Consider the following 72089-nt stretch of genomic DNA (forward strand, 5'->3'; position numbering starts at 1 on the left):
CAGTACTCCTGTGTCCCTTGGGTAAATTCCTAGGAGTGCAACTGCTGGGTCATAGGGGAGTTCCATTGTTAGTTTCCTGAGGAACCTCCACACTGTTTTCCAGAGGGGCTGCACCAGTTTACATTCCCACCAGCAGTGTAGGAGGGTGCCCATTTTGCCACATCCTCGCCAGCATCTATAGTCTCGTGATTTATCTATACAATGGAATACTACATGGCAATGAGAAAGAAAGAAATCTGGCCATGTGTAGCAACATGGAGAGAACTTGAGGGTGTTATGCTGAGCAAAATAAGTCAGACAGAGGACAGATACCATATGTTTGCATGTATAGGTGAATTAGGAGGAACTTAATGGAGGACCATGGGGGAGAAGAAGGGGAAAAATAGTTGGGGAGAGGGAGGGAGGCAAACCACGATAGACTCTTGAATGCTGAGAACAAACTAAGGGCTGATGGGGGTGAGGAAGAGGGGAAGAAGGGTGATGGGCATGGAGGGGGGCACTTGTTGGGGATGAGCACTGGGTGTTATATGGAAACCAACTTGACAATAAACTATTTAAGGGAAAAAAAAGATGAATAAGTTCCGGGGATTTTATGTACAGCATGGTAATTAGAGTTAACAATACTGTATTATATATTTGAAAACCGCTAAGAGAGTAGATTTTAAATGTTCTCTCCACACAAATGGGAATTATGTGATGTGATAGAGGAGCTAGCTAACTCTATAGTGGTGATCATTTTGCATTACATAAGTGTATCACATCAACATGTGTACCTGAGACTTACACAAAGTTATATGCCAATTATATTTTAATAAAGCTGGAAAAAAAGAGATAAAGTTTATGAAATAATAAGTGGAGAATTATTATTAATATTTATTGTTGTAAAGGTAAAATATAATCACCTAAATTTTAAAAGAAGGGAGAAAAGAAAGGAGAGTGTTATAACAATACATTAAACCGTCATCTCTTAAGGCAGTGGTCAATATCCTGGTCAAAAGGATCAGTTAGTTCTTTACTGCAAGTGACAGAAGTTGGCACGACTAGTTTAAACAGAAAATAAATTCCTCATAGGGCATTAGAATCAGAGTCCCCTAGAGGCTCATGGAACTGGTTATGCAGTTTCACACAATGCAGAGCCCAGATACACTATGGGACTGGATACAGGGGTCCTAGCATTAAACCCACGGAGAAGAAAGGAAAAGCTAATGTTACCTCCTTAAACAGCTCTGCAGTGAGTGGTTTTGCATGGGGCCTCTCTCAGGAAATCTCCCCATCTCCATTCAACTTCTGGCACAGACTCCACAGCCCCTCCCAACGCCACTCAGGCTTGGACGGCAGATGTTCTGCCGCTGTTGTCCCCACAAGCTCGAAGCCCTGCTGTCATACTCAGCAAAGAAAGTGAATCCCCTAACACTAGTTTCCTCCTTCTGCACCCTGTTAGGACACAGCCCAGTGTAGGTGGATCTGATTAGCAAAGTCACTACCGTAGACTTGCATCTTTCCAACACAGGAGGCTGGAGAATGAGTTTTGTCTTCCACCTTGGAGAGATGGCACCCATAATGTGGGAAATCTCCTAAAGAAAAATACAAATAGAAAAAAAAGTATTCATAAGACATTGGATGTCAGAAACCTGGCAAGCGCCCGTCACACTCAATGTGACAAAGCAAGAAATCAAGTCATATGTGCATGGAGAAACATGGATATAATAAGCATAGTGTTTGGAAATATGACGTTTGTCCATCAGAAACAAGCAAACAAACAAACTAACAAAATAGGTAAAATGTTGCCCCTGCACTGTGGGATTGGAGTGATGATAGAGGTGGAAGGAGACTAGAACTCTTCATTATAATCCTGTGTACGATTTTATTTTACATATGCATGTGTTACTTGGCTGAAGTCCTCAATTTATAATTTCAAAACTCACCTTACAACATTTTAACTATGATATGGACTCAAAGATACCAAAAACCCTACTGGTGTCTCCTGCCCTACACAAATTCCAACTTAAAAATTTTAGTTTTCTTATATTTAAACATTAGCTCTGTGCAAGTTGGTATTGAAAATACTGAAAACCGTTTATTTTCCTATTAGCACTGATTTTCTTTTATTTCAGGAAAGAAAATTTTTTTAATAGTCTGTTGTCCTGAAGGAAATATAGGTGAATGTCAATGGTGTGAATGCTGGGAAGGTTCTTTTATGACACAGCAGTTTATCAAGGTAAAGTGAGACCTGAACTATCAGGAATAGGGCACTGAGTTCAGCGAGGCTGCTCTGTAGAAAACTGCCTCCCAGTTTCAAAAGTAGTGCCCATGGTGTTTCCTGGGTCCTTGATATGTTTCTCATACTCAATTGAGAAACTGAGCTAATACTCTGATTTTTCTTCCCTTTTTTTCTGCTTTGCTGTGCAAAAAGTTTGTAAAAAATAATAGCTAGTTTTTCCTATGAACTTATTATTTGCCAGGCACCTTTCCATTGTTTCTTTTATTTATTCAGCTAAGTTTACTGTGTACCCATCATCACGTGCCAAGCACTGGGAATACAACGGCGAACAATAAGTTTGGTCCCTATAAACACTGATGTTGTATAAGACAGTTATGCTTAAAGAGATTTGGATATAACTTACACAGGCTCAAGTTCTACATCACCATTAACTAGCTGACTGACTTTAAACCACTTACCTTAATTCTCTGTTCCTTGGTGTTCTTGTTTGAAATGGGAATATTATTTATCTCACGGGAATATTGTGAGGTAAAATACTTGGCACATGTCATTATAGTGAGGAACAATATGCAGGAATAGGCAATTATAACAGAGTTATAGAGCAATAAGCATGAGAGTAGGTATAAAAGGATTCCGCAAGAGGCAACCTATTCCTGCCTCCATACGTTAAAGGTTTCCCAGAGGAAGTAAGATCTGAGTTAAGGACAGATAAATGAGTAGAATTGTTAGCCAAGAAACAGGAGGAAAGGGGTGTTCCAGCTGGAGAGAACAAGGCCAAGAGAGTTTTCTAGAGTAAGCAACTTTCTATTATATTCAGGGTGGGTGAATGTGGAGCATGAGTCAAAGTGCAACCAGAGAGGGAAGCAGGAACTAAATCGGGGATTTGAAGACAACATTTATAACTTTATCTTTCTTCTAAGAGCAATGAGGAACTATGAAATGACATTCAACAAGGGCATATTTTGATCAGCCCTGAATTGTAGAAATATCACTCTGGCTGCAATATAAAGCATGCATAGAACAGAAGAGAGGCTTGGGACAAGCAGACCCCTGAGAAGGCTTCTATTGATCAAAGAAAGAAAGAAAAGTGGCCAGTACAGAGTAAAGTGGTAGGGACATAAGGAGGTAGAAACCATGGGTCTGGGGAAAAGATTTAGTGTGAGGGCAAAGGAAGACAAAGAGGTCAAGGGTACTTAATGGTATGGGCATGAAAACATTCACTGAGACAGAGATCACAGCAAGAGAAACATAGTTTAGGGCAAAAGTGATGAGTTTTCATTTGCATATGTTGAGTTTGAGATGTCAGTGAGATATCCAAGTGAAAATAACTAGTAGACACTGAGAGATGTGTCTGAAGCCTAAGAGAGATCTGGGTTGAAGCAAGGTAGAGAGATACCCTAACAGCATTTCCTACCAGAGATTTTTATTTTCCTTGTTGAGAAAAGTTGCCAGTAACTTTAGGTCCTGGGACAAACAGAAATCATCTTAACATGGATTTTCCTCGTTTAGTGAAGACCATTTTGGTTGGTTCCTTCTTTAGTTAGATAGGTGTGGACCTCACTGTCTTACTACAGGGGTGTAATAAGCCCCTTATGTTTGAAATGTGTTTTAAAAGCTACTTATACCATTTAAGAGAGTATGTACTTGAGTGGGAAAGAGTATGTATTAGTCAGGATAAGCAAGGTTCTGCAGTAGTAACAACTAACATGAACAATGCCAGTGGTTTATGACAGCAAAGGTTCCATTTCTTACTTTTCCTATGTGTCTATTATAGGTCAGCAGGGGGTTCTGCTCATTGTGATGTTTCAAGTACCCATAATGACACAGCAACCATATTTCTAACCTTGTCACTGTCCACCAGAGAGAAAACAGCTGTGGAGTATCTAGGACCAGCTATAATATGCTCTTGCCTAAAAGGCCCACATTAGGGGAGCTTCGGTAGCTCAGTCAGTTAAGTGCCTGACTTCAGCTCAGGTCATGACCTCATGGTTCATGATTTCAAGCCCCATGTCAGGCTCTGTGCTGACAGCTTGGAGCCTAAAGCCTGCTTCAGATTCTGGGTCTCCTCTTCACTCTACCCCTCCCCTGCTCATGCTCTGTCTCTCTCCCCAAAATAAATTAACATTAAAAAAAAATTTTAAAGTGGCCCACATCACATCCGCTCACAAGTCATTGGTCATAACAGGTTTTGTGGCCCCACTAAATGAGAAGAGGGCCAAAAAGTGCAATTGTATCCTCTACCTGTGAAGTAGAAAGCTAGAAATTTTAGGTAAATGGTATTAATGACTACAACAAAGGGGACTGTGAATTTGAAGCCTATGCCAACCCAGATCTCATAGGAGCAACCTAGGTATTGCTTTCACTTTAAGATCTGCTGGAATAAAGCTCCCAGCAGCCTCCGTGGTAGCAGCTGCTGCCATCATAATTTGGAGCCAACCTGCCAGCTCTGTTTCCTTAGCACAGGTAACATTTCCCTCCATGTAGCCTCATCTTCCAATGAAAGTTCACTTGACACCACATTCCTGAATAGACTCATCTCCCCTAAAGCAAAGACTCAAATGCTGCTGTTTATCTGTGTTCTAGGTGGCCTTGTGTCATCAAAGATACTTCAGTGTCTAGCTGCTCTGAGCATTAGATGTAGTTTAATGACATTAAGTGACTAACACTAAATCCCATTGCTTTGACCCTAGTGCCTTGAGGGTGTAGCTAAAGGAGAAAATGTAACGATTTTTAATTTTGAGGCATTGCCCAGTTTGGGCAGAAGAACCCTTCCTTGATAGGAGCCCTGAAGTCTGAGAAACTCACCCTCAAAGTGTCACTTTCATTGGGCAAGACTCTACCCAATCACTGGTGGCCACTGGGGAGGTGAGGATTTGGTCTGCTGTCCACACTTATATAACTCACCAAATCTAGCTTCTGTTCAGCACACAGCATTCACCAAGCCCACAGAGGCAAAATAGGGCCAGGCTGGATTAGACTCTTCTCTCTCAGAGTCCTGCCAGTTCTCTGAGACTCCTGGACCCATAAAGGGGAAGGGAGTTGAGGAAGGGCTAGGGAAATAGGGCATGCAGAAGGGGGTGACCTCTGCATTTCCTGCACCAGCATATGGCCCTCAAGCATGGCCATCTGGAGACCGACTGGAATATGTTGGTTGAACCTAAATTATGTAGTGGAGACTCCAAAAGATGGATGGCAGCTGATGTCATAGATATGAATGGGACTCTGCAGCAAAAGTGTGCCCAAGAACAAGGAGATACAGAACAGAAACTGAGTACCACCAGTTTAGAACAGAATATGGAAGGGGCGCCTGGGTGGCTTCATTGGTTAAGCGTCCGACTTTCGCTTAGGTCATGATCTCGCGGTTCGTGGGTTCGAGCCCCGCGTTGGGCTCTGTGCTGACTGCCAGCTCAGAGCCTGGAGCCTGTTTCAGTCTGTGACTCCCTCTCTCTCTGACCCTCCCCTGCTCATGCTGTCTCTCTCTCTCTCTCCTAGAAATAAATAAAACATAAAAAAAAAAGAACAGAATATGGAAGAAGAAGAGATGGAGCCAATGGAGACTGGGAAGTGCCCACAGAGAGAGAAGGAAACAGTCTAGTGAGATTCTTGGAAGCAAAAGGGAGGGAATGCATCAGAAAGGTGGACTTGGTCAATGTTCCTGAGAAACACCTAAGACAAAGACAGTGATTTAGCAACAGAGGTGGCACTGGCCAGTACAATTCCAGTGGCAGGATGGGGATGGGAACCACACAACTGGAAGATGAGAAAGGAAAGATGGAAATATAAAGCAATATCATATATATTACCTCCAAACATCATATATCCTTCAGTCAGGCATTATTTTCCCCTCTTTAAAAAGTAGAAAATGGAGAGTCTAAGATGCCCAGCTGGGAGGGAATAGAAGCTGAGATTTAAACCTGGACTTTCTATACACCACTGTGTCCCCAAGCCACCTTGTCACCTTTCATGTCCTTAACCCTGATTCATGCCCCAAGTAGGTATCAGAATGGGCTCTTCATACTTCTGACATAAAAACATACTAAGCAGGAGGAAGGAAGCGCTATGCATATGCTTGTCTGTTAGTTAGAGAAATGGAGTTCCATGAAAAACTGGAAAAAAAACATCAGCAGCTTCCATTTTCTCTTCATGGCAACATGTGTGTTTGTTTTCATGGGCCCTGTTCATGAGCTCCTACTGCACATCTCAGAATTCATTGGACTCAGATACCCCTTTGCTATGGTGCAAAGATGCTGAACTGCCAAGAGCATGTTACAGGCTGTGCCTCTTTGAAGAACCAGCTTGAACTGATTGTTCTTCAGCTTTTCACATAAATTACAGAACATGAGGCCCACAGCTTTGCCCAAAGTTGTCAACAGGTTTTAATTGTCTCTGCTTTTCCATACACACAGATGGCTTCGTTAAGCTGCTCTGAGCAGACCTCTGCCGTCTCCACCAAGAAAAATCAGACACAACAAATGGAAATCCATTTAAAAAGAAAAATTATAATAAAACTCCAAAGTAACTGTTGTTATTTTTCCCCCAGAAGGTAAATGTTATATAAAGGAAAATAGTAGAAATGACAGTGCAGAGATAGAGGCAAGGTAAGAAAAACCCCACCACGAAAGTATGGACGTTTGAAGGCAGGTGCACAAAGTACTAAAAAAAAAAAAGTAAATATTTGGAAAAGTCAGGAGATCCTCTTTATTAATGACATCTAGAATGGGACCCCTATTTAAAGTTTTTGTTTCTAACTTAATTCAGAAAATCTACAAAGGATTCAGCAATTCCACTCAAAACTCTCTCCTTCAGAAAAATGGGAAAAATATTTTAACTTCTGTTAGAAGTTCATATTGTAGCATTTTTTTATAGTAGCAAAAACTGGAGAGTAAATTAATTAAGTATAGTTTTTTAAAAATATTTTTATTTATTTCTAGGAGAGAGAGAGACAGCGTGAGCAGAGGAGGGTCAGAGAGAGAGGGAGTCACAGACTGAAACAGGCTCCAGGCTCTGAGCTGGCAGTCAACACAGAGCCCGACGCGGGGCTCGAACCCACGAACCGCGAGATCATGACCTAAGCGAAAGTCGGACGCTTAACCGACGAAGCCACCCAGGCGCCCCTAGTTAAGTATAGTTTTAACTACATGGCAAGACACCATACTTTTCTGAAGTCGATCATAATACTGTCTATGTTTACAGACATGAGATGACTGTGATTTATTAAGTGGGAAAAAGTAGATTACCCAAAAATAATTCGATCTCTATATACAATACCGGTTTACTTTCTTTGAAGCAATAAATGTAACCAATTTTTTGTGTATCTTCCAGAGATATTTTATGTTAGCTTATATACACACATACACATATACTATACATATACACATATGCACATATACATGCATGCACCTACATGTATATGCATACATCATGTTTACCCAAATAGCAACATACTCTATTCATTATTATGCATGTTTTTAAAAACTAACAATGTACTTCTCATATGCAATATATAAAGAACTGCCCCATTCCTTTTAATGGAAGCATAGTATTCCATACTATGGATACACCATATTTGTTGTCCATTAACAGGATTGTAATGTGTTTCCAATACATAGTGCTCTGATGGATAGCCTTACATATAAGTCATTTCACATGCGTGAGTACATCTGAGATAAATACATAGAAGGTCAAAGGATATCAGTATTTTATGTTTTTAAAGATATTGCTAAATTGCATAGAGACTGTATCAAATTACATTCCCACCAGCAACGTTATGAGGGAACCCAGTTTCTAGTTTCCAGCCAATGCAATATATATTACTATGTAATAGGTAACACAAAAAGCAATGTGTCATTGGAGTTTTAATTGCTAGTTTCCTTATTATACATAAAGCTGAACATCATTTTGTTTGGTTGTATTTCCTTTACTATGAATTCTTCTTTCATATCTTCTATCCATTTTCCTGTTGGGTTGTTGGTTTTTCTTACTGACTTAAATCTATCAGTCTTTTCTTTGATGACTTTATTCATTCTTAAGAATGGTTTCCTACTTAAAATTTTAAAATCTCATATTTTTCTAAGTCTTATAATCCCTTTTTTAACATCTAAATTTTAATCAATCTGTAGATTTCTGTATATTTAATATGTAAGATGGGAATCCATTTTTTTCAGATTATTTTTAAGGTGATCTGAAACCATTATTTCCATTGTCCTTATTTTCACCTACTATATTAAAATTCTACCTATTTTATTTACTAAATTCCTATATGTAGTTCAGTATGTTTCTGGACCTCTTATTGTGATTTCTTTTCTAGCTATTTTTCTAGCCATGTACCAATATCATATTGTTTTAATTTTTGCAGCTTTAGAATATGTTTTGATATCTCATAGAGAAAGTTCCTCCTGTCTCTGTTTTTTAATGTTCCTGACCATTCTGATTTATTTTTTTTTCACATTATGCTTACAATCAATTTATCTAGTTAAAAGAGTGTTGGAGTCGCATAACATTTATGGATTGAGAGAAACTTTATAACGTTGAGTTTTTCTACCCATGAAAAGACTATGGCATTTTCCAATAGAGTTCTTTATTGAGTCAAGTAAATGAAAATCAATCTTTATGTGCCAGGGATGTCAGAATCCTAATACAAAGTTTTATTCAGAACCTACAAGCCCATTTATTTGATTGACACAAAACCTTGCTTTGGTTTAGATGCTCTGTTTCTATTTTTGCAGAAAAAAGATACTCAATAACTTAAATAAGGCTCCTCTGAATGTCACATTTGCACAACAAGGGCAGAACCAAGACTAAATGAGTCACTCACATGTGGAATGCATCTATTTAATAATGCATTGACCTCCAAATGCTCTAAAATTAGTTAGGTGTTCTTGCCCAACCCAAAACACAACTTAGTTCCATTTCTTCATCCCAGATACTGCATGATGCATCACCCAAGAAGAAAACATCTAAAATTAGCTCCTTTGGAAGCACTTAATAAAATAAGCATTACCGAGTAACATTTAATAATTAGCTTTGAAAGACAAAATTTCTTTGACAACTGATAATCTTGGAAATGTTTATTATTGAATATTCTCATTATATAATTGTCGCATTATCCAACAATTTAATAGTGTAATTTATAATCAAGTGCCATCAACCCCCTAGACCAAGAAGGAGACCTCCTACTGAATATTTACTGATTTTTCCAAGGTCATTCTGAGAGTCCGTTAAGGAGCTGAGACTGAAGGAAGGAACCACTTCATGATCACAAGAGTAAACCAGTGTTGTTCCAATAAGATATTGTTTCTGAAACACAGTCTATAAGCTCGGGGCTTGTTTTTAAACAGCTCTTTGTCCGTAAACTGATTACTTACTTTATACATAATTCTAGGATGGCCCTGAAACAGCCAGCGGACCCGCAATAATTGTTCCGCCCTTACTACTAATCCACAATCTGATATAACAGGGGTAAAAGGATGGACATGGTTAGAGACAAATAGTCCTCTGTTCAGTCTGAAGTCTTCCCCTGAACCTCGTGAACTTGAACAAGTTATTTAAATAAGTGATTCAGATGATGCGGCCCATGGACACATGCACCAGAATCCCTTAGGTGTCTGCTTGAAACCTCATCCCTAATGTACTAAACTAGAAACTGTGGGACTGGTCAAGTCATCTTCATTGTTAAAAACCCTCCCAGGATATTCTTGTCCATGCAAATTGCCTCAATTTTGTTTGTTCATCTGTAAAATGGCACATGATCAACCTTCTTCATAGGGTGGTTTTGTGAGTTTCAAGTAATTATATATGCAAAGCACCTGACACATAGAAGTAGCTCAATAACATCAGTTCCCTTCCTTTCTTTTTCTCTTCTAGCAAATAATAAGGAAAAATGGAGATGAATATAGTATGCTATTTTAGAGGTTTTTGTTCTTTGCTAGGAATAGATGAAGCCACTATCCTCTTCTTAGAACTAAATAAATCTTAGTCATCTAAAACTCAAGCTCAAAAATTTTCATGAACAGCATTTAATTGATGTTATAGATCTGAACTTACCAGATGGCCACATAATTTTGAAATACCAGTAGACAGCAATCCTCCACAATGTATATTACAGCTATCAATCTATTGCCTCTTGGCTCTAAATTCATACTTCAATACCTGCTCTAGGAAAATGGATATGGGCCCCTTAAATAGTATTTCTCGGCAAGAAAGCGTGATATTAAGCTTTGTCAGTAGAGGGCATTGGAGAGACATTATAAGAAGAAAAGATTTAGCTTCCTGTTTCTGGTGTGCTTGCTTGCCACGTTCCTGAAATGTGCAAGGTTTCCCCAGGACCCAGCTCCTGTAGCATACATGGCTTTCCCAGTGCCCAGATCTTAAAACATGAACAGATTGTCCAGCACCAGATTCTTGTGGCAATTATAGCTTCTCCAATGTCTAGCTCCCACAGTACACAGAAACCAGCAGCTTCTCTCAGTATTCCCTTCAGGCTGAGATGCAGACTTTTACTTCTGGTCACAGTGGGTTAACAGAAACCTGATTTACCTATAAACCTTAAACAACTATCTGGGTAACAGATATCCCAGGACAGTGATCTCTGAGAGAAGGGAGGCAAATAAGGTGACTGTTCAGCTTGATACTTGGAGTTTGCAAGCCACAGTGCAGCAGGGAAGGGGAACTCAGGGAGGGCCCAGTGGTCTTCCTGAGTCGAGGACTCAGGTTGAATTATTGAGAGTTTCTAAACTTCTCAGAACAGGATACTAGAGGAAAGAGAAATGAACAGAAAACTTGGGACATCTTCAGAAAATTCATATTAGGTGGTTAACTCAAGTATTAAGGAATGCATCCATGGGAAGGAGCTACCATACTAGATATGAAACACTGAAAAGGAGCAGGTGGAACAATCTGAGACAGAAATTGTTTGCTAAAGAAAAATACTTCTGATACACAGAATATTGAGTCGAGTCCTCAGCAGGGAGTTGCCTCAGTAGTGTAGCAAAGTAGAAAGGCCCTTCTGTATCTGCTATCTTAGTCAGCTTAGCCTGCTACAGCAAAAGCCATAGAATCAGTGACTTAACCAACAGACATTTATTTCTCACAGTTCTGGAGGCTGGAAAATCCAAGACCAAGGTACCAACACTCAATTGCTGGTGAGAGTTCTCTTCTTGACTTGCTGATGGCTTCCTTCTCACTCTCCTCATGTGTGCAGAAACAGAGAGCACTCTGGTATTCCTTCTTCTTCTGAAAAGGACACTAATCCTACCAAAGGGTCCCCACCTGCATGACCTCATCTAAACCTACTTCCTACTCAAATCCCCCACCTCTAAGTACTATTTCATCAGTGGTTAAAGCTTCACTACATGAATCTGAAGGGGACACATTCAGTGTATAACATGCTCAACAAAACTTAAAAGCAAACCTCTTAAAAATTAAGCCGTTTGCAAGTAAATGAGCTCTACCCCAAAACAACAACAAAAGCACAGTAAAAGCTTTTTGCAAGCACAATTCATTCTAGAAACATGCTTATAATCCAAAACACTCATATATCAAAGCAAATTTCAAGATCTGTTGGCTCAATTGTGATCATGTGACATTCGGTCATGTACTACTCCTATTGCAAGATATTGCTCATTTACCAAGTTAAAATTTATCAGAAATGTTTGCTCATCTTGCAGAACATTAGCAAGGTAAGTTACTCATAATCCAAGGTTTTAAAAGAATAACTGCCCCTGCCCCACAAAAAAAAACAAGCACCAAAAAACAAAATTTAAAATGTTCAGCATCCAATACAAAGCATTAGGCTTTCAAAGAAGCAGGAGAATATCAATCATAATCAGAATAAAAAAAAACAATAAAAACAGACCCAGAAATGATGAAGATTATAGAATTAGTAGACAAGGACATTGAAGTAGCCACTATAAATGTATTCCAGGAGCACCTGGGTGGCTCAGTTGGTTAAGCATTGGACTCTTGCCTGACTCTTCCACTTAGGTAATGATCTTGTGGTTGTGAGATTGATCCCTGCTTCAGGTTCTGTGTGGAGCATGGAGCCTGGTTAATATTCTTTCTCTCCCTATGCCTATTCCCTGCTCACTTGTGTGTGGCCTCACTCTTAAAAAAATTATTCCATATGTTCAAGGAGGCAAAGAAAGCATGAGCATGATAAGGAGAAAAATTAAAGATATAAAAGATGCCCAAATTGATCTTCTAGTGATAAAAACCACACTAGATGGAAATAAGAGCAGATTACACATAGCAAAGAAATAATGGTGAACTTTAAGCTATAACAATAGAAATTATCAATAATGTACACAGGAAGAAAAAATACTGAAAGAATGATGATGATGATGATGATGATGATAAAGGCAACAGAGCTTCTGTGAAATATGGGACTATATCAACCAGTTTAATATATATGTAATTGAATCCCAGTAGTAGGTTGGGGAGGGGGGATTAATGGCCTAAAATTTTCCAAACTTGATAAGAACTAACTAAATCCCCACAGATCCAAAAAGCTCAATAAACCCCAAGCAGAAGAAACATGAAGGAAAACACACTAAAATACATCATAGTCAAATTGCTAAAAAACAAGGATAAAGATGCAAAGCCATTTCAATGGAGAAAGGATAGTCTTTTCAACACATGGTGCTAGAACAATAGGATACCCGCATGCAACAAAACAAACAAACACCTTCATCCCCACTTTGCACCCAGTGGGTCACAGGCCTAAATATTAAATTTAAACATAAAATTTCCAGAAGATAATATTTATGAGCTTAGGTGGTCAAAAATTTCTTAGATAAGATACCAAAAGTATAAATCATATGTTTTAAAACATATACTTTGTACTACATCAATGTTAAACCTTTGGTTTTCAAAATTCACTGTGAAGAATATTAAATTTTGACAAGCCACTAATATAGGATAAATATTTTCAAAACACATTGATAAAGTGCTTGTATCCAGGACACAGAAAGAATTCTCACAACTCAAAAATAAGAAAAGAAAACCTCAGTGAAAACAAAGAGAGATTTGGGCAAACATTTCACCAGAAAAATGTAAAATAAGCAACAAAGCACATGATAAGATGCAGTATTGTTAGTTAGGGACATGTAGATTAAAGCTCCAAAAAGTAAATAGGACATCAAAATAAAAGCAATTAAATGATAAAGGAATAAAAAATAAAATAAAAGCAATAAAAGAAAAAATAGATAACCTGGACATCATCAAAAGGGGAAACTTTGTGCCTCAAAGGAAATGCCTCAAAGTGAAAATAGTCCACATAATGGGAGCAAATTTTTTTTCAGATTATATATCTGATAAGGGGCTTATATCTATGTTATATAAGTGTATGTATGTAACAAATATATAAAACAAAACAAATTATATATATAAACATATATATTATGTGTATATAAAACAACTCAATAATCAACAGCGCAATTAAAGATAATGACACAATTTTAAAATGTGCCAAAGATCTAAATAGATGCTTCTCCAAAGAAGATATACAAATGACCAGTAAGCACATAAAAAGATGCTCAGCCTCATGAGCACATGAGGCACAAATGTACATCAAGGCACAATCAGGGGTGCCTGGGTGGTTCAGTTGGTTAAGTGTCTGACTCTTCATTTCGGCTCAGGTCATGATCTCACGGTTTGTGAGACAGAATGCTGATTAGAGCTCTACACTAACAACATGGAGCCTATTTGGGATTCTCTCTCTCCTTCTCTCTCTGCCCCTCTCCCAGTCATTCTCTCTCTCTCCCTCCCCATCTCTCTCTCTCTGCCAAAAATAAATAAACATAAAAAAAAACTCCACAATGAAATACCACTTGACACTAACTCAGAGGCAGAATAAAACTCATAGATATATAACAATCCGAAGGGTTGGTGAGAAACCCTCATAAACTGCTGATGGGAATGTAAGGTATCATAGCCACTTTGAAAAATACAGTACCCCAAACACCTTGGCAGTACCTCAAATGGTTAAATACAGAGTTACCATATGGTTGAGCAATTCCACTCCTAAGTATACACCCAACAGTTTAGTGACAAAAGGAAAACCATCTCTAATGTGAAGGTCATTGTATTTTGAGGAGAGAGTTAATACCTGGCTTCCATACAAGAAAATACAGTCCCAGGAGGCACATGGTGCCTCAGAAGAAATATGCTGCTTATAATTGTTGAGGCCCCAAAGTAGGATCCATATCAGTCAAGGATACAAGTTGACAGTGTCTTTGAAGATGGCCTTCTGGTTGGCCGTTTGGCTTTAAAGTGCTCAGCTCAGTTTGAATCATTGAGTCTAGTCTTTGATTAAGGAGAGACAGTATAATCTGTCTCATTTGCAGGCACCACTAATCAAGTGGCTTCCATCCACTCTAATCTTTGTGAATTGTGGTTCACAGGTGTTTTCTGTGAGAGCGTTAGGAGATGAATTCCTCCTCTGCTGTTTTCAAAAGACTTCTTGGTAACAGTAAAGGGAATGGCGATCCAATAGAGTTCTCTGGTGAGGGATGTCAGACCCAGTGGTCAGTTAAATTTAAGGTGCTTCCAATTATTTAGAAGAGCCACACCAGTGGGAAAGACTCTAAGGGTGATTCTGAAAGACAAGGGTCATTAATGTCCTTAATCTACTATATACCCTGGATCAAAGATATTCCCTCCCCAGGTGTCAAAATTGTTGTTCTCCCTCTACCATAATAAACTTGACATTTCCTATCCCAGTAGGTATAACTTCATCTTTTATACACTCATTCCCACTTGCACCCATTCCTTTCATCCAGAAGGGTCAGGTGCAAAAAGCATAAGGATGTTTCATAAAACTTATAAGGATCTATTATGTCCCCCACATGGACTCACTGTACAAGGACTCGGTAAGCAGTGTGCTTATGACCTAGGATTATGGCAATCTCACCAGAGAATCCAGGTGGCTGAACCAGAAATAAATTGAATTCCTAGATTTCTTCTGGCTTGGTGCACCAACCAGTCCAGCCTGGCGTTGCCGTTAGAGGAAAGAAAGAAGGATCATTTCTGGGAATAGTCAGAGTGCAATCCCAAATATCCCTGTAGACCTAATTAACTCTCATCCCTTTCATCCTGATCATTACTTGGGAAGCACCAAGAAATAACCCCTTTCTGAGGCAGCTGTATTATGAGGTATTTGGATCAAAAAGACTCCTGCACAAGTGACTTAGACTACTTGATTAGCACCTGGATTGGTTCCCATAGTTAGTGACCCCAAAGAAGGGTGTCTTTAATCTGGCAGGCCTTCATTCTCCAAGTAACAGGCTAGATGCCTAGGCCACTGCCAATAGCCCAAGAGTGAAAAATATAGCCATATAGCCACGGTTTATCAGGGAACACATTAGCCGGAGATATGAGAACAGCGTGAATAATCCATAAATGCAGATTAACCCCCATGAGGCTCACCTTGGACAAGTGTGTGATATAGGAGCAGGTAGATAATTCCTCCTTCTTTTTCTAGATGTGTTCTCCTGCAACATAGTTATATGGTTTTTTGGAGAATAGCCACATAAGATGGAGCAACCGACCACACGTAGCTGTGGGCAGCTCACCGAGGCATCTTCTACTGACCTTCCCTTCTTTCTTGTTCCTGACCCTGCTCCCTCACTCTTGCTCTCTAAGATTGTTTACTCCGCAATAAAGTGGTAGTAAAGCGGGGGGGTGGGGTGGGAACCAAGGCTAGGATAATAAGAACAAATTCCAGCCAGGAAGTTTGTATTCTGTATTTTGTTATTCTAGAAAAAAATCACCATTTTATGGCATGGTGACTAATAATATTCAAGAAGGTTATCATGTTGCAATTTTTGTGATAAGCTACTTTTGGGAGGAAATGGTAACATAGAAGCACAATGTTTTTGAAAACACTCCAGTTTTCTCTTTTTTAATAAGATTTTTTTTTTTTTTTTTTTTTTTGCTGAACTGTAAGGCACCATCAGCCACTTGTTGCTCACATAACCTAATTGTAGGCAAGGTAGGTAGAGGGAAATCAACAGCCTCCTGAGCACCAGCCTTGTGAAATCAAACCTATAAAACGATGACAAATGTTACATTTGGTGACAGAGCAGGACAATAATTGGATTTAAAACAAAACAAAACAAAACAAAACTGACTGAAAACCATCTTTTTTTTTTTACTCTGAATCAAACCTATAATTCATTAGCATACCCTTTCCCACTTCCCATCTGGAAACCAGAAATATCGATGATATATGTCATGTGGAAGCACCTAAGAAAATCATTTAAGAACTATAAATTTGAAGGTGTGCAAAAATTTGTATTTTATTTGTGTTTTTGTATGATTGGAGTGCTATCCCCTTTTGGAAGACTTATGATTTAGATAAATTTTTCCAGCACTGACTCTGAACTCAACACATTCTGGGGTGTTTTGGAATTTATGTCCCACTCTGCATTTTTCAGCCCCACTATTTCTTTGTAAGGTATCCCAGTGGGAAGGAACCAGAAAACCATTTCTTTTTTCTTCCCCAGGAATCTTAAAACTCACATTAAAAAGATGAAATGACCCACAATGGCTCCCAAGGGGAATCTGAGAAACAGAGAAGATTCATGAGGGCTTCTTAATGCACAAGTTTCTCTCTATATATTCACAGCCCACATGAATGTCAGCCCACAGGTGGGAGGATGCAGGAGCCTGAGCTTCACTCACACTCTTAAGGAGACAGCTAATGGGTCTGACGCCGTTCTCACATGGTGCACTGGCTAAAGCCCAGTGGAACACATTATCCAATGCTTCTTCCTTCAATCCCTTCCACTTCTGGTTGGAAGGGCTTAAGCTATGTGAAGGTGGACAAGCTGTACAAAACGTTTTCCATACACTAGCCATTTGACTTAACAGCAGTGAAACGTTATCCAAATCAACATTGGCTGAATGCCAGGGACAGGACAGAAAATATTACCTCACCCTTGGTTTGAATGTTTGTGTGCTCCTGGAATTCATATGTTGATGTTCTAACCTCCAATGTGATGTAATAGTTGGAGGTGGGGTCTTTGGGAGGTGATTAGATCATGAGGGTGGAGTCCTCATGAACAAGACTAATGCTCTCATTAAAAAAAAAGGTCTCCAGAGAGATCTCTTGCCCTTCTGTCACGTAAGAACACAACAAGAAGTCTGAAGCCCAAAAGAAGGCTCTCACCCAAACCTGCTGGCACCCTGATCTCAGACTTCTAGCCTCCAGAGCTGTGAGAAATACATTTTTGTGTTTATAAGCCACCCAGTCTGTGGTACTTTGCTATAACAGCCCAAATGGACTGAGAGTGTATAACGAGCAGGTCAGAAGAGAGAGAAACACGGAGACCAGGGAGCATTTGTAATTTAGAGCAGCAGATTGCAAACCGATCAGACTTGCACTCTTGTGACAATGTAAATTCCTTGCTAAAGACCATGGGAGCATAGAAAGGGAAAGAAAAGCCGAGGAGGGGATGCCACAGCTGGAAGAGAGACACAGGCAAGCAGGTTGCTAAGTTAATCATACTAGTCTAGGCCATGGGCCAGTGGCTGAAGAATAGAAGACCCCACATTTTCTTTTAAGAAAACACAAATAGTTTTCATATAATTTAGCCTTTTGGTTAAGCATGTTACATAAATTTAAAAATGTATCTAAGACATTGCCTTATCATGAAAAGCTGCTGATGGAACAGATTGAGGAAGTGGGAACAATGTTCATCAGTCTCCATGTCTGGGGCTTGGAATTAGCCATCACAGACACGAAGACACAAGCCCTTTGCATTTGGCACAAATTACCTGTTCTGTTTCCCTGCATTGGGTCTACAGGCCTTTCTTGAAGACCAAAATCAGTGGTAAAGGCCAATTGTCAGTAGGATGGCTATTTTCAGTGCTATTGTTATGACAACTCTGACTTCCAAAAGGATTATTAAGAAAAAAGGCCATCTCTTTGAAATCTACATCAAGTTGTTAAGGCAACAAACCCAGGATTAGATCTGGAGATGTTTCCTCTGCCACCCCCTTCTTCTACCCTATGATCTATTTCACATGTTCTTGTTGTCAGTGCCAGCTAACAGATCATTGTTACATCTCTGCCACCTCATGCCAGCAATCAGAGACAAGCATGGATTTGAAAAATGGCCTTGCCATGTGCATTTGTGTGTATGTTACATGAGTAGGTCTGCGGGTTTGTGTGAAACTCTGGAAACAGTTCATCAAATTTCCCCCTTAATTCTGTTTATCATATTTAACCAAAGAGACAGTCCCTTATCCAGATAAAGGACACCCAGAAAACTTAAATGGCACTTGGTGGATTTCTGCAGGCAAAGATTGGAAGAAAGTTTAAAAGAAAGACAGCACTTCCCACTGCCTAGAGGTGGGGAATTACAGGGTGTGTGTAGAGTTAGCTGGTACATACAAAGAGTATGGGTAGGAGAAGAGGTGGGAATAAGTCTTGAGAAATATTGAGGACATTTGGAATCTGTAAGGGTCAAGCTTGTGAAGGGGGGAATGAGCAACCTGCAAACTGAAGTTTTACTAAGAATGACACAGCAACAGTGGGAGAAGGGACAGGTTTGGGGAAGAGACAGTGATCATGGTAGTAGTTAAGCATAAAATGTAATGAAGGAGAAGGCTGGGACTCTGACTAACCATGAAGATAGCAATGAGAGGGCAGAAGGAGGATTTGGAGAAGCCTCGGCAGCCAGTGATGAAATTGGAGGGGGGATTGGGGGTGGAAGGCAAGTTGGGGAGGAAAGGAGCCTGGGGAGAAAGAGTCGGGCAACAGGCAGAGCATGTCTAGAAGGAAGAGCTGTTTGGGGTGGCAAGTAATGTGTTCTAACTCATTATTGAGGACTGTCCAGCAGGCAACGAGAAATTCGAATGTGGGGCTCCTGAGAGACATGAGGGCCAGTGATCACCCAGTGAGAAGATTGGCCAGGAGAAAACAGGAGACAGTGCCTTTTTGAATATGACCATTATAGGCCCTACCTTGGTAAGCCTGTGAGGATGAAGATAGCTCATCCAAGACGGCATGCAGTCTCCTGGAGGCTAATGAGGTCTGCTGACTCCCAACAGTCAGTTGGTGGACATCTGAACTTAGAGGTGACAGGGGAAAGCCTTGAATTTCACATACTCTGTGACCCAGTTTCTATCTGGCTGATAGAAGTTCTTCCCACTTCAGATGACAGGTCTGAAAGCTGCCCAAGTAGAATGGGTGGTGAGTTATGTGAACATACTTTCACATTAATTGAATTCCCTTCAGTTGGACTTCTGTAAGCGATCTTTTGTTTTAAGTAGTACGTTTTATTCTACTAATAGGGACTCAGCTGGGTGGGAGCACACTGCTCGCTGACTAGAGGGGATTTTCTACAGCAGATCTAGAGGGATGGGGTTAGCCTTCCCGGAGGTGGTGCCACGGAGGCTGCGTGTGTAGTCAGTGATTCTGCCAGAGCCCACTCTGCCTTTCCTAGACCCCTGGCTTCCAAATCTGGGTGAGTTACTTTGGGGGTGACTCTTTAGTTGTACAGATGACTTAGTCCAACCAGACCAACTCAATTAGAAGCTCAGGAAGTAGAGCTCTGGAACCTGATTTTCAACCATCCTACAGCCATTTGGGACAACTTCCTCGGGACCCCCTCTTCAGGAAATCACTACCTTAGGGCATTCCATCCACGCTCTGTAAGAAATACCAAGTGAGTTTCAAGAGTTGCAGAAATGTTCCTGGCAAGGCCTGTAAGAAAAGGGGTGAGGGCTTGCTGATTGGAAAAAAAAATCTTCTAAAATTGTCATTTGTTTTCACTGTGATATTTATTTGTAATATCACATCACATAAAAATTTCACATAAAATGGGTGTCTTTAGCAGAAGAATTTTGGATCAAAAATGACTAAGAAACTTCACAGCCTGGGATGATACTACACTTTACTTATGCAAAATTGATCTTATCAGTTTTACCAGAGTGCCACCTCCGTGAATCTGAGTCCTTCAGTGTTTAAGCTCTAGACAAGTGCAAAATCTGGTGCCATGAGGGATGCTGGGGTCCCCACATTACTTAAAGAGAATGCACAGCATCCAGGTCAGAACCGTAGATTCCCCAATGATGCTTGCCAGAGGTGGAGGGTGGAGATTTTCCTTCATGCCCTCTCTAAACCCGGGGGATCCGGGGTGTACATTTCCCAGAGAATAATAAAAAAACATCTATGTCATAGACCAGCTCAGGGAGCAATTTTTTTCTCTTACCTCCAGCAACAAAACCAAACATCAAAACCCACAAAGTGGAGAGCCAACATTCAGAGACACACCTAAATGGATTTCTTTTCTAGCTCCCAGCCCTCTTCTTTTAAAAACCTTGGAAGATGCAGAGTGAATAATTTGGGCAGCAAGTGGGAAGATCTAGTCTCAGCTCTCCATTCCCTCTGAATCTGTCTCCTCGTCCCTAAATGGGAACTAGTGATCCCACTCACTTCACAGAGAGGGTTTGGGAGCTCAGAAGGGTTTACCAAATGATGGCAAGGGCCACAGCAAGGGGCAGGAAACCCCAGAGCAGCTATACCACATAGTAGGGTTTCTGGAGGTAAGCCCATCTCTCTGTCTCTGATTGCTCTCTTTCTCATAGATGTTGGGTTCATGTAGAGCTGCTTACTGCTGCTTTTCCCCCCAGAGCCTTGAGAAATCTAATGCTCTCAGATTATCAACATAAGTTGTTAGAGCTCAAGCCTCTATAGCTTCTCTATCCTAGTCTAGTTTTTTTAAATTAAGGTTTTAAAAAATGTTTTAATGTTTACTTATTTTTGAGAGAGACAGAGAGACAGAGCCTGAGCAAGAGAGGGGCAGAAAGAGAGGGAGACAGAATCCAAAGCAGACTCCAGACTCTGAGCTGTCAGCACAGAGCTCTACATGGGGCTCAAACCCACAAACTGCAACGATCATGATCCGCGCCGAAGTCGAACGCTTAACCGACTGAGCCACCCAGGCACCCCTCTAGCTTTTTGGTTTTTAGGATTAGATTTATGGCTACAGTTTCCTACCTTCTCTCTCAGGGAAGACAGCACAGATTCAACCTTTGAGTGTTAGGTGCAAAAGGTTTGGGCACTTTCCCAGTGAGCCCCTGGCCTAAGGCCACCCATGCTGAGTCTTCACTATGTGATTCCTGTGTTTCAGAGAGCCTCACGCTGACTGCTGGCCTGGTCTCTGATGGACACCAGCTCCATCCATTGCTCCTTATGCTGCAGCCAGTTCTGCTTGTGCCCAATCAAAAACATCTCTTTCTGCCACATACTGGAGGCAATGGGGGGAAGGTATCCTGGCAAGTCAATTTCCAAGAAACTCCAGTTCTTGGCCTCCATGGTGCCCAAGGAAGACCTCTTTGAAAAAGTGACACGAAAGCTGAAACCTGATGATTAAAAGGAGCCATCCAGATAGAACGGGGTAAGTGCACCAGAGGAAAAAACATGTACCAAGGACCTGAGACAGGAAAGACCTTGACCTATTTAGGGAACTGAGAAAAGACCAACCTGGTTGGACCTCAAGAAGAGTCCAGGGAGTGGGCTGGTGAAATATTTTGAAAGATGCCGATAAACACCGCATTTGAAGACATACTATGCAGATTCTTATAGGCCACCATAGAGTTTGAGCTTACTCCACCAATGAAGTTCACAGTTAGTTCCCAGGGATTCTAAAAGCCTTCGTGAAAATGATCCTTTGACAGTTTCTCCTGGCCTAATGTGAGGTCATGTTTCTGCATCCACCACATATTTTTGAAAGCTACTCTGTCCCAAACACTCAGTAGTCATACTAGATTGCTGTTACAAGCCTTCCACATACACACCAATCCACACACGCATGTACTGGCCCATGTATATGCATTTTGTTGCTCTGTTGTTCTAAAATAGAATCATACAACACACCACACTTAACAATTTAGTTTTTTCATGTAGCAATTACTGTGGATACCTCTACTGGTTTTTGCTAAGCTTTGTTCAATACCTATGCTTCACTCATATACTGCCATCATCCTCAGCCCCTCCCTCCCCCAAATATATACTGGGGAGAGACCTGGACATGACATTACAAGTGTACCTTTAAAAAATGCATAGTGGGGGCGCCTGGGTGTCTCAGCTGGTTAAATGTCCAACTCCTGATCTCAGCTTAGGTCATGATCTCACAGTTCATGAGTTCAAGCCCCCCATCAACCTCTGCACTGATGATGTGAAGCCTGCTAGGGATTCTGTCTCTCCTCTCTGCTCCTCCCTCACTTGTGCTCTCTCTTTCAAAATAAGTAAATAAACTTTATTTTTAAAAAGGCATAGCATAGAACTGTTGACTAGACTTTTTTTTTTCTCCATGGAAAAGCACACATCAAGTAGGTCAGTGTTCGCTGTGGAGTAACTCCTGGGTTTATTTCATATACCTTCCCAAGAGTAATTTCCTTCATGCCATAAGATATGGTGGGGTGGCAGGAGATAGGGGGAGACTCTAGAAGATGTGAAGGATTCCCAGCCACACACTGGGTGAATCCTCTGAGGAGGCAGTTGAACATGGTACAAACAGTACAGATTTTGGAGCCGGCCATGCTGGGTTCCTCAGGGAAGTATCTGAACTTCACTATCTATTTCCTCCACTGCAAAAAGGGACAGTGGAACATCATTCAGCCCTAACAAAGAAGGAAATCCTTTTGCACACCACAACATGATGAACCTTGATGACGTCATGCAAAGTGAAACAAGGCAGTCACAAAAAGACAAACATGTATGATTCTACTTGTAGGAGGCCCCTAGAGCCATCAACTTCACAGAGACAGAAAGTAGAAGGATGATTTCCAGGGGCTGGAGGCAGGGGGCAATGGGGAGTTGTTGAACAGTCACAGACAGTCAATTTTGCAATATGGAAAGGGTTCTGGAAATGGATGGTGGTAATTGTTGCACAACAATGTAAATATAATTAATGTTACTGGACTGTACACTTAAATATGGTTAAGATGTTACATTTAAGTTACATGTTTTTACCACAATTTTTTAAATGAATGAAAAAAAATGGATAGTAATACTACCTCATGGGGTTGGTAGGAGAAGAATATAATCAGATAAAACATTTAGCCCAGTGCAGTTCTTCCTTTCCCCACTACACGTGTGCGCGCGGGCGCGGGCATGCGCGCGCGCGCGCACACACACACACACACATGCATACATACTCCTTCTGCTCAGCTGTTTCCTCAGACTCCCCTGCCAAGTTTCCTTATAGCATAAGCACCAACAGTAAGAACAAGTCATATTCAATGACTTCTATCCTCAGGAGTCTCCCCAGGCTGCATTCTGGAAGATTCTCCCATCTTTTGTCTTTCCTTACATGAATTCTCATTCCAAGGCATTTCAAGACACTCTGAGAATAATGGTTCTTAACTTAGAAACATCTACCTTTCACTTTCTGGAAACAATTTATTCTTCTAGTCAGACCCAGGATTTTGAGAGACCAAATTGACAAAAACATTCATGCATGCAACAAATATAACTGAGAGGGTCATACTATGCATGAGCCTCTCTGCAGTTGAAAGCCTAAGATCCTTTGTTTTTTCCTACTCTAAAGAAGCAGTGAGTTCCTAAATTGTTCAAAATGTGAAAAAGTGCATTGCCTCATATCCAGATCAATTGCTGAATGCCCTCTGGAACCACTTTGATTCCTTCACAATCCCATCCCACCCTTCTCTTCCTGCATGAATATGCCTTGAGATGTGACAAGATGTGGGCCTTTCCTGTAATGATTTGATTGCATTCCTTTCTCTTTTCTCATTTTCCAAATTTCTGCAATCTAAGCCAATAATTAACACACTTCTATAATGACAAAGTATTTTTAAAAGATTGTTTGTATATGCTCATAAATGAGTTCATAGACTTAGGAAGAAATGAATAGATACGTTTCTTGGCATGGCACAGATAAAAGCGAGTAGTTTGGTCGTTGTCCTTGTTGTTTTTTGAAGGTGTGGATACATCTACTACTTACAGAATCCTAAAATTTAGACATGGTGGGGCTGTTGAATCTGAGCTGTGTGTAATGCCACATAATAATGCTTTCTATTTGTATAACAAGTACTTTAAACTTTATAAAGTATTTTCAGATACATTAACACATTTAATTCTTAAAACAAATTAAAGAAGAAAAACAGATTCAAACAGTTTGAGGTGTGTTCCAAGCCACCCACATAGTACAGGTCAGAGGTTTGTCTCTGAAATAGCCACCTTCAAGTCTTTTCTGCTGTTTTTACTTCATTACTGGGAAAGAAAGAATGAATCAGATGAGAGCTAAGGACTCAGGGAAAGCAGGGTGAGTTGCCTGGACCAAGCATAGAATCAGTTGAACTAGAAAAGAGTAACCAAGCTTCACCAAAGCATGGAAAGAACTGCTGGGCCATGAAAGGAGGAATACAGAGAACAGGACATGTGACTCTCTTGGAGCCTCATGCTGGCAACAAACTTCATGGGATGAACAACCAGATCATGTGTAACCACTAGAAGCTTAGTCCTGACAGTAAGGCTGTGTCCCCAGGTTCAGCATCAGAGGAAACATCCCAGAGTCCTCAGGGAAAGCACTGTCATGTTTTATCAGATTGGAGTTTTTAGGAAACTAAGCATGTCTAAGATATGAAAGAAATCAGAGACCCGACATAACAGTAGAGAGCAATGTGAAGGTTACAGAGAGAATGAAAAGCCCCAAACTTGTTCTCCCAAACAAAATATAATGCCCTCAGCATCCATAGAAGTGTGCTGAGAAGAATCTTGTTCTCCAGGGTCACTCTTGAAAGGCATTTGCTCTTGTTGCACAATTCCCTCACTGCTAGGATCTGTGGTGCACTGATGTACTCATGAGTACATACTGCCATTAAGTCCTGTGCAGGCCCTGCCACTGGCAGTGAGGAAAACACCACCATCAGCGCTGCTTCCCAGTGTTTGGAGGAAGAAGAGAATGGACTCTCTTTCTCTCTCTCTCCACTCTATGCCACACTGACTTGAGCTCATAAGGGTATAGTTCTGGAGTCACATGCTCCTTTCACTATACACAAACACAAACACGAGACTCACCTGCCTGTCCCCCAACCTCCATATCCCCAGATTTTCAGGAGCAAAGATCTTTTCTCCAAGTACTTAGTGCTAATCCTCTCTTGACCCAGGATAAATTGTATTTCTCTTTGGGGAACCTCCATTTTATAAGAGGTTTCATCCTGCTTTAGATGGGCCTTTTACGTCAGAGAGGAATATCAGAACTAAAAAGGTGGAGTGTGTTTTGAGGACAGAGTGCTAAGAATGAATTGACTGGATTAAAGAAAAAGGACATCCTAATAATAAAAATAAATCTGGCTTTTTTCCCCAGAACAATTCACGGGAACCACAAGGTACGTGTCTATTCCCTGGAATGAAGGAGTGGAAGGTTAAACAAAACTCAGGTACCCCCAGGTAAGGTGCACACTGCAGAAAAGGCAAGTAAAGATGTAGATTTAGAGGTATCTGGGTGGCTTAGTTGGTTAAGTGTCTGACTTCAGCTCAGGTCACGATCATGCACTTTGTAGGTTTGAGCCCTGTGTGGGGCTTTGTGCTGACAGCTCAGAGCTTGGAGCCTGCTTTGGATTCTGTGTCTCCCTCTTTCTCTGCCCCTCCCCTGCTTGCTCTCTCTCTCTCTCTCTCTCACTGTTAAAAATAAATAAACATCAAAAAATATTTAAAGATGTAGGTTTCCTTTTCTTTTTTTAAGTTCTAAGATTTTAAGGCTTGAGCATATTAAATCTCACTTTCATGCTTCAAGAGAAGTCTGTCCTGTGGAACCAGAAGAAAGGACAGCAGGCATCTTAAAGGGCCGGGCTCCCCAGGAGGAGAGCCTGGAATGAGGATTCATGAGCAAATGAGTTTTTGAGAAAAGGTTCTTAGGGGAAGCCCTCAGAGGTGTTGAGGAGCAGGACAGTGAAGGAAAGAGGGCAAGCCAGAAGGTAGATGCAGGCAGAGTCCTGCAAAAGGAGCCTCAGCCTGAGTCTGCAGGGAGCTAACGAGTGTAAGGTGAATAAGGTGTGGGCTGTGGTGCACAGAACACATGAGTATGTACTGCCGCTAAGATCTGTGCAGGCCTTGTCCCTGGCTGTGGAAAAAAAAAAAAAAACCACTGCCATCAGTGCTACTTCCCAGTGTTGGGAGGAAGAGACAGGGGGCTTGGGTTTTCATACTTCTGTAGCCATCATCCACTGGATAAGGGGGATAAAGTCCCCCTGGCACTTCCTGCTTCCAGTGCCCTGAGGCTATGGAAAAGGAAGGCACTCCAAAACCAATGGGCATACAAAAATGCCACAAAAGAGAGTAAAGGTGATCTGAGCAAAATATTGACATCGTCAGCCACAGGGAGCAAAGACTGCACACAATTTGAGAGATTCAGTTCCCTCATATACAAAATGAGTCCATTTCACTATCCTGCACCCCTGATCTCTTATCTGTCAAATGAGGAATGTAATAAATAATGCCTGCCTCGTTGGGTTGTTGCAAGGATGGGACAGTTCAGAAGGAGTACACATTAAACACTGAGAAATATCAACTGCCTCAAATATTTATACGCAGTGTAAAAGTAATTACACCTGGTCCTGTGGCTCTGGTTATTTTGCCAAAGAGATGTAGTGGTCATCTATGAACCTAAACATGTCCAAGATTTCTCTCTCAGTAATTTGGAGAATGGGTTCTGAGTTACCCAGAAATTATAGGTCCCTGAAAAGCAAGAAGAATTTGGCCAATATCCATGAGGAATTTTCAAATCACCTTTAGGGTGCTCAGTGCTGAGTGCATCCATCAGTTAAGCATCTGACTACCGGTCAAGTCATGATCTCACAGCTTGTGAGTTCAAGTCCCAGGTCAGACTCTGTGCTGATCAGCTCAGAACCTGGAGCTTACTTCAGATTTTGTCTCCATCTCTCTCTGCCCCTCCCCAGCTCACACACTGTCTCTCTCACTCTCTCTCTCAAATATAAAGAAGGATTAAATAAATAAATAAATAAAAGCGACTTCAAAAGCATTAACCCATTGTTTGAACTGTACACAAAACATTTTTTAGATAAAATTCAACCTAGCCTCTGTACGGCAGTTTCTGCCCTATTCATTTCTTAAACACAATTACAAGGAGAGCATCTAATGCAATTGGTTATGAACATCAACTTACTATTAGGTTAGCCCACAATGAGCTAAGTTAGGAGCCATGAAGGAGCTGTATTTATGACATTCGAGTAGCACAAAATGTGATTTTTCTCTAGAGAAGACTTTTGAGAATAAGAAGGAATTAGTCATATTTTCCAATGTGAAGATTTTAACAGTTGTGAAATTATGAAGGAGACCTGACTCAACAATTCTGATACTGCAATATGTCACCTAGCTGTCTTGTTACTTAAAATTACACGATTTAGAAGACAGTAACTTTAAAAAGAACCCAGCTGAGGTTGGAAAGAAAAGGGAGAGATGCAGACAAAGCAAAGGAAAAGTAGAAAATTGCTGAACATTTACAGAGCTAAGTTTAACAATTCTGGGCTCATTTAATACATTTCTTTCTTAAATAGCACGCTGAAAAGACATGTTTATCCTCTCAGTGAGTTATATGTTAGAATTGCACTCATTAAACTGTTTTTGTAAAAGTACAATACTGAATCTAAACTGTATTTAATATGCTGTTAAATATTCAAATGAGTCACCCCTTTGGACTCCTCTTTGGAGGGTTAAAAGATGAATAGACGTTCACTGGGCAAAGATGATTAAGCCAATTCAAGACTCTCCTTGTGCTATATTTTTCTAGCCTCTTCATTAGGTTACTCCTCATTAGCTACCTTAAATGAGCTACAAATAATGATCAGGTCTGTCCTTTATATATGAAAATTAGGCTATTAGAAAGCTTGCGACTTTGGAGGTGTTTTCCAGGAGTGGTGAAGGGTTTGAACTTCCTCAAGCATGCTCTCTAGGTTTCTCTTATTTTCAATAGCATACTTTTGCAAGATGATTGGCCCGGGTTAGGAGGATGCTGAAAGACTCAGAAAGAGATGGTTCTAATGAGCTTGGTCTCATTAACATGGTGTGATAATTAGATAACCTAGCTGAACAAATGCAGCAGTGGGCAAGTTTGAAGAGATATAAATAGCTCCCTGAAACTTAAATACAAACTTAAATACACTAGAAGTGGTGTTATTCCTTAAAGGACTAAATAAATCACTGAATAGAATAAGTACTAGCACTTACAATCAGATACTGTAAAGAAAAGAGGGTAAGTGTTACAGTTAAGAAATGATTACAATTAATTGAATTCCAAAATACACACAAGTCCTCTTACATGTTTTGCTCTTATTGTGATAATATAAATCAAAGAGAGATCCCAGGTTTATTCCAGACAAATAGAAAAGAGCATCTAATTTAATCCAAAGAAGTTTACTCCAAAATCTTGACTTCAGAAACCACTCACTCACTCTTTATACACTTTCAACAAAGAGTTCTTTGTCTCCTTTCTCAAAGAGTTTGCTTTAACAAAACAATTCTTCCCAAATTGATCTAGAAAATAAATGCAATTCCAATAAAAATTCTCGTTAGATTTTGTATGACCTTGACAAATTTATTCAAAAAGGTGTCTGGAAGAACAAAGCAAGGAAAATTGCCCAATCAGATATTAAGATACTTCAAAGATGAAGTAATTAAAAAGACAAAAGAAAAAAAGGTAGTATTGACATCAGAAAAGACTAAGAAATCAATGGAATTGAATAGAAAGCCCAGAAACAAATCCAAGTAAATGTAGGAATTTATTCTATGTTAGAGATAGCATTATAAATCTGTGGAGAAAAAATGGAATTTTTTAGTAGCTGATATTAGGAGAACTGGTTCATAGCATTATTAAACATTCTACCTAATGACATACAAAAATACAACCAAATTGATTAAAAACCTAGATATAAAAATTAAAACTGTAAAGCAATTTAAAAATATTTTAAGTTGATACTGTCCAAAGCAATCTACATATTCAATGCAATTCTATCAAAATAACAAAAGCATTCTTCACAGAGTTAGAACAAACAATTCTAAAATTTGTATGGAACCAGAAAAGATCCTGAATAGCCAAAGCAATCCTGAAAAAGAAAACCAAAGCTAGAGGCATCACAAATCCAGACTTCAAGCTGTATTACAAAGCTGTAATCATCAAGACAGTATGGTAATGGCACAAGAATAGACACATAGATCAGTGGAACAGAGTAGAGAACACAGAAATTGAGTCACAAATGTATGGTCAACTAATCTTTGACAAAGCAGGAGAGAATATCCAATGGAATAAAGACAGTCTCTTCAGCACGCGGTGCTGGGAAAACTGGACAGCAACATGCAGAAGAATGAACCTGGACCACTTTCTTACACCATACACAAAAAGAAACTCAAAATGGATGAAAGACCTAAATGTAAGACAAGAAGTCATCAAAATCCTCAAGGAGAAAACAGGCAACAACCTCTTTGACCTCAACTGCAGCAACTTCTTACTTGATATGTCTCCAGAGGCAAGAGAAATAAAAGCAAAAATGATCTATTGAAACCTCATTAAGATAAAAAGTTTCTGCACAGAGAAGGAAACAATCAGCAAAACCAAAAGGCAACTGACAGAATGGGAGAAGATACTTGCAAATGACATATCAGATAAAGGGTTAGTATCCAAAATCTATAAAGAACTTATCAAACTCAAAACCCAAAAAACAAATAACCCAGTGAAAAAATGGGCAGATGACATGAATAGACACTTTTCCAAAGAAGACATCCAAATGGCTAACAGACACATGAAAAATGCCCAACATCATTCATTATCAGGGAAATACAAATCAAAACCCACAACGAGATACCACCTCACATCTGTCAGAATGGCTAAAATTAACAACTCAGGAAACAACAGATGTTGGCAGGGATGTGGAGAAAGAGGAACACTTTTGCACTGCTGATGGGAATGTAAACTGGTGCAGCCATTCTGGAAAACATTGCAGAGATTCCTCAGAAAATTAAAAATAGAACTACACTATGATTCAGCAATTGCACTACAAGTATTTATCCAAAGGATACAGGAGTGCTGATTCAAAGAGGAACATGCACCCCAATGTTTATAGAAATACTATGACAATAGCCAAAGTATGGAAAAAGCCCAAGTGTCCATCAACTGATGAATGGATAAAAATGTGGTATGTATATACAATGGAATATTACTCAGTGATCAAAAAGAATTAAATCTTGCCATTTGCAGCAATGTGGATGGAACCAGAATGTATTATGCTAAGCAGAATTAGTCAGTCGGAGAAAGACAAATATCATTCATATGTGGAATTTAAGGTACAAAACAGATTTACATTCGGGAAGGGAAGCAAAAATAAGATAAAAACAGAGAGGGAGACAAACCATAGAAGACTCTTCAATACAGAGAACAAACTGAGGGTTGCTGGCAAGGTGTTGAGTGGAAGGGAAGACCAAAAGGGTGAGGGACATTAAGGAGGACACTTGTTGGGATGAGCACGGGTGTTATATGTAAGTAATGAATCACTAAATTCTATTCCTAAAATTAAAATAAGTAAAGAAATAAAAATTTAAAATGAAGTATAAAAATATTTTTAATATTGTGACATGAAGATATGTGGAAGAAGTTTTTACACTCTAAAAACATAAGGTGAAAAAATTCTCAACTACAACAAAATTGAAGATTTCTATCTAATGTAGAGAAGATATGCAGCATTTAAAATGTATTAGTGTTAATATCAATAAGAAAGAAAGAACTCCTACAAATTAATAAGAACAATATAGGAAACAATTTTAAAATACACAAGGGATATGAATGAGTAATTCACAGAAGGAAGAAACCCAAACAACTAATAAATATGTAAAGGAAGCACTCAACTTCATTCACCAAGAATCAGAGATCTATATATTGAAATAACTTTATAATTATCCAGTTGGCAAAATTTGAATGTTGGTAAATGCATTAGTGATGATACTGGCATATGGGAAACTCATGCACATGAGAGAATATTGGTTATAATATATCAGATTATTGTTTAAATGCATTCACTACCTCTCCATCACTTCCATAGAAAAAATATATTTCCTCTCCCCAAGGGACTTGGCCATCTGACTCAACTTGGCCTAACAGCAGGCATCCCTAAGCATTTCTTTGATCCTGGGCTTTAAGCTTGGTCATATAACTTGTTTTGGCCAATAGCATGCTAACAAAAACAACTTGAGTACAAGCTTGAAATGCATTTGGTGATTTAGCTTGATCCCTTGTGTTTCTGCCATTGGCATGAAAAGAACATGCCCTAGCTAAGTCCATGAGTTCAAAGAGGATGAGAGACACATGGAACAGGCCTGAACCCAGCCTAGATCCACCCTAGTTGAACTCCCAGCTGACCCACAGAGATATGCTCATATTATATATGAGCAATATAATAAAATATTGCTATTTTAGGCCATTTAATTTGTGGGCAGTTTGTTTCACAGCATCATTTTGACAACAGCTGACCGATGATAGTATTTGCTGAAGTATTTGCTCAGTTTTTAATGAATGTAACTAGCATGTATATTATGTAGCAGAAACTGCCACACAGCCTCCTCTACTCTTTTTCTGTTGGCAGAGAATATATCTCGTATTAATCAGAATACTCACAGAAAAAAAATCAATAGGATATGCACATATATATAGAGAAGAAGATTTATTATAAGAAATTGACCCATGCGATTAAGAAGGCTGAGAAGTCTCTCAGTCTCCTGTCTACAAACTGGAGACACAGGAGAGGCACTGGTATAGTTGGTATAGTTCCAGTCTGAATCTGAAGGCCTGAGACCCAGACAGCCATTTGTGTAAGTTCCAGATCTAGTGCAAGGGAAGACCAATATTTCAACTCAAAAACAGGAAGAGAGAGCAAATTCTCCCTGACTGTACTTTTTGTTCCATGGAGGCCTCCAATGGATTGGATTAGGCCCACCCACAATGGAGATGAACTTTACTTTACTAGTCAACTGGTTCAAATGTTAATCTTGCCCAGAAACAGCCTCACAGACATCATGTTTAACCAAATATTCGGGCACCTTGTGGCCTGGTCAGACTGACATCTAAAGTTAACCATCACACTTTCCATCCTGGGGGCCAAAAATTCCAGACACTTGTTTTCCCAGTCTCCAGTTCAACATGTATAAAATGCTAGTCCATGTGACCGAAGGGAACATCTATTAAAAGATGTGAAGTAGAAGTTTTCCTCTGTGATAAGAAAGATATATGGTCCTCTGTGATAAGAAAGATATATGGGAAGCTATGGCCGTCATTACCTCTATGGCTGTGATCATGTCTGCATGGTATGCCCAGGTCTGCTACAACCATCTGTGACTACTGGAAAAAATAACACTGACTTAGAGAGGAATGGTAGAGAATGGAACACATCTGGATCCTTGATGACATCACTGAGCCGCCAATGCTTCCTCTAGAACTCTTGTTATCTGAGACAATTTAGGTCATTACTATTTCAGTCACCTATAATTAATTATCCATGTATTGGTCCACTAGTTTCAACTCTTGGATATGAATAGGCACATGCACAAGAAGATAGGTATGATGACGCCCACTGCAATATTATTTTGTGGTAGCAAGAACTTGGGAGCGTCTTAAGTGTCCACCACTTAGAAATAGGTGATTAAAATGTCTGCAATAAAATATTAATAATCAGTAATAGTAGACTATATTTACATAAGAAATTTGAATAGATCTCAGAGATATAAAATTAAAAGTAAGAAAGCAAATGATAAGTAATAAAAGTAAAACCTGGAATGGGATATATATCACAATGCCTTTTATATATATAAAGAACACAAACACCTAAGACAGCATTGTAAGTTTGCAAATAATTCACATATATTCAGGGAAAAATGTTTAAAAGATTACAGTGCATGTTTAAGGGGGAAGGACCTACTTTCAAGCACACTTATGTGATTATTAGGAGGATTCTGTTCCTTGTGGGCTGGTGGACTGAAGATCTTAGTTCTTTACTGGTTGTTGGTCAGAAGCCTCCTTCAGCTCCTTGCCATCTGGGTCTTTTCCATAAAGCAGCTCACAGGATAGCAGCTTGATTCCCTCAGAGTTGACAAGTGAGTGGGAGAGAGGTTGTCCAAGATGGAAGCTATGTCTCACTTTTGTCATATATTTTTTAATCAAAAACAAGTCACTAGATCCAGCCCACACTCAAGGGGAAAGTACCACACAAAGGAGTGAGTATCAGGAGGTAGGGATCACAGAACCATCTTAGAAGTCCCCTACCACAGCCCTCAATACCATGACCAGTGATGTTCACTTATCATGAACTGAGGAGTAGGATTAAGTCAACTTTGTATAATTGAGGTCCGAAAATGAAATAAAAGTAAAAACAAATGGCAAAAAGAACCAATGTGGCTTTGGCTTGTACATATTTGTAAGTCAAGCTGTAGCTGATTGACATTAAATAATGCCTGGCAGGCTTAGTAGCTATTGGGGCCAAAGTGTTGACTATAGGTATGTAAATATTAAGAAGCACAGAAAAAAAGTAGTTTTATCACTTAAGATCAATAGTAAGAGACAGGAAGAGAAAAGGGGGAATATTAGTATAGCTTCTATTAAAAAACAGCAGCTCAAATCCAGATTTAAAGTAAAAAATATTCTAGGTGCTAAAAGTTTTTGATGTAGATTTGGGTAATTTCATAAAAGGAGAAAAACTTATCAATCCCTTATTTAGCAGGGGGAGAATCAAATCCAGATGGCCAGTGATTTCACTCCAACCATGGCAATCATCTCTTTCTTTGGTCAAAGCATCTCTTTATAAGGCAGACTCTCCTGCCAGAGTAGAAATGTGATTATTATCATCTGCAAGCAGCTTCTTGTCTGACATTAACTGGGTGAGGCTTGGCACAGCCTTTCTTCCTTTTGCCCAGGAAATTTGCACCAAAGAGTTAATTGCATTAAAATGTTCCATATTTAACTTCTGTCTTTGCTGACAAACAAACTTTCAAAAACAGTCTCAATGTTCTATCTGAAACCAGGGCAAGACTTCTTTTTTGTTTCAGCACTATTTTCCTAAACCTCTCTCTCCTTTTCATGCTCCTCATTGCAGTGTAAGCCCATGAAAAATTAACACTGCTGTTCAGCAGGGAAGCTACCTCTTTTAAAAGAGTGCTCTGGCAAACCCCAACACCAGGACATGCATCTCTTAGCAGATCTGCCTTAGAAAGGCACAATGTGTTACAGAAGCTTCTCCCTAGAGAGTGTGAATCTGAATGCCTATGGTAATTATACTAGATTTTATGTTTACCATCCCTTATTTAGTTCTTAATAGCATACGTGGGGTCCATGAGCTTACAAAATTTGAGGTAGATCACTGCAATGATGTAGGAACCATGGCCTACATGGTTCTTGGACTCCGTGGCCAGTGAAGGAAAGCTGATATCTCAAAGTCCAAACTCTACAAACAAAATGATATTTGCAGTTATTAATTAAAACAATTGGGTTTTATGGGTAAGACATTTGTTCATACCAAAGAGTACAAAATATCAGCACCAATCAGAAAAACAGGCCATGTAATAAGTGGATCTAAGAGCTTATCAATGTCATGAAAGTCCTAGGCAAAAACATGCCTAGTGTAGCATTCAATGAAAAAGTTGTTTCTCTTCTTAAAGCTAAACTTATAATTCTTTTTAGTTTAATACATCAGGTTATTTTTATTTACAAATAACCATTTTGATCAGAATTTTTCACTGTAGAATTGATTGGAGTTTTCAATTCATGAAATCATAATTATGTCACATTATAAAATAATGTCTCTTGGTACAATATGTAAGAGTAACCCAACTAAACATCCATTGGTAGGTTTGATACAGTGGCTAAATAAGATCACAATTCTCCACTACAATACCCATCCCTCTTCCTTCTCCCATCCTAGACTTTTTGACTTAGCTCACTTCAGATTTATACCTCTTCAATATCATCTCATAAAATCACAAAACTGCCAGATGTCTCAACGGCTTTAAGATATTAGACAGTAAGGTTGTAGAAGATTGGCACTTGTTGACCACCAATGGAAAACCTTACCCAAGTGAATTTGCTTTTCAATATCTTCAACTGCCACTCTCGTCCCTTTTAGCAGAGCCCACTGGACTCAGCACACTGTCCATCTCCTCCATTTATGCTCCATCTCTGCTTCAACAAACAGCTCTTAAAATCTTAGTGCTCAGAATCAAGTTAGATACCCAGCTTGGTAAGTAAGTTTTCATTCTGCTCACCATTCTTACCTTCCTATCATTAATATCAGTAACACTAACACTCCAATTTAAGAGTTCCAACAATTATATTCAAATCAAGTTCTTGATTCTGTCAGACTAGCTTATTCCCTAAGGCTTCCTCAAAGCCTCTAATAGTACTCAGACCTTAAATGTATGGAATAAGGATATGTAATTTTTAAGTCACTTTTAGACATTAACATGCAATGCTACCTTTTCTCAAAATACTTCACCTGTCCACCACCTGCTTCCTTAAGGTTTACAGGTAATAAAATGAATGCGTATAGGACAGTAATTTCTATGGTATGTATGCATTTTGAAACAGCAGCAATAATAACCATGCCTCTTTGGTGAACCAAAAGAGTAACCAGAAAAACTCTGGTAAGTCCTCTCTCTCCCTGACCAAGGTTGTCCGTTGCTGAGCTACAATCTCTCAGAATCAGATCCAGCCACCTCTATTCCTCTTATATGTGCCTAAATCATTCTACATAGAAAAAATCCATTAACTATCCACTCTACAGGATGGAAAGTGTAAGATGGCTTCTAAAATAACTAACACGCCCAGGGCCACACTACTAGAGGCATAAAACTCAGAGCTCAAAAGATGATAGTTACACCATGTGGTCTTAGACCATCGTATAACAGGTAGGATGGGAAAAAAAGCCATTTAAAACACAATCTTTAAAAATAGTCCTTTAGTCAAAAAACTACTATGCCCTAAATCCAATCTAAGTCACTGCAAGATTCAACAGAAACTCAAAGGAAACTAAACGCTAATGGATCCTCAAAAGAAAAACAAATTATAATTGAACCATCATATTCCTTGGCACATATAACAGCTGGTCTGACCCCACATGGAGTATTAAGTTCAATTCTGGTGCCGTATTTTAAGAGGGACAATGATAAACTGGAATACATTCAGAATAGTGCAGCCTACTCTGGAAACTATTTCATATGATAAATGGCTGAAGGAATTAGTGATCTATATCCACCAGTGAAGGAAATACAATAACTGTCTGAAATAAGAGGAGTGGTTAGCAAGTAGGAGTAGAATTATAAAGAGTGGCTTAGAGCAGTAATCAAGGAAAGAAAGCTAATCAAATAAATGCAAATTAAAACAATAGTGAAATACTATTTCCACATTCCCACACCTCAAGAATTTGAGATACACACACACATTATATATATGTATTATTGCATTATTATATTTTCCATTGGAAATAATATATATATTATTTCCAATATATATATTATTTCCAATGGAAATAGCTAGGAAGGATAGGAAAAGCTTTTCTGGTGGCCAATTTGGAAATAAGAGTCAAAAGACTCAAAACTATACATACCTTGTCACCAAATGATTTTGCATCTAAGAAGTTATCTTAAGGAAATGATCTGAAATATTTTCAAAGACTTTTGCAAATGAATGTTCATTAGAACATTAATTATGTTTACAGAAAAAAAGGAGGAATACTTAATTACTCAATAAAACCTTTGGATTTTCTATACTAATAATTGTATAGTGTTTACAATTTACCAGTCACTGTAAAGTATTTTCCTCATGACTCTGTAATTCCCATAAAAACCCTAGGAAGAGGATATTTTTATCCCCATTTTATAGAAGATAACACTGAAGTAAAAGATGTTACGTTGCTCAGGGTCTCACAGACAATATACAGCAGAGTCAAATTCTAAAATAGACATCCTGGCTTGATACTCTACACTCAACTAATGCTATGCTAGCTTGGCTAAAAAGTCATGACATGATGGGGTTCCTGGGTGGTTCAGTCGGTTAAGCATTTGACTTCGGCTCAGGTCAGATCTCATGGCTCATGGGTTCGAGCCCCACATCAGGCTCTGTCCTGACAGCTCAGAGCCTAGAGCCTGTTTCAGATTCTGTGTCTCCCTCTCTCTCTGCCCCTCCCCACTCATGCTCTGTCTCTCTCTGTCTCAAAAATAAATAAACTATTTTTTAAAAAGTCATGACATGTCAAAATACGGAATATCATCTTTAAAAGTGAAATAAAGAAAGGAATACAATGAGCTCACCTGGTATCAGTCATCAATATCTACCTTCATCCCCTTTTTAGAAAACCAAGACCACATTCTCCCTTCTTCAGTCTTCCAACCCTGTCCTGTTCTCCAGGTTTTTAAAGATCTCACCCCTATACCCTTCCAATTCCTTGAGATGAAATTACTCCAGGCCAGAGGGTTAGCAAACTGGAGTAAGAGCTTGCTCTCAATCTCTGGATAACTTTGACTCCTTTCTTTCAAGTGCTATTGTTCCATAGGATCAGTAGGCACAAGTCAGTGTTCAAAACAAAAATGTTTACAAGAAAATCCAAAAATAAAAGTTAATCATGGGTTATTTTTTCTTTTCATTTTAAAGTAATGAGGAAAAAGACATTGGATGGTGGATACAATTAACAAGAAGAAATTTTAAAACGACTTCAGTCAATCTCAGACACCTTTCAAATGAGGTCACAGTCTGTTCATCTTTTTCTCTTCAAGCTGAGTTGTTCCTTGTTATGCTGCAGAGACAAACAATAAACACCTTGGATGACAAAACCCACAAATACAAGTGCTATTTCTTTTGTATTGGAAAATATCTTGGTTTAATTTTTACTTACTTGTAAATATAAGCACATGTTTTAAACTCATGCTATTTTTCTCCACCAATTCCCCTTAAGGGCTACATAAAGACATAAATGACCAGATGGAGGGTTTTATAAATCTCTTTATTAATACCAATCAGAAGCAGAAAAAATATAGAGGAGGAATTGCTTTGAATAATGCAAATTAGTTTGTTATAGCAAAGTAAGTATTATGTCAAAAACAGTTCTGCTTACTCAGTATTCCTCCAAAATCTACAAGTTTGATGAATAGTCTGTGAGAGCTGGCGAGAGCCAGGAGTTGCCTGATCTTTTAATTCCTTTGGCTTGAACAATATCAAGATTTGTGGACAGTTTGATGTCCTGCCAAAGACTTATGTGACTTCCCAGGAGAGCCTTCCATTCTCATGGTTCTTCCTGGATGTCAGCTCCTTATTTCTACAGGACTAGTTGCAAATGTGAATCATATCATAATTTCCTACATGCCCTTCTGTTCTGTACCAAATCAATCCACATGTGGAAATGGTGCTTTGCTTCATTTTCACAAAAAAACAAACAAAACTCACCAAACAAGCAAGTAAAACCATGCTCACACCAATACTCGGCATGACAGACTTTATTAGAAATGGGGAAATATCAAAGAAATTTAGATCACAGCAATGCAAAGAACAGAAACTGAGCAGAATATAATCCTTTATCCAAACCACTTTTGGTTACCTGGTCATGAACTGTTCACTGGTTACACCACACAAAACTTCTGCTTCTCGGCATCTTGCTAACTCTCTTCTCCTCTAGCTCTTTCCCCAAACCTTCTCTCACACAGCAGTGCCAGTGTTATACCAAGAATGGGTTATTTCTTGCACAGAACATTTAGCTCCTTTATTTCCTTTTCTCCTGCTAATCCCATGTGACTTATTATATTATTTTTTTAACAAAGGAATTTCCCTCTACAGGAATGATAATGCTGCTACTAATAAGCTTTTATTATGTCACTTCAGTTGTAATCAGAGAATCTTAGAAGTTATTTGGGGTAAGACCCTAAACTCAACAAATGAGATATCCCTAAAAAAGAAAAAAGAAAAAGACCACCTGATTTACTCCAAGGTCTTATAACTTAGTAGTGGCAGAGCTAGTAGAGACCAGACCAAACCAAACCAAACCAAACCAAACCAAACCAAACCAAAACAAAAACGTGTTCTGATTCTGTCTGGTGTGTTTTCCATTACTAAATACAAACATTAAGACATGTTAATATTTATTAATATTAACCAGTCTAATAAAGTTTTAGCAAACAGGGTAAATAAAATATATTTTATATTATAGCGCTTCATTGATAGGTTGTAGTAGGGAGGGTTCAAATGTGGTCTTGTTCACCCTGCGACCCAACAGTTTGAAAAGTACCTAACTTGAAATAGTATGCATACTATACTTAAGGAAGGTTTATTTGCTGATCTGAGAGCAACAGCTGGAGGGGTGGGAGGTGGATGAAATTCTCCTTGGAGATGGAGACACTGGCGGACACCATTGTACCATTATTGCACTCTACATGTAACAGGTTAGCACAGGAAGATGAGCTCAGTCACCACACCTTTCCAAAGTAGAGGGCAGGAATCCTAGCACTTGCTGAAGTTGGAGAATGCAGGCAGTTGGGACTTATTTAATCTGAAAAGAAATTGCACTAATTAATAACATGAAAGGATATGAAGATAAGTCTTACTGGAAAAGGTAAATATATAGTAAAGGTAGTGATTAATCACTTATGAAGCTACTAAGAAGGTTAAAAGAAAAAAGTAGTAAAATTAACTATAACTAAAATAATTAGTTAAGGGATACATAAAATAAAATGATATAAAAAGTGACATCAAAAACATAAAATGTGCTAGCGTGATAAAAATGCAAAATTTTAGAATTTAAATGTAACCTCAAATGAAAGTTGTTATAAGCTTAAAATAGTCTGTTATAAACATGGGATGATACATGTAAATCTCATAGGAACTACAAAGCAAAGAATTATAGTAAATACACAAAAGAAAATGAGAAAAGAATCTAAACATAAACTAAAGAGAAGAAAGGAACAGAGAGAAACCACACACACACACACACACACACACACACACACACACCAAAAAAGACAAACAATGAATAAAATGGCAATAAGCAAACACTTATCAATAATTCTTATATAATCACTTGAAAAGTCCTCAAATTACTCTTTTAGCTTCATCCCTAGGTTTTGGTATTTAATATTTTTATTACAATTCTGTTTAATGTCTCTCTGATAGTTCTTCTCTGAAGTTTTTCTAGGCTTGCTTTAAGGACTATTAAATGTCAGTTTTTGCAAATGCTATATGTACTCTTGAGAAGAAGATATATTCTCCAGTTATTGGGTACAGTACTCAATATATATCCATTAAATCCAGTTCTTAACTGTGTTTTCTAATCTTCCCTATCTTTTTATGTATTCTTAACCAATCAAATATGAGAGGTAGTTTGAAATCTCTCACTATGGCAGAAAATTTCTGTATTTCTCCTTGAACTTGTGTAGATTTTTGCTTTCTATATTTTATATCCACATATTTAGAATTGTTATGTATTACTAGTAATTTGACTCTTTAAGCATTCCATAACTAACTAACCTCTATAGCCTTAATAATTTATCTTTTGCTTGACATAAACATAAGGGCCCCGGGTAATTTTGTTTTGTTGTTATTAATAAAGTTTTGGACTTCTGTTTGTTTTGGGTTTTTTTGTTCTGGTTTACTCTTTTTTTTTTTAACCTTTCAATGTCCTTAATTCAAGAATCTAACAAGTGGATTTTTTTTCTTACCCAATCTGATTAGGCTCTGCCTTTTAATTAATAAGTTTAGTCCTTTATATTCATTATAGTTATGAAAATATTTGGATTTATTCCAGGCATTTTAAGCATACTGCCTTGTGCTTTTTGGTTATCCTGAATTTCTCATGCCCTTTTTTCTCTCCTTTTGTGTTTAGATTGATTGAGCTTTGTTTTTTTCTTAGTCATTCTTCTCCCTCTGCTAATTTTAAAGTTATAAGCTTTATCTTCAATCTTTCCGTGCTCACGCCTTAAATTTTATCATGCAAACTTTACAATGTCAAAAGTTAATCAAATATATACTCTCCTACTTGAATAGACAATTTTCCAAAAACATATGAAGGACCAACATGTACATGGAAAGGCACCAACTTCACTAATCATAGAGGAAATGCACATTAAAAATACAATGAGATATAGCCACTATGGAAAAGGCATAGCCTTTTGGTATAGCCACTATGAAAAAGAGTATGGAAACTCCTTTAAAAATTAAAAATAGAACTACTATATGATCCAATAATTGTGCTTCTAGGTATATATTCAAAGGAATTGAAATGACTATCAAAAAGAAGTACCTGTACACCACCTTCATTGCAGGATTATTCACTATAGCCAAGACATAGAAATAACCTAAGCTGTGGATGGATAAATGAATAAAGAAAATGTAATATTGGTATATATACATATTCATTCTTGGATTATTTTTAGCCACAAACACACACAAAAAAGGAATTCTGCCATTTTAATGGATGGACCTTGAGAGCATTATGCTAAGTGAAATAAGTCAGAGAAAAGAAAAATATTGTATCATTTCACTTATATGTGAACTCTAAAGAGAGACAAACTCTGGGTGCCTGGGTGGCTCAGTTGGTTAAGCGTCCTACTTCGGCTCAGGTTGTGATCTCATGGTTTGTGAGTTCAAGCCCTGCATCAGTCTCTGTGCTGACAGCTCAGAGCCTGGAGCCTGCTTCAGATTCTGTGTCTCCCTCTCTTTGTGCCCTCTCCTGCTTGTGCTCTGTCTCTGTCTCTCTCTCTCCAAAAAATAAACATTAAAAATAATAAATAAATAAATAGCCAAATTCATAGTAACAGAGTAGAATGGTAGTCACCAGGAGCTAGCAGAAAAGAGGAAATGTTCATGAAGGGCACAAACTTCCAGTTATAAGATCCATAAGTTCTGGGGATCTAACATATAGTATGGATTATAGTTAACAACACTACATTATAAACTTGAAAGTTGTTAAGAGAGTAAAATTTAAATATTCACAGCACACACAAAAAACTTATGTGAGGAAATGGAAGTGTTAACTACCTTCACTGTGATAATCATTTTGAAAAATATACATATATCAAATCATCGCACTGTATGCCTTAAACTTACATAATGTTGTTGTCTTTATACCTCAGTAAAGTTGGAGGGAAAAACTCTACCTCCTCCTGAGAAATACAAAAACCTTAATTTCAATCTCTCCTCTCTGTGTAAACAGGGAGGGATAGAGAGAGATGGAGAGGGTGAGAATCCCAAGTAGGCTCTGCACTGTCAGTGTGTATGTAACCTGACTCAAGGCTCAAACTCACGAACCATGAGACTATGACCTGAGCTGAGACCAAGAGTCAGATGCTTAATCAACTGTGCCACCCAGGCACCCCAGATGTAGTTTTATTGGGATTAGAATTTTAGGTAGTTATTTACACCTCTCATTTTGAAGATTTTTACTGTAACTTTTTACTGTCCTCTGGCCCATTATTGCTGATGAGAATTCTTTTTTTTTTTTAATTTTTTATTTCTAGGAGACAGAGAGAGACAGCGTGAGCAGGGGAGGGTCAGAGAGAGAGGGAGTCACAGACTGAAACAGGCTCCAGGCTCCGAGCTGGCAGTCAGCACAGAGCCCGACGCGGGGCTCGAACCCACGAACCGCAAGATCGTGACCTAAGCGAAAGTCGGATGCTTAACCGACTAAGCCACCCAGGCGCCCCTTGCTGATGAGAATTCTAATGTTAATAATTTTCTGTATTTTGTAGATGACTTTATCTTTTCTTTCTGTATTCTTTTATGATCTTCTAAGATCTTCTTTTTTGTTTTATACTACAACCTATAAATGAAATTCTATAATAAAATATATTTTATTTACCCTGTTTGTTACTCCTATATTCATGGAAGAATAGCTTTTATCATTCTGGAAAACTTTTAGCACTATCTTTTCAAGTATTGCCGCCCTGTCCCCCATCCTTTCTATTACTTCATTTGAACTTTGATTAGACATATGTTAGAACTTTTCATTTTATCCTCCATGATTGCATACCTCTTTTCTACATTTTTCCTTTCTTTGTTCTGTGTGGGTACTATATCAGAAACATTCCTCAAGTTAATGAATTCTTTTAATTTATATAACATGTTAGAAATATACACTGAGCTCTAATTTCAATTACTCTATTTCTAGGTTCTATTTGCTAATTTTCAAATCATTCTAGTCATTGTTGATTGCTTTTTGTTCTTAACTCATTTGGGGGACTTCATTTTTTTATTTCCTCAAAGATTTCATATTTCATTTTATGTCTTTGAGCAATCTAATAGCTAAAGTAACTGGTGGTCTAAATCTGTTGTTTACTTTTGCTAATTCTTATTAGCTATGGCTTGCTGTCTGGAGTGACTGTAATTTTAATTTTGAGCTTATATTTACACCATGAGAATTCAGAGGGGCCTGCAGGGATAGTTGTTTTCCAGGAATGATTTATGGGTGCTTCTACAAGGTACCAGGAGGCCGTCAGAAGAACACATGCCAGTATCCATGACATCTTCACTCACTCTTAGATCCCATTGTCACTTTAAGTTGAAGACACAGTTGCAAATCAGAAACTAAAATACTCAGTCACTGACAATTATTAAAGCCTTTTCATTTAATGTCCAATCTGGTCTTCTCTAGTTACCTGAGAAGGAAAGTTGGATCTGTGCATTGTCCCTCTTCTCCTCCACCCCCACACCAGGCATCCTTCTCTTGCAGTTTGCCAACTTCAGTCTTTGATCTCCCTGGATTAGGACCCAGGGGGAAGGGATTAGGGAAATGGAATCATGCAGCAGCAGAGCCATTTTTGTGCTGGATGTGTGGCTGGCTGCTTCTTCCTCTCATCGGCATTTTCATGGGTGCTTGAAAGATTCCCCCCTTGGATTTTTCCAAAAGCAACTCCTGGCACATGGATCTTTCTTCCCAACTCAACTGGCTGCTTCCCCCTCAGTCCTGGGTCCTCTGACAAGTTTGTCTTGCACAGACTCTCACAGTTGGAGTTCATTTTTTCCTCCGCCCAGTCCTCTGGAGCAGACCTTAAAATGGCTGCCAGCCAGCTCCCACACAGACTGCATGTGGGCCATGAAGGAGCATCTTATGACCCTCCAGGGAAGCACAGTCACTGACCCCATGCAGCAGCTCCGCTTTGCTCCACCCTTCCGGCCAGTGTCTCTGTGCCTCCCCATTTCTTACCTGGTAAATATGGGTTGAATATAAAACACTGTTGCATTGCATTAGGCTATCTCTCTCTAGAAAGGCTTTGCTTGGCTTGTGGCAGAAGATAAAATACATGAAAGCAATCTGCCTATATCCTGGCAAGAACTGGGCCCTTTTGAACCTATGCTGGATATTCTGTGAAGGCTGCCCTCTGGCTGTTTGCCCTTACTCCCATGGCTTAATCTTTGGGGGTCTCAACTGACAGTCCAAACTGTTTACAGGACTCCTCCTTTTTGGTGGTCTGAATTGAAAGTTATGTCCACCCAGCCCCAGGAGCATACCAGCATCTTTGCTCTGCTTTTAAGCCTCTTAGCAGCTGCTTTTGTTTGGTTTCTTGGCCTTTCATTTTTCACATGTACAGCTTGGAAATCAGGAAATGCCTTGAAGAGAAATTGCCTGCAGACTCAACTCTCTTTGGTTTCCTTTACTCTGTGTTCATGGCCCATCAAGTCCTGGCAACCTTATACTCTAAACTCCGTGTGTGTGTGTGTGTGTGTGTGTGTGTGTGTGTGTGTGTGTGTGTCTGTGGCAAGCTATGAGCTCTCACTTTCTGTCTGGGTTCCCATGACAGGACCTGAATCAGCAAATGCTCCAAGGGAACAAAACAACTGTAAAGAAAAGACTCACTTCAATGCATTTCTCTCCTGTCTAGCATCTTGATCCTTTGAATCCTGGCAATCTTGATTGCTCTTTGATGCTTTCAGACTATTTTACATTTATTTTATTTGGCTTTCACAGTTCTTCAGCATGAGGTTTATTCTGATATAAACTACTTCATAGACAGAAATGGAAATCCCCTTCAAGATTTTTTTCCCCAAGAAATGGACCAGGTGGTGTATTTTCTCATTTAATAGTACTATCTGTTGGCTTTAAATGTGGAAGGCAATTTGATGCAGAACAAAATTCTTGGTTGACAAATGCCTTTTCCTCAAAATTCTGTAGTTGCTGGCCCATACTCCTTTTGCACTTAATGTTTTAGAGGAAAATGCTTATGTGACATGGATTTTTGTTCTGTTCTAACAGGTGTTAAAATTAATTAAATTAATATTTTGGGCAAGACACCAAAAAGAATGATAGCTACAAAGCAAAGTCTACATAGATTTTCTGAGTAGGTGGTTGAGAAGGGATGTCTCACAATTTGAACAGAGGGATGGGAAGTTGGGCTGATTTGGGAGGAAGACCTTCCTGGACACCTTTGGAATGCTGTGAGTCTCAGACCCACACTGGTTCTTTCACTGCGAGTGTTTGAGGGATGGGGGCTGGGGGCAACTCAGTGGACCACTCAGAAACCTTGAGATGCTTCCCACCATAAGGTTAGGAGACCTTTTTCACATAGGCTTCTAGAAATGCTCATATATTCACGACGTCTAAAAATTAATAAATATATGGTCTCACCTAAATCAAACATGCACAGCAAAAGTGTTTTAAGGAAACAGACCAAAAGAATTATAATGTACTTGGGAGCTGGGTGATTTTTATTTTTGTCTTTGTATTGTCCCTTGTTTTCCAAAAATTTACAAACATACCTACTACTTTATATAATCAGAAATTGGTTTCTTAGTACCTAGATGCAAAAATTTTAACATACACTATGTATGTTATATACATATGTATTCTTAACGTACAACTAGGCAAAAAACTTGAATAACACCCCCACCACCACCATCACAAAACAAAACAAAAAACAGTGCTTTTCTCTGGGTAGTGATTTTCCTCTATCAGTATTTTCAAACTGTTATATAATGAGGGGAGGCGGGGCTTTAAGAAAAAACCAGTTCCAGATGCATGATAGGCCCATCTGTGCGTCCAGCGGTCTGAGTGGCACAGCACAGTGTTCTCCCCCACCTCACACACAAAGTTGGACACAATCAGTCTTAGTCCTGTCTCTTTACTGGGCCGCGTGTTGGGCTCTTTTCCCTACCCTCAGAACCTCTAGTACTCACTCCACCCTTCCTCCTCAGGACCCTGTGCTGGTTATGGTCAGTCCCACTTAACAGGCCCTTGGTACATATCCTCCAACGTTTTCATTCAACGGTTTCACCCTTTGTNCACGGGACTCCTCTCAAGAGCCTTCTCTAGGTTGAACTCAGGTGGGGCTCTCCACTAAAGCCATTAAATAGAACAGGTGCCTCCAGTCTGCCTTTCACCGCTTGCAACACGCCTGGCCCCATTCCATGGAAGCCCCAGCCCCAGCTTTCCTTAGAAAAATCAAACAAGGCCAAAAGAGACAGAGAGCGCCCCGGTGTGATCAACAATGGCCCTCCCCCAGGGTCAGTAATTAGCGCAGTCGGGGGAGGGGCTGCCAGCGCACAGTTGGGTCCTTAATGGCTCCAGCCCCAGAGGCTGCCTTCAGATTGACAGCCGAGTGAATCTCCATGAAAAATTCATCAGCCTTTGCAGGTCCGAGGCCTAGATCCCGGCGGAGCGCACGACCCAGTCAGGAGCACGGGGGCCATTAAAGCAGCCGCCGCCGCAGAGGGGAGGCAGATCACTGAGCTCGCAGGTAGAGGGGTGAGCACGCAGGGAGGGACCCCCGAGCCCGCAGATGGACGCTTAAGGGCCTCGGGAGCCGGCTCAGGCCTCGTGGGAGCCAGGAGCCCAGCTCAGGCCTTGGCCTCCATGGCCGCCGCGCCCACCTGCCCAGAAGCGCACACGCCTCCTGGGACGCTCAGGCGACCTGGCCCTGGGGGCTTAGAGCCTTGGTAATTCTCCAAAATACCCACGGGAAGCACGCCCTCGGCTCCTCGGACCCCTCGAGTGTGTGACTGGGCCCCCCGACAGGGACCTCCTCCCTTGCCACAAGCTCCTACGGCCACTGCGCGCTGCCTCTGGGGTGCAGGGTGCCCGGAGCCCAGAGGTGCTTCAGCCCAGGAGCTGGGGCTGTGAGGGAGGGTGGCGGGCCGGCGTTGGAAAAATGCAACAGTGCCGCAGGTTTCTGGAGGTCTCTGCAGCCCCTGCCATCTGGGCACTGCGCACACAGACGCTGCGTGGGTCCCCGGAGCTCGCCACCTCCGCGGAGCGCTGCCAGCCACGCCGTTGCAGCTTCAGGAAAGCTCCACGTCGGGGGCTGCGGGAAGGAACGCCGGGCCAGGCTGGCCTGCTCCCCAAAGTCTCTGCATTTTGAAATCATTTTCCTAAAATCAAACTTTAAATAGCCACCAATGACTTGCCTACGGGCCACGGCATACTGTGAGGGGCTATACTCCGACCTCGTTGTGATGCGCAGCATTTTTCTGCTGTTTTGCTTTTGAGTCAAATGCAGTGATTGGGAAATTTTAGATTCAGGTCAGGTTTTCCCTGGACCTCCGGGCCAGGGAAATGCTAGATTTTAAAGCAACACCGCCATCTGGTGGTTATGGTCAACAGGTGCGGGCCTGTGTGGGGAGACCAGAGGAGTGATGTAATGGTCCACATTTGTCCCTTGGAGAGGCCTCTGCAGCAGGCTCTGCGTCGCCAGGCGTTTTATGCTTCCGTTTTTCTTGTAAATGAGCCAAGGGGTCTCTCCACAGGGCCAGTGTTATACGTTGTAACTGAATTTTCCCTCCTCGGCTATAATCTCTTCTAGAACTCCCAGAATTGAAACTGAAGGGGACATGAAGATTAAAATTCAGCTTCCAGGATCCACAGCCATGAAGCCGGGTGCTTGTGACCTTTCCCATGTCCGGCCAAGCCAGGATGTGAAGCCATGGCTCCTGACTCCATACCGGGAAATGTTTCACTTTCAGTGCTCTCTTGACCACAACTAGCTCTTTCATCCCTTGGTCTTGAAGACTCCTCACTACCTGAAAAAACTGGGGTACGTGATTCCAGCTAGGACCTCCCGCAGTGCCTCATCCTCTCCGGCTCCCTCTCTGTCTCACTCTCTGATCCTGCCNGCTGATATCCCCAGCTGAGTGTTCTTTTCCAGCACCTCATCGAACAAAGACTAACTGGAGGTCACCACAGTGGGGACTGGTCCAGCAACAAATTGAGGCTATTGGACTTTAGAGGAGCCCTCACTACCACTCACTGCCTTCAACATTTGTTGATTCCTGCATTGCAGACATTCCAAATGTTTCCTTGCCATCTTCAGCTCTTGCCCTTACAATACCTCACAGTTTTGAGACAAATTCTCCTCCTTTCCAGAGAGGAAGCTTGCCTCACGTGAGCGTCCCCAGTGTTGCCTCCTTAGCACTTAAAATGTTTGCATCATCCCCTACCTTGTCATTCTCTCTTACTTAAGGGGATAAAAGTCCTTAGTCTTTTCCAAACCAAAATGCATCTACTTTTACCGCGAATATAAAATATTGAGCCCAAACAAAACAGAAAGAAGGAGGAACTTAGAGAAAATATAACAAGTGAAAGGAAACTTCGAAAAAATAACGATAATACTCTCAGGAGAATGAGAAATAAATACTGCATACCTGAAGAGAAGATGCTATGAAGAAGGGAGTATTCAGAAGTCATAAAGGAATTCTTGGAAATTAAAAAAGTATATATCTATATGATAACAATAACGAAAAGTTCAAAGGCAGAGCTAGAATAGAAACTTAGGGAAGCCCCCAGAAAGTCAACACAAAGACCAAAAGATTCAAAAATATTTTTAAAGAAAAAAAACTGTAAGATTAGTCCAAAAGACAGAACAGCAATGTAATTTGAGGGGCTCGGTGCTAAAGCATAACGTGAGGTCTCTTGTTCACAAATAGTTAAGAATTTCAAGATGGTGACAGCAAAGCGTTAACCCAAGCAAAGGCCTGGCATACTGGGCACCACTGTCTGGTCCTCCCTCATTCCTCACAGTTCAGGGATCTCAGCAACCCACAGCATGAGGAATACTCCTGGTCAGAGTTTTGAGGCACAAGATCATTGCATTTTAGACTGTTTTCGGGTTGGTGGGAGGCGATGATGTCATATCAGCTCTATGGATGTGAAACTGCACAGTCTAGTACAGGAGCCTTACACACATAGCTATTGAGATTCAGGCATGACTAGTCTGATGGAGATGTGCTCTAAGTACAAAAAGCCACTGGATTTCAAAGATTGATAGGAAAGAAAAAAGGAATGTCAAATATCTCATTAACATTATGTGTGGAAGTGATAATATTTTGGATATGCTAAGTTAAATAAAATATATTATTAAAATTAATTTCACTTGCTTCTTTTTATTTTTTTAAAATGTGGCTGCTAGAAAAAAAATTTAATGTGTCTTATGCTGTATTTCCGTTGGATAGCACTGGTCTAAAGAGGCTTATTATCAAAGCACACTCACAAAACATTACTTATGTGTTTTGTTTCCTGCTCTCTTACGCTCTTACTGCCATCAGCTTCTAAAGAAGAAAACAGAGGGGCATCTGGGTGGCTCAGTTGGTTAAGTGAATGACTTTGGCTCAGGTCATGATTTCACAGCTCATGGGTTTGAGACCCCCTTTGGGTTCTGTGCTGACTGACAGCTCAGAGCCTGGAGCCTGCTTCAGATTCTGTGTCTCTGGCTCTCTCTGCCCCTCCTCTCTCTCTCTCTCTCTCTCTCTCTCCCCTCCCTCTCAAAAATAAATGAGGGTGTTATGCTGAGCGAAATAAGTCAGGCAGAGAAGGACAGATACCATAGGTTTGCACGTATAGGTGGATTAGGAGGAACTTAACAGAGGACCATGGGGGAGGAGAAGGGGAAAAATAGTTGGGGAGAGGGAGAGAGGCAAACCATCAGAGACTCTTGAATGCTGACAACAAACTGAGGGCTGATAGAGGTGGGGGAGAGTGGAAGGGGGGTGATGGGCATGGAGGAGGGCACTTGTTGGGGGTGAGCACTGGGTGTTATACGGATACCAACTTGACAATAAACTATTTAAGAAAAAGAATAAATAAATATTTTAAACATTTAAAGAAGAAAACAAAAACTACTGTAGGTATTTCAAAATGAAAGAGATCTAATATGGGGAATTAGGTTAACAAATTATTATAAAGACTGGAAGAACAAAAGGGAAAGTGGTGTTTCCAGAAATCCAGACCTGCAGAAAGCTGCTACCACCCTCTGTAAGAGCCAGTGTGCATGTAGCCCACACACCTCACCCTATGCTTTTGTGGGGAGCTCCATGAGTGGCTGGCTACCCCCAACAGGAACCTACTCATCTATAACTGCTGGTAGTAGTAGTATTGAACTGTTGGCAATATTGGAGGAGCCAACAGTCACCCTCTGCTGTCACTGAGCTGGAGTCTCTGACACTGTTGCTGAGAGAAGGCCTGCCATAAACATAATGGCTTCTAGCTTTTCACACATTCTAATTTCTGTGAATGGCTCCAGTTGGCGGACTTCGCTAGAATTCAGCTAGCAAAGGAGTTGGGAAAATATAGTTTGTCAGCTCCCAGTCCTAGAGGTGAGCAAGAGGATAGTAGGATGAGGCACAGAGATCTGTAGGTTCTCTTCTAGAAAATGAAACTGGTAAAAGTTGTTGAAGGGACTGGAAGAAAAGTCTTTGGTTGAATGGAAATGAATTATTGATAATGAAACAGAAAAGTAGAGGAGCAAAAATAATTAAAAATAAGTTAATTATGAACTCCAGGAAAAAATAAAGTTGGACATTAAAAGAAATATAATTAGAGTGTACTACTTGGTTCAGTTGTAAACAGTGTTTTTGTGGTAGTGTAATACAAATTCTGAATATTAATTTACTGAGCATTATTTATAATTTTATGGGGATGTAGGGGCAAGCAAGACCAGTGCATGTGAAAGAAGTAGGTAAATTTGATCTCCAAGTCTTCATCTCCCATGAAAGTAATTTAATATATGCACTCAAATCTAGAGGAGAAAATCAAGAAATAGAATTATAAAGTGGCTATTTATATGTTTGAGAATATATCCTTAAAAAAACAATTGAGCTGTTAAAATAAGGAGTAGGAATCTGAATGGGAGATATGGGGCAATAAGCCTGACAGATTTACATAACTTGCTTTAATGATGTACATATATTCCTTTGAAAGAAATAAAATTCAATAAGTTTTTAATTTCAAAAATAAGGAAACCCTCTGTACCCTAAAAAAAACCTCCCACTTCTCATAGAGCATTTATTGTAGACACAAAGAATGATGAAAAGAAAATGTCATTACTGTCAGAGTAAGGCCATGCCTGACAACACTGAATGCCATGATTTATTTATGGAACAAAAAGTTGACCAAGCAAGAATTAATTATCTTTAGCCAGTATTCTTTACCATAAATCCACATAAGTTTTGTTATTCTTTGAAGGAGCAATTGTGGTTACAAGTACAGTAGACCCTTTAACAACATGAGTTTGAATTGTGTCAACCCACTTATATACATGGACATTTTTCATTAAGCACAATACATGTATTTTCTTTTTTTAATGATTTTCTTAATAACAGTTTCTTTTCTCTAGCTTACTTTATTGAACTATGTAATACATATTACATACAATATATGTGTTTATTGACTGTTTATGTTATTGGTAAGGCTTCCAGTCAACCATAGTGTCTTAGTAGTTAAATTTGGGGAGAGGAAAATGTTATACACAGATTTTCAAGTATGCAAGGGGTTAGTGCCCCTAATCCCCGCATTGCTCAAGGGCCAACTATTTTGGAGGGATTATGGAGCATATTGTTTTAGTCTTCAGTCAAGCCAAGATTATTAGATAACTGAAATGTATGTCAGTTGTTTGAAGCAAAATTATGTCTGGATAATTTTTACATTTACTTGCGCCAAATATCCACATTCTTATCATTAGGTAGGGCCGTGTGACATTTTAGCCAATAGGCTATGAATAGAATTGATTTGTGTCCCTTCTGAGTCAAAGCACTTAGAAGCCAGTGCTTGTTTCAGCCCTCTCCTTCTTAGCTTTGGTGATTGTTGGGAAGAACGTTACAAGATGGTGGCAGCATCTTGAGTTGCTGAGTCACCACATGGAGGATGGTTGCCCTAAGAGTCATCCATCATTCAGTGGGAGTTGTATGGTTGAAAAATAAACCCTAGTTGTTTTAAAGCCCTGAGATTTTTGGCATATGTATTCATGAAACATAACCCAACCTATCCTGACACAATGTTCTCCTGTATTGTTTTACTTACTATATAGTTTTAATATGTGCTATTTATAGACATCACTTACTAATCCATCATCATAACTCCATCATAAAATTTATTTAAGCCATTCGTCTAGTAGGAGGAATGGACTTATGCTGACTCCCATACACTCCCTTACACAAGGCTCCTAAGATGACTTTCTTTATGGTGATTGTTGGAAGAGTGAAGCACAGTAGGTGGGCGCATAACAGACCTTTTCTCTACGTGAAGTTAACTCACCTCTGAGGGAACTGAAGTCACAACTGAAGGGCCATCATGTTCTAGCTAACTGTGGACTCACTAAGGAAACAGAACAAAAAGGGTTAGACTGTAGACTGAGTCAAATATTTCAATCAATCAGTCAATAACATTAATGGAAAGCCTGCTGAGTTAAGTGTGTTGAGCCAAGTATAACATGAGACTGAAAATTAACGGGAGATGCATTTATTTCCCCAACACAGGAAAGAAAGAACATCATGAGAAAGCAATGCTAAACATTTATATAAAATGGCATCTCAACAGATACACAATAATAGACTCCACACTGCATGCTTGTGCTGTGGCCAAGGAGTGGAGGAGATGGGAGAAGTCAATCAATGGCGGATGGTGTTTCCAGCTGGGTTTTGTAGGAGGCAAAGACAAGGATTGGTACAAAAGTGAAAAGGGTATACACCAGATGAAAACACATAAGGAAGTGCAGGGAAGAGCAGAGAATGTACAGAAGACAAGAAGATCAGTGTGGACAGAGGGAGAGTTCCCCTAGGGGGATAAGAAAATGATATGGGGTAAGGAGACATTAGTGAGAGACTTGGAAAGTCAGTGATCTAAAGCATTAAAAAGAATTGTTAGAGGCTTTATATTAAATGATCTGGAAAAGAGAGACATGATAGATTGGGGACAGAAGACCTATTAGGATTTAATGCAATGAGTCAACTATGAAATTATGAATTGATAGTTTGGGGTTTGAAAGGAAAGGAGAAAAATCCAAAAGAACACTCAAAAGGATTCGATGATTAGATGTGAGGGTTAAAGAAAGGAAAGCAATATGACTAATTCCAGGTTTTCAAGTTTGGGGAAATAGAAGAGTGTCTGCTTTGAGGCAAATAAGGAGCCTCCAAATTTAACACTAGTATTTTCCTATAATCTCAATGAGAAAAACAAATTAGACCCAAGGAAGAGATAGACATGAGCAGGTGGGGAGGAAATGGACCCTAATTTGTTAGCTTTTTGAGGTCAGTGATCATGTTTACTTAGGATCCTCTTCATGTATTTATTACAAAGGCCAGCACCTGGAACCAAAAGACTAGTTATTGAGTGAAAGAATAGATTTGTTTAAAATCTAGCTTATCTGTATACCAGATATGTCAGCATGATTGCCAATCTTCCAATACATTCTGCAGGGCTGAGGTCTCTATTCAGGAATTATCAGAGTTGTTTTTTTTTTTTTTTTTTTAATTAGAAATTAACTTTTNTAGTTATTGAGTGAAAGAATAGATTTGTTTAAAATCTAGCTTATCTGTATACCAGATATGTCAGCATGATTGCCAATCTTCCAATACATTCTGCAGGGCTGAGGTCTCTATTCAGGAATTTTCAGAGTTGTTTTTTTTTTTTTTTTTTAATGAGAAACTAACTCTTCGTGGGAAAGAAACCAGGTTTACCAAGATTGAGTTCATAATAAAACCTGAGTCATCAAAGGGAAGTTATGATTCAGAGTAGATGGTTAAATTGTTTCTGTACAATTAACTGCACACAGCTCTGAATCCTCAACTTTGAGTGGTTGAGAAATAAACTCTTATCATTTTAAACCCCTGAGATTCTTGGCATATGTGTTATTGAAACAACCCAACTCATCCTGACACAATGTTCTCTTGTATTGTTTCACTTACTATATAATTTTAATATGTGCTATTTATAAAAATCACTTACTAGGGTGCCTGGGTGGCTCAGTCGATTAAGCATCCAACTCTTGAGTTCAGTTCAGGCCATGATCTGACAGTTCGTGAGATAGAGCCCTGTGTCAGGCTCCGCACTGACAGCACAGAGCCTGCTTGAGAGTCCCTCTCTCTCTTTCTCCCTCTGCCCCTCCCCCACTCATGTGGGAGTGCACATTCTCTTTCTCCCAATATAAATAAACATTTAAAAAATTCGCTTACTAATCCACCATCACAAATCCATCACCAGATGTATAGGCTTAAAAGGGCTATAAGAATGAAAGAGCTGCTTCCTCACCACCGCAATGAAGCATAAGTACAACTGTGAGTCCTGGGTTGGCGATCATGAAAGCGTGAGAAGCTACAGTACCCAGAAGAGCAGTGATGAGTGAAAACATGTTGGCCACTTGGGAGAGCAACATGGAGCTGCCACCTTGTCATGACAACATGGAAACCATGGTTGTACCCATACGTTCATCTGGAAACCCCCCTGCCATCTCTCAGAAGTACTTGAAGAAGTAGGAGATATTGCAGGGAACAGAGGTGCAAGCATCAGTGAACTGAAGCCACATTAGACAAAGTCAGGACATAATCAGAGCCTTTGGCCAAAGCTCTTGAGAGTGTGAAAGGCAGCACTAAAGCTACTGTTCATTGCCAACACTTGAAGGTACATTCCAGCCAAGAGGGGCCCCTTCTGACCTGGAAAAGAGAAGAGATGCATCAAAAGCCATGTAAGCTTCTGATCAATAAAATGTACCAGGTATGTTTTACCACAATCTTTTGCCATAATGAAAGGAGAATTGAAAAACAATGAGCTGCCCCACACAGAAACCATTGTGCAGACTTTTGCTCCACTCCAGTGTAACTTCCCAACATGCCTTGCCCTTTTCTACCTGTGTCTGCCCACCATCCAGTCTCTGCATCTTCTTTACCGATAGAGCCTGTTTATTTCTGGGAGGTAGTGTGCACGGTTAGTGTTTCCAGCTTGTGTGGTTGGGTAAGGCCACATTAACACATTTCTGGGAAGATGCAGAGGTCTCTTCATGATGCTTCCTTAGCGGCTTCAGTAAAAGGGGGCAGACTCCATTCGGATGTGCCTCTGCTCCTTCATCCTACCCTTTCTTGCTCTGAGTGTAGGTCCCTGAGCTGAGCTGGAGTTGCCCACCTCGAGAGTAATTATGAAAGAAAATTAATACTCCAAACAGATTAAGCCACATGCTGGGTTTCTGTCACACATGGCCAACAACACAGTCCCTCACTGATCACTGCCTCTGCCCCTTAGCTCAAGCAGTTACTCCACCCGTACTGATCTATTTCTTCTTCTCAAATGATGACTCCTTTATATCTCACCACAAACCCACCTGCCTCCCTGGCCGTCCATGAAGGAGTGATCCCTACCTCATCTCCCTCTATGCCTGTTTGGTAGTTGTGGCCCATGTGGAGCGTCTCTGATTCCCCATATTTCTAGTTAACTTTTCTTGTGTATGTGATGCATCTTCCCAACTACATTATAACATTTTGTTGGCAGAGATTATGTCTTACCTATTCTTTCTTTTGGGATATTTTTTGGACTTTCACTTTTTGGATTTTTTTTAGACTTTTTTAAAACTTTGCAGTTAGTAGAACTTGGTTCCTACAGAATGCTTCCCTGTATGAAATTCTGGGTTTGAAAGGCAACTTCATCCTTGTTTCAGCAGTGTAGAGGGTGAGGGCAGGAGTGGGAAGCTTGTTTAAAATCATCTAAAAATGTAATTCCAGAGGACTTTTGCATTATAGTTCATGGGCTATTTGGTCGCAACGTTAAATTTATAGTACACTAATTATGATTCATTCAGCATAATAACACCAGACACTGGCCCACACACATAGCACTAGACATAGCACTACTACCAAAACTGCTCAAAACACCAGCTCTGGGGTGGGGGTGGGGGTCCTTTATTTGATCACTCCTAACTATTTCTGGGGAAGTGTTGAGTGACTCATCCACTCCCTTCCAACACCTCCACCTCTCCATCCTGTGCCAGATCCATCTGGCTTCCTATGGTCAAAATAGCATCCTGGGATGAATGCACCAAAATGGATGGATAAACAGAAAGATGAAGGCTCTTCAGATGGGCACTTGGGTGATTTCCTGGAACAGCATCTTTTGTTTGACACTGTGTCTTAAAGTTTCCCTACTGCCCCCAGCAGGTCCTCTCCACTGCATTATTTTCCAGTAACGGTAAACTCTATCCAATGTCCACCAAATGTATTGGTCAAGAACTTCAATTTGTCTCTTCAGATGTTCCTCTCTGAGGTTGAATGGATTGCCACAGTGCATCTTGGTGAAGGTATTACATACCTCTGCTTGCCTATGCATCAACACAATTTCCTCAGTTCTAACTTCCACCTGTTGCCCAACTGAGGAAAATTATACTAGGGCCCAGGGTCTGCAAGTGCCAGCCCTGACATTCCACAGCAGCTCCCACTGTCCCAGATGCAGAACAGAGCAGTCTTCTGCCTCACAACATCAGCTAACCAAGCCAGCCAAACCTGCCTCTTGGTTCACCCTGGTTGCCCCACATTACTATGTTAAATTTGGACTCAAGTAGGGCCTGCATTAAAAAGGTCTCTAAATTATTCATTATGTGGCCCTTCAGATGCTGGAGTTGCTGCAATTCCAGAAGCTCTGTGAGAAGCAGCAGACCAGCCAGATAGCCACTGGGGGGTTCCTAACTAGCATCTGCCAGAGCCAGAGGGTTCGGTCCCTGGAGTTTTCTGGTATATTAGGCACAATTTATCAAACTGCTATTCTCTTCTTCCATTAAGGTTTAGAAAGCAATAATAATGTGCAGATGCCAAGTGAAGAGGAACTTTAATTGTTTTACTTTCATTTGCTTTTAGAAAAAAGCCTGGATTTAACTTTAGCCAGTAGTATTGAGCAAGAAGGCCACCAGAATGGCCCTCTAATTCTAGAAGTGTAGGGCACAGGGAATTCTCTGTCTTTGAAGAAGCAAGAATCTTGTTAGAGCTACCCAAACACAATAGTTTAGTAGGGAAAGCTATGTATTCTTTTTTTTAAATTGAAGTTTTCATTGAGATAATTGTAGATTCACATGCTGTTGTGATTTCATATGTACTAAGAGACTTAATGTATGTTTTACTCAGTTTCCTCCCATGGCAACATTTTTCAAAACTGTAATATAATACAACAACTAGTATATGGACATTGATACAACCCACTGATTTATTTAGATTTCCCCAATTTTACTTGCACTCTTGTGAGTATGTGCGAATGTGCATATCAGTGGAATGGCATGTGTTTAGTTCCATGCAATTTATCACCTGTAGGTTCATGCTTCCACTGCCCCAGTCAAGACACTGAGCATTTCCGCAACCTCAAGTTTCCCTATTGTTGCCCTTTTAGGATCACACCCACATCCCTCCCAAGCCCCTGGCAATCTATTTCCAAAAATTTGTCATTTCAAAAATAGTATATGAATGGAATAATACAGTTTGTGATTTTTCAGGATTGGGTTTTCTTCATTACCCAGAATAATTTCCTGGAGATTCATTCAAGCCAGAGTTTGTATGTACTCCAAGAAGCTTAACCATTCACCTGTTGAAGTACATGTGGGCTGACCCAAGATCTGGCTATAAGTAAAACTGTGAACATTATTGTTTTTAGTAGAGCATGCTAGCTAATGGTATTGAACATTCTTACTTTTTAACTGCTTATCTTTTGCATATCCTCTTCAGTGAAATATCTCTTCATGTCCTCGGACTGTTTTCTAATTGGATTGTTCATTTTCTGACTGTCGGGTTTTGAGAGTTCTTTGTATATTCTTGATACTAATCATTTGTCAGATATGTTGTTTGCAAATATTTTCTCCCCATCTGCAGTTTGTCTTTTCATCTTCTTTATGTGGACTTTCCCATAACAAAAGATTTTTAAATTTCATGAGACTCCATTTATCAATATGTCCTTTCATGATTTGTGCTTTTGAACTCAAGCCTAAAAATTTTTTGCCTTGACCTGGATCCTGAACTTTTATCTAATTTTCTCTAAAGGTTTTATCTTTTATTTTTTTTACGTCTTTAAAATGTTTATTTAGTTTTGAGAGAGTGAACAAACGCATATGGGAGAAGCAGAGGGAGAGGAAGACAGAGGACCAGGCTCTGCACTGACAGTGGAGAGCCTGACTCGGGGCTTGAATTCACAAACCATGAGATCATGATCTGAATCAAAGTCTGACACTTAACTGGCTAAGCCACCTGGTGGCCTGTGTGGGTTTTTTTGTTTGTTTGTTTTTGGTTTTTTTTCACCTTTAAATCCATAATGCGTTTTTGTTAGTTTTTATGATAGATTTAGGTCAGTGTGTGTGTGTGTGTGTGTGTGCGCGCGCGCGCGCCCGCGCGCCTGCCTATTCAAGTCCATTTGTTCAGTACAGCTTGTTGAAAAGTTATCCTTCCTCCATCAAATGGCTATTGTACCTTTTCCAAGACCACTTGAGAGCATTTGTGTGGATCTGTTCCCAGGTTCTATACTCTGTTCCAATGATATATATGTTCAACTCCCACCCATTCCACATAGTCTTAATTATCATAGCTATATAGTAGGACTTACTATCAGAAAGATTGATTCCCCCCTCTCTATTCTTCTTTGTCAGGATTATTTTGCCTAGTTTTCTAGGGTCTGTGCCTTTCCATATAAATTTTAGAATAAGCTTCTTTATTTCTATAAAAAGTTACATTGTCGGGGTACCTGGGTAGCTCAGATGGTTAAGCATTTGACTCTTGATTGTGGCCGCCAGTGCAGAGCCTGCTTGTGATTCTCCTTTCTCCTTCTCTCTCTTTGCCTGTCCTATGTGTGCACACATTCCCCCCAACTCTCTCTCTCTCTGTCTCTCTCTCAAAATAAGTAAATAAACTTAAAAAAATGTTACCTTGCTGATTTTGATAGATATTCTCTTAAAACCATAGGCCAGTTTAGGTAGAATCAACTTCTTAGCTATGTTGAATCTTTCAGTTCATGAACCTCTTTGGTTTCTTTTATCAGCATTTTAAACATTCTCAGCCTACAGGGTCACCTGGGTGGCTCAGCGGTTAAGTGTCTGACTTCCGCTCAGGTCATGATCTCATATCAGTTCGAGCCCCATGTCAGGCTATGTGCAGACTGCTTTGGATTCTGTGTCTCCCTCTCTCTCTACATCTCCTCCATTTTCACTCTGTCTCTCTCTTTCTCAAAAATAAATAAAACATTAAAAAAATTCAGCCTACAGATTGTATGTGTAATTTTTACGTTTATCATTAAGCATTTCATTTTCTTCCTAATGATTGTAAATGATACTCTGTTTTTAAGTTCGGTTTACACATGACTCTGGGATTTCCTAACAAGACAATTATATCATCTGCAAATAGTTTCTTTTTTTCAATCTTTATTCCTCTCCCTTCTTTTTCTTGCCTAATTCCAGTGGCTAGAACTTCCAGGACTATATTGAAAAAGCATAGTAAGAGCAGGCATCTTTGCCTTATTTCTGATCTTGGAGGGAAAGCATCCAGTGTTTTTACCATTAAGTATGATGCAGGCCATTAGCTTTTTTGTACATAATCGTTATTAAGTTGCAAAAGTTCACCTTCATTTTTATGTTGCTAAAAGGTTTTATCATAAAGGGGGTTATTTTTTCCTATATCAATTGATATGATCATATGATATTTTATTACAGTATGATAGACTACTTTGTTGATTTTCTAATGTTCAACCAGCCTTTGCAAGGCTGTAATAAATCCCACTTGGTCATGGTATACAATTCCTTTTATATATCATTGGGTTCAATTTGTTAATATTTTGTCAAGGATTTTACATCTAAGTTCAAGAGAGATATTTGTCTATATAGTTTCCTTTCTTTTTTACTGTCTCCCTAGTTTTGGTATCAGGACAATACTGTCCTCAAAAAGTGAACCAGGAAGTATTCCCCTCTTTTGTATTTTCTGGAAGACATTGTGAAAAGTTGGTTTTAATTTTCCTTTAGTTGTTTTCTGGAATTTTCCAGTGTGCAGAAAAGAGTTAACATTGCAGACCTGAGATGATCCTGATAAAGACCTGCTTGCAAGGTTGACCCTTGGCTGGAGTCTAGAAACCTAGGTGATAAATAGTTCTCCAAAGTTATGTACCCCTTTCCCTAACTGCTAAGAGCACTACCTGAATGGTTAGTGTGGTGTGACTTGTGTTAAACTACTGCTTTCCTTCTGAGCATCTGGAATTTTAGTGAGTATGGTCAGTCACACAAGCACTATGTACCTAGATGAGCAACCCTGATTTAAAAAAAAAAAAAAAAACCTCTGGCCATCTAGGCTCAGGTGAACTTCACATATGTTGTCATAACTCTTTGCTGGAGGAATTAAGAACTGTTTTACTCCACTGGTAAGTGCCTTTTGGAAGCTTACACTTGGTTTCTTTAGAATTCACCTCAAGTGCCCGTCCCTTTCCTGATTTTACTCTGTATCCTTTCGCTGTAATAAATCTTAACCATGAGTACAACAGTATGCTGGGTCCCATGAGTCCCACTCGTGAACCCTGAGGTGGTCTTGAGGCCCCTAAATACATGCTGTAAAACCATCTGAGCCTAAGGATTTCTTTTTCAGGATGATTTGTATAGCAAACTCTATTTCTTTAAAAGTGAGAGGTATATTCAAATGAGCTGTTTTACCTTGATTAAATTTTGGTAGTTTGTTATTTTCAAGAAAAGGACATTTATGGAAGGTTTTCAATTTATGAACACAAAGTGTTCATAGCATTCCTTTGCTATCTTTTCAATGGCTGCAGGACTTGTAGTGATGTCTCCCATATTGGTAATTGATACCCTTACTCTTTTTATTTTTGTCAATCTTGCTAGAGATGTTTTAAATATTATTGATTTTTTCCGAAGAGTCCATTTTTTATTTCATAGATTTTCTCTATTATTTTCCTAGTTTTCATTTCTTGACTTCTGTTCTTTATTATTTTCTTTATTTTGTTTGCTTTGGGTTTATCTTGTTATTCTTCTTCTAGTTTTTTATAGTAGGAACATAGATTATTATTTTAAGACCTCTCCTCATTTCTAACATAAACATTTAGTGCTATAATTTCCCTCACAGTACTGCTTTAACTGCATCTCACATTTTTTTTTTTTTGTATTTTGTATTTTCTTTTCCATTCAGTTCTGTGTTTTTAAAATTTTCCTTTGAGACATCCTCTTTTACCTAAGGATTATTTAAAAGTATTTTGTTTAATTTCCATTTTCTAATTACAGGGATTTTCCTGTTGTCATTGTTATTGATTTCTAGTTTGATTCCACTATGGTCACAAAACTGAATAATTTCTTTTAAATTTGCTGAGTTTTGTTTAATGGTCCAGTATATGATATATTTTGGTGAATATTCTATGAGAGTTTAAAAAATGTGTATTCTGTATTTGTTGGATATTGGAATGTTCAATATATGGCAACTAGATTCTGTCGATTAGATAGTGTGGTCCAGATATTCTATATCCGTACTGATTTTCTGTCCACTAGTTCTGTCATTTGCTGGGAAGGTGGTTGAGGTCTCCAATTATAATTGTGGATTTTCTGTCTCTCTTTCAAACCTTATCAGTTTTGATTCATGTATTTTGAGACTTTGTTTTTGGTGCATACATATTTACTATCATTATGTCTTCTTGGTAGATTATTTTATCATTATGTAATGTCTTTTTCTCTGGTAATTTTTTTGCTCTAAAGTCCACTTTATCAAACAATAATGTAGCCACTCCTGATTTCTATATTAAAGTTTTAATAAAATATCTTTTTCTTACCCTTTTACTTTCAATGTATGTCATTGAATTTGAAATGAGTTTCTTGGAAACAACATATAAATTATTTTTTTCTTTTATCTACTCTGCCAACCTCTGTCTTTTCGTTGATATATTTAGAACTTTTACACTTAAAGTAAATGCTTATATATTAGTGTTTAAGTTTGCTATTTAATTGTTTGTTTGTTTTCTTTGTTTCTCATTACTATTTCTCTTTTTTCTTCTTCCTTTGGGCTAAAAGGACATTTGTTAGGGTTTCATTTCTTTATCTTGTTTATATAGTAGTTTCTCTGAGTGTCATACATATGTGGCTTATAACAGTCTACTGCTAGCAATATAAACACTTTGAGTGAGATACAGAAACCTGACCACTATTTATGCCCTTCTACCTTCCTCATTTTTAAATATTATTACCTTGAGTATAAGATGGTGTCATAATTTTTGTTTCAATCCTCCACTATGATTTGTGCAAAGTCAGGAGTCCCCAACTTCTGACACTGACTCCAGGTTTTGGGGTTCCTGAAACCACACTTCCTTATTACACTAACTGCTAGTTTGAGCATCTCCAACACTGTGGGAGACCTGATGATTTGCCAGAAAGACTCACAGAACACACTGAAGACTATTATATTCACAGTAAATGTTTATTGAAGCAGAAGGATACAAATTAAATTCAACCAAGAAAAGAAGTACTTGGGTTGGAGTTCAGGTGAGTCCAGGTGAGTGTGGAATCCAGTTGTCATCTCCCAGGGAAGTCATGGAGAAGTCTAACTTATCCCAGCAATGATGTATGTCAATATTCAAAGAGTATTGCCAATCAGGAAGGCTCACCTGAGTTTTAGTGTCCAGAGATTTTATTGGTACTTCTTTATGTAAGCTGGAGGGCTGATCTTAGTCTCCACCTCCTACAGAAGTTGAGTTGATACCAAGTGTCCCCAAGCCTCCTGCCATAAATCACTGTTAGCATAGACTGAAGTAACCCAAGGTCCCAGGTAAACAAAAGCACTCTTGTCAGGCAAGACATTCCAAAGACTTAGAGATTACCTCCAGGGACCAAGTACAAAGGCCAGACTTCTCTTTAGGTAAGGTAAAAACCTTACTATATAATTTGAAAAACTCCTGAAGAAAAGAATAATCTTTTGCATGTACCTACGTTTCTAACTTTTCCATTGTTTCCTCTTCCTTCCTGGCGATCTATGGTTTTTTAAAATCATTTCTACATGAAGAATTTCCTTCAACCAATCTTTAATAGTGGGTACAGGAACAACACATTCCTTCAGTCCCTCCTTTGTCTCAGAATGTCTTCATTTCTTCTTTATTCCTGAAGCATACCTTTACCAGATAATGAATTTGTGGTTGACAGTTCTTTCCATTTCAGCACTTTAAAAATATTATGCCACTTCCTTCTGGTCTCCAAAATCTCTGAAGAGAAGTCCACTCTTATTTGAATTGGTGTTCTCATATAGATAATGTGTTGTTTGATGTGCTTTCAAGATCTTTTCTTTGTCTTTGTTTTCAAAGGTTTAATTATGGCATGTCTTGACGTGGATTTCTTATCCTGTCTGGAGTTTTCTTGTCTTCATGGATCTGTTCCTTTGTGCCCTTTGCCAAGCTTTGGGGAGTTTTCAACCATTTTTTCTTTAAATCCTCTTCCAGCCCACTGTCTTTTTTTTTTCTTCTTCTCAGACTCTGATGGTACAAGTGTTGAATCTTTTTTACAGTATAATACTCCCTGAGGCTCTGTTCACTTATGCCAGTCTATTTTTCTCTGGGTTGTTCATATTGGGTGAATTCCATTGTTCTGTCCTTAAGTTCATAGATTCTATTCTCTGTCAAGGAAGAATGTTCTGCCTGTCTGCTTATTGTAGGTGGGACTCCAATGGCTAGTGGTATTGAGCACACTGAATGTAGTGTGGGACTCCTCTTTAATGTGGGGGAAGAAACAGCTTCCTGGGCCTGTTTTCCATTGGTAGAATGGGGGATGGAAAATGCCAGGTCTGGATGGCTTTCTTTTGTTGACTGGAGAACTTAAGATGTCCTGCCTCTATATTATTCCTCCAGTCCTGGGATTCCTCACAAATTTATCTTTTTCTCTCTTTCAAAGTATTTCTTTGGTTATCTCTTGCATTATTTTTAGAGCTTATAGTTGTGCTTCAATGAAGAGGAGCAGAGACAAAAGGAGATTCTACCATCTTTGGCATCCCCCTTAGAAACCTAAAAAGGGCTAAGCAGGAATGGCCAGAGACCGGATTGAGGGCCTGTTGGTCAGAAGAATCACTATAGTTGTGCTTGTGTAGGAAACTATGTTCACACTTGTAAAAAATCTGATTGGGTAGAAAGAGGAATTAGTTGTGAACCAATAGCCAAAAAGCATAGCATGACCTATGGGTTACTGGGATATATTTGTTCATAAAGAGAACAGTGGGGGAAAACTTCACTGAATGAGAGAATAGGGGCATGATAATTTGAGTTAGAAACTTCAAAAGCTATTATTACACTACCTCAACATTTATGAAAAAGGAAAATGAGGCTCAGAGAGGTCAGTTCACATCTTCTAAAGAGGCAAAGCTGGGCTTTAAAGCCAAGGCCACTTGTCCCTAGAATGTGTACCTCTTCCACTGCCCCTCCCCATCTCCTATGAATGTGTCTAGACCTCCGTCTTTGGCATCATAATTTACTTCCTAGAAATGGAGCTACATGAGCCGTGGTTCTCACTTTCATTATTCTGTCCTTGTTCACACTTGGCCACAGTGAAGCATCTGAGTGAAAACCAGGGAAGGTGTTGACCAAGGACTCCAAACATAAGAAAACCAATTCTGAATACCTTTGACATTTTCTAATGCTCTTAATTTTCCTATGTGATACTATAAGTAAAAATGTATTAAAATAAGAAAACTATTCATATTTTTTTAAAAAAAGAAAATCCTAAACTTGCCTTCGAAGAGCAGAGCTGATATGCCCACCTGACCAGTATTGGCCAGGGGTCCCCCTTCTTAGTCCATTACGTCTTCCTCTTTTTAGAGCACATGCTGGGCCCAGTCTGGAATTGCATGGGATTCTCTTCCTTTCCCAACTTCCAGTCTTCCTCACCCTTATGAGGATTCTTCCATTTGGTGCAAGCAAGTACAGATAAATAACTGTAGCTGAAATTGGAAGAAAGCTGGATGGGCTGGGGTTTTCATGAAGAAATGACTAGATTGGCATGAATATAACCTGGAGGGGAGGAAGCAGGTGCCTTATTCTATAGGATTATTTGTTTTATTTCTTATAGTTAGGATCTGAAAAAGGCTGAACAAATTCTCCTCTGTTCTTGTCTCCACTAAGCCCAAATTGAGACAGGTATTAGAACTGAATTTAAAAAAAATTTTAAATCTGTTTCATCCTACAGAGAAATAATCATGTGTAGCTGGTGTGCCCTGTAATAATAGCTGTAATAATCTGTTGAAGGTCTATGCAATTCAAAATGCAATAGATGGGGGTGATATCTGCTTCTTGGTTTTGTAGCCTTTGGCTTCAGAACAAAGACTGCAGATTTGAGAGGAGATGACACAGCATAAAACCCAAGAGCCACCTTCTGTCAGCTCCTCTGCTACATCTTCTTCATCTACAATGTCCTGTGGATGTCATCTGTTGGGGGGAAATGTTGTGTTTTAAAAATCAACTCTCCCAAGTTTGACTATAAATCTCTTATGGAAATTAAAGATGAAAAACACATTTCTTTTTCACTGGTTTCATTTGTCTAATAAATGCCTTGGGGACTCACAGCTCAATCAATGCTTCCAATCTCCTGAAATTAAATTATCTTTCTTTCATGAGCTAGATAAAAATGATTTAAGTGAGTGGAATAATTTGGCTCTTATCTTAGTGTTATTGACTGAACGGCAGTATTATCAATGTTTTTTTTCCCCTCCTGTGTTATTTATTTCAAGAAGAGCCTGGGATTGCTGGGGAAAAAAATTATTTCACTGAAGAGTGTGTCTCCAAATTAGTCAGACTCAGCAAATAAAGGGCATTCCCATTTACCATTTAGAGTAAAAGTGTAAACTTAAGGCCAGTGGCCTTCCTCAAATTAAAGTAGATTTAGTCCCCTCCAAATCAAAGCATTCATAATAAATTTAGAGCTTTCTTATATAAAATAAGGTAGACATACAAATTAGAATTATAGAAGAAACATAGAAAAATGTCTCCATCCTTCGGGAAGAGTAGTTTATCTTGGTATATTTCACTTATTTGTTTATTACACAAACATTTGTTTCACAATCATTATGTACTAGACTCCAGACCAGGCTCTGTGGACATAAAGATGAATAATGCAGAGGCCTGGAACTCACTCACTTTACAGATGGAGAAGTACACACATAAATAAATAATGTTGATACAGTATGTAAATGCTACACTTGAGATATACAACTGTGCCCTATGTGAGTGGGAGTCAGGATAGTAGCAAACCTACATGACATATAATTTAAAGCAGCACTGTTCAATAGAAGCTTCTGTGATGATAGAAATGTTTGATTTCAGCACTGTCCAATAGTGCTTGAGATTTTCAGTTTTATTTCATTTTAACTAATTTTAATAGCCACATAAAACTAGTGGCTACTATATTAGATAACATAATTCTGAAGCAATGGTTCTCAAGGTTTTAGCCTACAGCAAAACCACCTAAAGACCTCAATTCTAATTCAGTAGGTCTAGGGTGGAGTGCAAGAATTTGCATGTCTAGAGGCCCTAGTGACTCTGCTATTTCTGGCCCATGGGTCTCACTCTGAGAAGCATTGTTCTAAAGGACTCAAGTCCCTGGAAGTCAGCAGAAGGCAAATGTCCTTTGCCAGGTCGACTTATCATGAAGTCAATGAAATGGGCCCTAGGACTCTCACTTTCATTGCCTTCCAGCATCTAAGAGGGGCTTCCACAGGATGTCACACAGGTAATAATTTGTAAAATTTGTAAACCTGGGATTGGTTAAAACCACTTTGGCCAATTCTCCATTACACTTCTTTTCCTGTTGGGTCATGTGAAGGGGTCAAGGGCATTTGGGGAATGGTGCTAAGGGGAGATTAAATTGGGCATCTATTTTTTTATCTTTTTTTTTTCCCAAGAGGAGGTTATTTTTGTGGTTTCTAGTATGTGCATGTATGGAGTTACTATGAATGGCCCTAGTGTAGAGTTTTATACACCCAGTTTTCACACTGCACCCTTAGAACCTATGCTTGACTCTCTCTCTCCCTTTCTTCCTTTGGCTGTGTGGTAAAAGAAAGAGCATGAACTTGGAAAGGACATGTTTGTGGCATACACAGCTTGGTCTGCCTGCCTGGTGGTGAGTATCTTCACTTCACTGAGCCCCAGTGTCCTCGCATGTATCATGGGTATGATGGCCTGTATTTCCTGCAGTTGTTGGTGATTAAGTGAAGTAGTCCATTAAAAAGCTTCTGCTATATATTGGACATTGAGTAAGTGTTAAAAAAAAACAAAAACAAAACCAAAAACCCAAACCCCCACCCACCCCCATTTTGGCATCATTTCTCAGCCTCATACCTTCTTTACTGTGCTCACTCCTCAGCCAGGGCACTGTGTCCCCTTCCACCTGAGACAGTGGGAGAACTCCCACCTGGTCTCTCTGCCTCCAATCTCTTTTTCCAGGCTCTCCTCTGTGCCATGGAGACAAGGTGTTCTGTACCCTACTAGATATTTGTCCTCCTATGCACAGAATCTTTTATGTGTCCTTTCTACCCTCAGGATGGTACCAAGCTTCTTGGTTTAGTATTACTGACTTTTATAGTTGATTTTCCCAAAGTAGCTCTTACTTTCCCCTTCTCAACCATTCTGTCTAACCACCCTATTCATGCCAACCATTTGTCTTCTGTTCCCTTCCATGCAAACCACATAAGTTTCCCCCTTCACCCTTTGACCTTCCCAGTCTTTGACCTCCACTTCTTTTCTCACCATTGGAGAGCTGGTGGCATTGTCAGGGAGGAGAGGAATGGCTGGCTTTAAAAGGGATGTTTTGTAGGCAACGATTTCTATGATTTCTATTTGAACAGCTGGAGGACAGTTTCTTTCTCCTTGTTCTCCAGGCCTGACAAGTATTTTGAGCCCTGGGACTTTGAGAGAATCACTCTGCAGCTGTCCCTGACATTTGAAAATCTGTTCCCACTTTGAATTAAGTGGAGTCTTCAGTCTCGGATATGAAAGCTTGCAAAAAAAAAAAAAAAAAAGGCAGTAAAGAGCAGTTTATTTAAGCTTCTCTTCCTTGTTCCAACTGACCCTCTAAATAATAATACACAATGCAAACAGGCCTCTGTCTCCAGGGAGGGAAAGTCTAGGAGGTAAGACCAAGAGCCAACCAAAGTTCAGTAGCTCCATAAGTAACTCTGCCTTTCTCCCTAAAGGGCCATGCCGTGGTCACACTTGAGGTTAAGCTAATAAAATATGAGTGCTGCTTCCATATATATGTTCTCCATTTTCTCTGTCTGAAGCTCTGTCCTTGTGGAAAATTCAAACGCTAGGGTATGCTCAAGAGAGTAGTATTTCTTCTTTTCCAAAGAGGAGTAGATATTTATGTATTTTCACAATTACATTTTAACAAAGACATGTTGACTTATTCATTTCCTAATAGGTCAGTTTTAACATCTTATGTTCATCTTCCAAAGACAACTCACTATAGAGGCAAAAGATCCCCCTTTTAACAAAAATCAAAAAGAGATGATCACTTTAGAAGTTCCTCTTGCTACTGAAAGTGTCAAAATCAGAGAAACCCAGAACCGGCACTCCTACAACAGGAAGCTGACTTTGAAGGTCCTGTAGATATTCTTATAGGTTTGAGGAAATGATATTACAAGTGAAAGTAATAGTCTCAACTTGTACTGACTAGTTGAACACTGTTTTCAAATATTCTTTTTAAATTGTACCAGTGCTATGGGTGTCACCGTAAAAGACACAAATGGCATAGAAATATACCTCTAGAATATTCCTTCCTTCACTGTCTACCACAGCAGATTAGAATATTGTGAAACTCACATATAAACATTTTAGCATAAAATGTGTAGAGTATATATTTCAGGGATAATGTAGAGAATTCAGGTGTTGTACAGGATCATTTTGTCTCTATGCCGCTATAAAATCACCCTGGTCAACTCAGCTCAAAAAACCTTTTTGAGATGATGGGCAATGATTCTGGTAGCTTCAAGGTAAGGTTTAAACCAGAAAATATGAGTTCTTTGGCTTTGTTCTTCCTTTCCAAGATTGGACTATTTAGATCTCTTGAGATTTCATATGAATTTTAGGATGGGTTTTCTATTTCTGCCAAATATGTCATTGGGATTTTGATAGGGATTTCATGAAATCGGTAATGCATTTGGGTTGTATTGGTATCTTAGCAATATTAAGTCTTTTAATCCATGAACATAAGATGTCTTTCCATTTATTTATGTATTCTTTAATTTCTTTTGAAAATGTTATGGAGTTTTCAACATATAAGTCTTTCATTTGCACGGTCAAATTTATTCTTAAGTATTTCATAAGTTTTATATTGCTGTAAATGAAATTCATTTTTAATTTCCTTTTCAGATCATTCATTGTTAGTGTCTAGAAATGCAGCTTATATTTGTGTGTTGATTTGTATCCTGTAACTTTGCTGAATTCATTTATTAGCTCTATCAACTTAGGGGGATATTTTTGCTCAGAAATTTTAGAGTTTTTCACATATAAGAATATCACCTGTGAACAGAGATAATTTTACTCCATCCTTTTGAGTTTAAATAACTTTTATTATCTAACCTAATTATATAGCTAGAAGTTCTGGTACTAGGTTGAATAGAAGTGTTTAAAAGTGGAAATCCATGTCTTGTTCCTGATCTTCAGAAAAAAAAAGCTGTCTTTAACCTCTGAGTATGATGTTATCTGTGGGATTTTCATATATTGGCCCCTTGTTTTTAAAATTTTGCTGAGCAATGGAATCTACCATCCTGGAACTGCTGTATAGGGGAAAGTGCATCAGCTTGGACATCAGGTAGCTCAGATACAAACAAACCACTCTTTCCAAGTTTCTAGGGGCTTCTTGCATGGAGGGAATAGTGAGCATCAAATTTACCCACTTCCCTAAACAACTGGAAAGCTAGATAAAATATATGAAACAATTATCTTCAGGAATTAGACAGTAGGCACCAAGTGGCTGTGGTACTTGAGACAAGGGAAACACAGTAAGATCCCATTGCCTTGGTTTTCTGTTGGGGAGGAAGGGGAGTACTTTCTAAACTGTGGCACAAGAAAGCAGCACCCAAAACAGAGCAGCAATTTCATTGGCAGAAATCAGAATTTGGGGGTGCTGAGATAACTAGATTTTCATGGGGTCCTCTTAGCTTTTTGCCCAAATGTTATTATACACATACAAGGCAAAATTTTACAAAGCCTGAAAAGAAAAACTAAGAAGAGGATGAAAATTGATAGAGATTCTAGAGGTCTCAGTGTATTGGGAAATATTAGAATTTGACCTGCAAGTATGGAAAGACTGTTGGAATCTAACTGAAATCCTAAAATAAGACACATACCAGAGACAGAACCTTTGTAGCCCCCAAGCCCACCTTAAAAAAGCCTAAAGCCAAAGTTCGACATGATCAAGCTGAGCTGCAAAAAACAATTTTTTGTTAACAGCTTTAATGTTATTTGAAGGAACTCAATATAATTAAAACTCTCAACAATATAGTATCTACAATGCATGGCATTGATTGGACAGTAACTAAACACTGTAAAGGAGCAGGAAAATGTCGTTCATATATATCAGTTAACAGAAACATCTAGAAATGACTCATATACTAGAAGTAGCTCAGAAGGATTTTAAAACAGCTATTATAAATATGAATAAGGACTTTAAGGAGAAGATTAACATAATGAGAGTAACAAGGTAGTCTCAAATGAGAAATGGAACTGAGAAACCACATGGAAATTTTAGAACTGAAAAATTTATTATTGAAAATAAAAAGTAGTAGATTTTGAACTTCAAGTAGAAACTTCCTTAACTGAAACAGAGATAAATAAGATGAAAAAAAAAATGAATAGTGCCTTAGTGATCTGTGTGATAATGTCGAAGAGTCTAACATATAAGTGAGCAAAGTATTAAAAAGAGAGGATAGAAAAAAAAATACAAAAATATTTGAAGAACTAATGGCTTACATTTTTCCAAATTCTAAGTAATCTAACTTTCAGCTCCAAGAGGCTCAAAGGACTCCAACCAGGATAAACACAGATAAAACCATAACAAGTCAAATTGATGCAAATTAAAGTTAAGAGATCTTAAGTGCATTCAGAGTAAAAAACAAAACAAAACAAAAAAACATTACAGAGGCAACTGGGTGGCTCAGTCAGTTAAGTGTTGACTTCAGTTCAGGTCATGATTTCTCAGTTTATGAGTTTGAGCCTGGCATGGAGCTCTGTGCTGACAGCTCATAGCCTCAAACCTTGATTCGGATCCTGTGTCTCCCCACCTCTCTCTCTGCCCCTCCCCCACTCATGCTCTGTCTCTGTCTCTCTCTCAGAAATAAAATAAACATTAAAAAATATAAAAGTTAAGAAACATTACGTAAAAGGGAACAATAAAAATAGTCACTAACTTCTCATCAGATTCAATGTAAACCAGAGGATAATGAAATGACATCTTTAAAGTGTATAAGAGTAACTATTACCTAGAATTCTATATACAGTTAAAGTATCTTTCAAAAATAAGAATGAGGACCACCTGGCTGGCTCAGGTGGTAGAGAATACAACTGCGGGTTGCAGGGTTGCAGATTTTAGCCCCATGTTGTATGTAGAGACATATTTTTACCCAAAAATAAGATCTTTTAAAAAAGGATGAAATAAAGACATTTT

At 39.2% G+C, this 72089-nt stretch overlaps 2 long non-coding RNA genes across 3 annotated transcripts; one reads left to right on the forward strand and one right to left on the reverse strand.

Moving 5' to 3' along the window:
- Positions 1-14284: 14284 nt before the first annotated feature.
- Positions 14285-15210, reverse strand: LOC144236389 (uncharacterized). Its single transcript, XR_013336515.1, has 2 exons — positions 15129-15210; positions 14285-14813 (listed from the first exon to the last, which is right to left on the reverse strand). It is a non-coding gene; the product is annotated as an uncharacterized LOC144236389 (long non-coding RNA).
- Positions 15211-17297: 2087 nt separating this feature from the next.
- On the forward strand, positions 17298-38051 carry LOC144236390 (uncharacterized). Of its 2 annotated transcripts, none has more exons than XR_013336517.1 (5): positions 17298-17433; positions 21358-21624; positions 25558-25640; positions 35363-35476; positions 37885-38051. It is a non-coding gene; the product is annotated as an uncharacterized LOC144236390 (long non-coding RNA). The 2 variants fall into 2 exon arrangements; XR_013336516.1 differs by having other exon boundaries at positions 35366-35476.
- The last annotated feature ends 34038 nt before the right edge of the window (positions 38052-72089 follow it).

The sequence above is a fragment of the Crocuta crocuta genome, unplaced genomic scaffold, assembly GCF_008692635.1.
Source record: "Crocuta crocuta isolate KB4526 unplaced genomic scaffold, BGI_CrCroc_1.0 scaffold24, whole genome shotgun sequence".
Lineage (NCBI taxonomy): Eukaryota > Metazoa > Chordata > Mammalia > Carnivora > Hyaenidae > Crocuta > Crocuta crocuta.